The 66,466-nt window shown below is 35.0% G+C and overlaps 1 protein-coding gene across 2 annotated transcripts; it reads left to right on the plus strand.

Annotated features, from left to right (window-relative positions):
- Nucleotides 1–9,144: 9,144 nt before the first annotated feature.
- Nucleotides 9,145–58,027, plus strand: LOC148949849 (uncharacterized). Of its 2 annotated transcripts, none has more exons than XM_089091954.1 (8): nucleotides 9,145–9,184; nucleotides 14,957–15,043; nucleotides 16,190–16,285; nucleotides 21,481–21,546; nucleotides 37,897–38,081; nucleotides 43,071–44,653; nucleotides 53,883–54,599; nucleotides 57,799–58,027. In XM_089091954.1, the coding sequence occupies exons 1-8, from the start codon at nucleotides 9,170–9,172 to the stop codon at nucleotides 57,858–57,860; spliced, it is 2,811 nt and encodes a 936-aa protein (XP_088948080.1). In that variant the 5' UTR covers nucleotides 9,145–9,169; the 3' UTR covers nucleotides 57,861–58,027. The 2 variants fall into 2 exon arrangements, with proteins under 2 accessions (XP_088948080.1, XP_088948079.1); XM_089091953.1 differs by lacking the exon at nucleotides 9,145–9,184 and adding an exon at nucleotides 10,500–10,538.
- Nucleotides 58,028–66,466: the final 8,439 nt, after the last annotated feature.

Below are 66,466 nucleotides of genomic sequence, written 5' to 3' on the forward strand. Positions count from 1 at the left end.
TATTGTGTTTGTGTGTGTAAGTTTTGTGTGTGTGTGTGTGTGTGTAAGTTTTTGTGTGCATTTAAGTTTTTGTGTGCATGTAAGTTTTCGTGTGCTTCCCAAATCATAAGTTTCAGACAACACACTCCTATGAGTGGCTAAGAAATCTAGCTCAGAAAAGTCAAAAATAGCAAATTAACCATCCCAAATCATAGGTTTCAGTCAACACACACCTACGAATGGCTATGAAATCCTGCTCAGAAAAGTCAAAAAATATCAACCCACACACCCCCAAATCATAGGTTTCAGACATCACACACCTACGAAAGACTAAGAAATCTGGTTATGAAAAGTCAGAAATAGCAAATTACATATCCCAAATCATAGGTTTCAGACAACACTCACCTATGAACGGCTAAGAAACCTAGCTCAGAAAAGTCAAAAATAGCAAACTAGTCATCCCAAACTATATGTTTCAGACAACAAACACCTATGAAAGGCTAAGAAATCCAGCTCAGAAAGGTCAAAAGTAGCAATCCACCCACCCCAAATCATAGGTTTCAGACACTACACACCTATGAAAGACTAAGAAATCCAACTCAGAAAAGCCTGAAATAGCAACCCACACATCCCAAATCATAGGTTTCAGACACCACACACCTACGAAAGACTAAGAAATCCGGTTATGATAAGTCGGAAATAGCAAATTACACATCCCAAACTATTGGTTTCAGACAACATTCACCTACGAAATACTAGAAAACCTTAGCTCAGAAAAGCCTGAAATAGCAAACTATACATCCTAAATCATAATGTTCTGACAACACATACCTATGAAAGGCTAAGAAACCTAGCTCAGAAAAGTCTAAACTAGCAATCCACACACCCCAAATCATAGGTTTCAGACACTACACACCTATGAAAGACTAAGAAATCCAACTCAGAAAAGCCCGAAATAGTAATTTACATATCCCAAATCATAAGTTTCAGACAGCATTCACCTACGAAATACTAAGAAACCTTAGCTCAGAAAAGTCTGAAATAGCCAACTACTCATCCCAAACCCGAAGTTTCAGACAACAAACACCTATGAGTGACTAAGAATCCTAGCTCTGAAAAGTCCAAAAAGCAAACTACACCTCCCAAATCAGGTTTCGTGAAATATACTAATTGCATCCTTTTTTGAATCTGAGAATTACGGCTCACTGAGCCCTTCAAAAGCCGGCCTATATAAATCGGCCTAATTTCTTATTTTTAGGCGTTTCTGTTCTTTTCTGGTTTTAATCTGCATTGTGCACGCCTTGTTTGATGCATTTAAAGTATTAACGGTATTTTTTATCTTTCCATATCCTTTTACGATAGCTGGTATTTATCACACACCCAGAAAAAACAGCCCACGGAAAATAACCCCCACGGAAAATATCCCTGAGAAAAGACATGGGAAAATACCCCCTCCCTCCACCGAAAGATATGGTAAAAATACTATTCAATTTACGCATAATAAAGCAATGTATGTTTTTCTTAAACTCACCCCCCTTACTTTTCACGCGAAGAAACAGTTTGTTTTCACCTTACAATGATGGCGATAGACTTGAAGCATGGCCCCCTCCCCCTTTCGCCAATGTCCTAAATATATTGTTAGATCTTAATTTGAAAATAACGAGATTTCACCGGTTCTCCAAAATAGCACATTGCGTCCGCGCCTAATTATTACAATTGCCTCAAAGTGTTTTAATTTTGACGGAGAAACAGTTCCATTTGACTTTGGCTGCTGCGTTCGTAAACACAGAGGGGAACGGGTGACAGCTAATTATAGGCCTCGTGCCGGAGAGCCTTGTGTCAAAACCAGGTTCGGTTAATAACAACAGTGACGGAAGTCAATGATCGCTTTTAGCTAGGATATAGACACTTAAAATTGCATAAATTTAACGAAAGAAAATTATTTCTTTTTCCTAGAATTAAGGTCGTAAACAGAGGGGGAAGGAAGGATGGTGTTTACGTAACGAAAAAAGAGCGTATTTTACACTTTTTATCGAGTATAAACATCATATAGGGACGTGTGTATAGGGGGGGGGGGGTTTACCCGAAAATAGTAGAGGGTGAACACGGAAAAAAAATTTAATTTTAAAATAAAAAATTAAAAAAGAAATTAAATTGCTAATTTTGGCTGCCAAGGCTTCAAGTTCATCAATAATTTCATATGTTCTATCCATTGTGTCACAATACTTTCTGATAATTGAATGGGGGCACATGGAGGGCCTTTGGGGCACAGGGAGGGCCTTTGGGGGTCGGGTGGGACTTTTGGGGCCGGGTGGGCCTTGGGGGCCCTGGGAGGGCGTTTGGGGGTCCGGTGGGACATTTGGGGCCCGGGGGAGGGCCTTTGGGACCCCGTTGGGCTTTTGGGAGCTCGTTGGGCCTTTGGGGGGGGGCACAGGGAGGGCCTTTGGGTGCCTGGGGGACATTTGGAGACCAGTGGAGGGCCTTTGGGACCCCGTTGGTCCTTTGGGAGCTCGATGGGCCTTTGGGGGGCCCGGGGATGGCCTTTGGGGGTCTGGGTGGGCCTTTGGGGCGCCGGTGGCCCTTTGGGAGCTTGGGGGGCCTTTGAGGGTCCGGGGGGACAGTTGGGGGCCTGGGGGACATTTGGGGAACGGTGGAGGGCCTTTGGGAGCTTGGGGGGCTTTTGAGGACCGGGGGCTTCCTGCGGGGTGGGGGTAGGAGGGTTGGAACCCTTTGGGGTTGGGTTAGAGGACCTCATAACACTGTTCAAATGAAACTTGTGTATTATAACGACCACACTCAAATTCTCTTCTAAAATCTCTTCAAAAATCTTCTTTTAAAATGTCTCTATCTGTTTCGCCGAAATAGTTCCATAACCTGTCTAAAACGGTTTCGCCCAAATAATCACTAAACGCAAATTCAGCGTGTTCCTTTGTTATTGGCATCTCTGCGCTAACGCCTTTCAAATTAATATGAAACCTTTTCGCGCGCTAAAACAATTCATCGCTAAGATGTTTCTTGCCTAATTGTTTCCATGGCCTTTGGTTATTAATATCCTTTGGAGTTCGACCAGTAGAACTGTTCCCGAGGCAAAGACATTAATGATTTGGATCTATTCCTGGAGAAATGTTTCTAGGCGAAAATTTTTAAAGTCTGACAGATGATGTCATTGATTGATTGATCTGTCAAGAAAGGGGAAATTAATTTGTTGTTTCTAAGGGGAATTATTGATTCACGATAGGTGAATTGAGGTCGACAGCACAGGTGTCCTGACTCTTGACAGCACCACGTGGTTTATGGTTTTCTCAGTGAGAAAGTTCCTGTTTTTCAAATTCTCACTGAGAAAACCATAAAACAGACATGAATTGCTGTTGACATCCATAAATGTGACAAAGTTCATGTTTTTCAAATTCTCACTGACATAAACCATAAAACATCCATAATTTGATGTTGACATCCGAGAAAAACATCAAATAAATCGACCCACACGCATAACCATCCATGAAACAGACATGAATTGCTGTTGACATCCATAAATGTGACAAAATTCCTGTTTTTTCAAATTCTCACTGACAAAAACCATAAAAACATACAAAAATGTGACAAAGTTCCTGTTTTTCAAATTCTCACTGACAAAATCCATAAAACATACAAAAATGTGACAAAGTTCCTGTTTTTCAAATTCTCACTGACAAAAACCATGAAAACAACCATAAGTGTGACAAAATTCATGGTTTTTCAAGTGAGAAAATTCCTGTTTTTTCATTCTCACTGAGAAAACCATAAACCACGTGGTCATGTTCGGACCTCCTGACCCCTCTCTACTTAAATATACTTTTGACTTAAATTCAACGGCCCTTGTGTTTGCGCAGTTTTTTTTAATAAAATTGTGACAAAAAGTCAAATTTTATCTTATAAATTTTAGAGATAAAAAGTCAAATTTTGGGCTCGAGGAAGAAGAAGACCCCTTCATATACGGAATATTTTCAGTTTGTATTAACTTTTGATGTCACTTCTTACTTTCAGTTGAAAAACAAGTTTTTTTATTTAATTTCTGACTGTTTTGAAATCATGCCAGGAAAAACTTGTCCTGGGAAATCCCACCCCCCAGGAAACTTCCTCCCCATATAAATCCCATCCCCTGCAAAAAGCCCACCCCCCCCCCCAAAAAAAAAAAAAAATAAACGTAAATTTCGCAATAACGAATGGGAGTAATGACAAGGAATAACGGGATAACGGATAATGAATAACGACAAGGAGCAAATTGCGTAACTCATAGCCATTTCCACTGGGACTGTGGGGGTCGTGTCATACCCAAACGCATAGTTCTTGGACCTTCAAATATGGTGAATGAAATGGCTATCTCAAAATTTTGATCATATAACTTTGGGTAAAAAGGGCCATGGGGGGGGGGGTAATTTGCCCTTCAATCTTTTTGGTCACTTAAAAAGGGCACTAGAACTTCTTTTTTTCCGTTAGAGTGAGCCCTCTTGCGGTGTCTTAGGATTATTGGTTTGATACGATCACCCCTGGGAAGAAAATAAGAATAAACACGTAACCGTTGTCTTTTTTCTGACAAAAATATACAAAATTTTACAAATATTTTGTAAATAGGAGCTTGAGACCCTTACAATAAGGTTTCCTGATATTTTGAATCTCATGATGCGGTTTTCGTTAAGTTTGCATGACTTTTGGAGGGTGTTTCTCCTTTTTGAAAAATCAATCAAATTTTCTGAGGCTCGTACCTTTTGATTGGTAACCTTGAATTCAATGAATATCGTGTACTTGGAATCAGCATTAAAATCCAATTATTTTTATGCATCTGTTGTTTTCAATATTCTGTTTTTTTAGTTCTTCAGTTAGCCTATTATAGGACTGAGTCGCTCCTTACTTACGCCCTGTTACCAGGAACTGTTTAATTACTGCTCATGCTTTCATTTGCAGCCTTAAAATTTGAATTTTTCAAGATAGTAGGAAAAAAATTCATTTTTTATTTTTAGTAGATTAAGAATTCAAAAATATTATTTTTTAAGTTTTTTTTTCTCATTTCTTCGTTTATGTGACGTAAACCAGCTTTAATTTAGTATAAATTGCTGTGTAGTTATCCCTTCGTTTTGTTGAAAGTGCTGAAACATAAGTTTGTATCCAAACTAAGATAAGTCTAATGCTCTTTTTGAAGTCGTTTTTGAAACTCGTATTCAGTATTTAATGCTTAAGTTACCAAATTTGAAACGATGCAAACTTGAAACAGCATTTTCGTATCTGTGGGGTGAATCTGGCTAAAGTTTAGTATTGGTGGACAACATTTGCGAAAAAATTAGTTTTTATACTGGCTTTTCAGACCAATTCATCCCCATTTTAATTTTTCTGTTCTGTATAGAAGTGTGGCGTTAAAATATAGGAAACCATGTCTACAGATATCGACTTTTCTTGGTGAACATGTGACTGGCGGTGAGCTGAGGACAACAAATAAAGTCAAAGTACATCAGCAACTGTTGAAATGACATTGGCAGATCCAGGAAAATTTATTTTATGAATCTACTAAAAATATTAAGTCGTAGTCATGCAAGGCTGGTCACTGTTCTAAAAGAATGAACACAGGATCTTGTCAAGTTTAGTACTTTAACCCCAAATAGCTCATTGAAAGTAAAATTTTTATATAAAACGAATATGTACATAAACAGGGGTATAATTTGCTATGAAGCAAGGTGGCAACTGCCCCTCCCAGACCTCAGTTTGACCCCCCCAGACCCCATTTCGTCCCCCCCGTCATTCTTCAAAAATCTCGTCAAAACTAAGATAAGCCTTCAAAATTCAGGCTTCCACAGAAATGGGTCAGCTTCCTTTAGTAAATTTTATCCTTTATGGTACTTATGGCTCATTTTTCAGTTTTCACTGTTATTTTCACTTAATTTGGGGAAATTGGCTCCAACGTTGCTTCCATATGCTCCCTTGGCTCCGTATTATGATAAGCTTCTTGAGAATTTATTATAAATTATGTAAAAGGTGGAGAAGTAAGAAATCAAAAATGTCAGATAGCTTTTTGATACCCGCAAGTCAGGTTTCTTAGTAAAATGTTTTGAAGTGCTGTGGAGGAATTGGTAGACTGTAGCCACTTTCACGACACTCCTGGTCTAGTATCACCGGATTCCAAAAATGGAAAGAATTTGCATTGTTTGTTTTGCTTTTCACTATTGATAAATTAAAAAATGATCGAGGATTTCTTTTTTTATGATTATGGTGAAATTTGGCGCCGTTTTTGTAAATTGGCATCGAAACTTAGAAAAGTTTTCAAGCTACAATCGCTACCGTTTTCTATGCAATTTGGCGCCAATTTGGTATTTGGCGTAAAAAAAAACTACATTAGTCCAGCAATTGAAATACTCTTTGGTAGCATCGTTATAACACAGAATCAAATCTAGTGAAACTTACAAAAAAGGATAAATATGAATTTTTTTTTCTTTTTTTCAAACTTCAAAATAGTTTCATTATTATCTTCTTCTTGAATATAACTGTAAATTTAAGTAACTAAATATGCAAATGTTTATTACAAAAATTAATAGATTGATGCAGAGTCAAAGTAATACTGTTTTAAGTGATCACTATACTTCTTTTTTTTTTCAGGGCAGAATATGCGTTATATCCTATATTAGTTTACTATATATACTATAGAATAGAATAGAATGTGCTTGCGCTAAAAGCCCATAGGGCATGGCAAAAAATATAAACAAAGAACCATTACAAAGAAATCTCAAATAACCTAACATAATCCTACAGAAGTCTACTTCTATGATTCATCGCGAGACGAAGGAATCGTGCCAAGCTTCTGATACCCATAAAACACTCATCCGGACACACATTCACCAACAATTCAAAATCATAATCCCCCCTACCAAACACTTCCAGTCTCCAATCACTCAGCTCCTCACATTCACACATCAAGTGATACACACTCTTGTCTAAACCTCCACACATAGGACAAAAATAAGGACCAGGCTTTGACTTTTCCCTCCCGACAAACTTTCTTCTTTGGCCCAGTGGCGAACTATCAGCCCTCATTTCAAATAATAGCTTAATTTCATTTTTAGTCAAACCCACCTTAAAAAATAAAACTTCACCCCAAATCTCCTTCGACCGGCAATAAAGACGCAGTGAATTCGAAATTGATCGCTGGGCCTGCCATGCCTGTATTTCTTGGTCCTGTAAAATCCTTTCAACTACTCTACTTACTTGATCCCCAATATCCTCGGCCCTAAGCCATCCCCCCACATATGGCTTAGTCCACACTGATCTAATACACTCTTAATTTGGCACGGCTATCCACTACCTGAGCAGCCCTTCAACATTTCTAAGTAAGCCGCCTTCATTTAAAATTTTTGCACAAGAGTTCGACAAGTAGGACAACGTCATTGCAATACTGATGCATACAAAAATAAAGTCACTCACACGAATTTTTCTCCCCCAAAATCGATGTTTTTAACGAAATTTCTCAAACTTCTTACCTATATAGATCGTTTTTTAGGCCAAAATGTCCCAGGATACAAAATTTCACTACAAATGTGGAGCGCCGTTTTCGAGAAAAAATAAATCCATACACAATTATTGCTCTCTTATAAAGATAGTATATATATATAAATATATATATATGTATATATATATATATATATATATATATATATATATATATATATATATATATATATATGTATATGTATATATATACCCTAAAAACCATACGAAATTACCGTGCCTAATTATCTATAAATATCCGTTTAACAAAACCTAAAGCAGCTTTGACATACTAAGGCAAACCAATCCTTTTCAATTACAGATATTAACCACTCAATGGACTGGATTACATTTCGTGTTAAGTTTAATAACAATTTTGACATCTATTGGATTATGCGAAATGACAATACAACCATAAATGAGTATCAAAATTAAAATATCAATGGAAATAATGCGGAATGATGGGACAAATAAAAATAAATGCTTAAATGGACAGACTTAAGCATGATGTTTTTCACCTTAGAAAACCTTGCCGCCAAATTTTTATTACTGCTTGGGTCTACACGCATTTTGAGTAAGTGTTATAATGTTTGACGAATCTTGACGTTTTGAACTGGACTTATTAGGAGTTTCAGGACCACATAGCCCAAGAATTGAACAGCCACATATTTCTCACTAATAAAAATTGCGCTTTGTAGTCAGATGTTTGTAATGAAGTGTGAGTGTAAATAAACGATTTCTAGCTACATAATTTCATTGATTCTTATTTTTATAAGTTTTACTTAAAACCTAAGCAATATATTTGTCCACGTTAGCAGGGGGCGTCCCGAAGGGGAGGCGGGGAGGGGCGCGTCGCCCCCCCCCCCAACATTTTTGGTATTTAGTAAAATTTTTGCCGAAGGCGAAAATTTTGGCAGAAATTTTGCAAAATCGGGCGAAACTTAGAAAAGTTCTTGAGATCTGCCGAAAGTTCGGCATAAATCAGGTAGCATTTCGGTAAAATCTACGAAGATCGCCCCCCCCCCCCAATAAAATGAGCCTCGGGACGTCCCTGCCCATTAGCAATAAAATCTACAATGTGGCCCCATAAAGAAAGTATTTGGTCGACCCAACCTAATAGGCGTATACCAAATGCATAATACGAATGTGTAAGTGCCCTATCTTGCAATTAAAAAAAACTGTATATCCGAGTGTCTATTGGCTATGTATAATTACTGTAATGCGTGGTAGAAACTGAGGATAGACGACAAAAGTAGGATATTGAATGATGCCATAAAATTGTTTAAGTTGGACGTATTTATTACATACATTATGTCCGTGGCCTATACCTTAGTCCCTTTTTTTGTAGCAAATCAATGTGCAAAGATCTTGTATCTTTGACAGAAAATGATTTTAACGAAAGTTTCAAGACCGATTTCTCTTCTTAAATTTTTTTTTTGTAACATCTTTCTTCACTCTACTCTGATCAGTGGTTTAGGGACTTTTTTTTAGAAAAAATTGTCATCGAAATTCTCTCTTCAATCTTCTATTTTCCAGAAATATTTGACTTTTTTAAGACTAGGGCAAGCAACGAAGCAAGCATCGGAGGTTTTATTTTCTTCTAATTTACAAACCTAGGTGGCACTAGTTATAAGTAAAACAAAGATCTTTCTACGAAGAAGTGCCAGGATATTTTTCTATTGGAATGGATGAATTAAATGTAAAAGATTTGAATTATTTTCTATTCACATTTTTAATATAGTTTAGTGGTACTGAAAGAAGATTTGGTGCTTTCACTTTAAGGAATGTTAGATTGGTTAGAATGATGAAATTCTTAGAGAAACTAGTTAGGCTACCTAGATTTCAGCTTCATGAGTCAGCTTATTTGGAGAGCTTGAAGGATGGTAGATGTGATTCATGGCCAAATCAGGTCAAGAAAACACTGGATGCTTGTGGCCTTTTGGAGATTCAGAATGAAGGAAAAGGCCCAATGGGTGAAGCATACGCCTATCAGTATGGAAGGAAGTCCAGCCAACCCTAAGTGGCCAAGAAATCCAAGAGTGGCAAGTTCATAAGGAATAATCAGTAAAGTTCTACAAAATCATATTATTGAGTTAGGACTAAAGTGAATACACCAATCGATGCCTTTTCTTATGCTGATTACGAATATAATAAGCATTTCTATCAGAAATGAATTTCAGCCCCCCCCCCCCTATATAGGCTATACCTAACCCAACCTACCCCTTAATCGGCATACATAGGGGGGAGGGCTGAAATTCATTTCTGAGAGAAATGCTTATTATATTCGTAATCAGCATAAAAAAGGCATCGAATGGTATATTTACTTTAGTCCTAACTCAATAATATGATTTCGTAGAACTTTACCAAACAATCTATGTCTTTGAGGTTTTACTCCCAAGCTAAAAACTGTAGGGGGAGGGTAAATATTTAGCTGTTCTTATTATTGACTTGATGAATAAATCAAATAGATATAAACAAGGCTTAAACCATGGATTTCTAACTTACTATTTGATTATAAACCCATTTTTTCAATTTATATAGTCCACTAGCATTGATTTATTACAATTAAGTTGAATAAAATATTCAAAATAATTTCCCCATTTTTCTATCTGTCATGTTTCTTCTGTTGGCTTTGATATTTTTCAACATATAGGCTAGGTAAAACAGCAGTTTTTAAGAGGCCTAAAACAGAACAAGAAGTGAACATGGTGGATTTGTTTTGAATTCATTTTCATCAACTTAATCTTGACAAGTCAAGGTTTGTAAATTATGCAACTTTTATAAGATGGATTTATAATGAAATAGTAAAAATGAAGCAAATGTTGTAATGGATTTATATCCAAAAATATAGAAGGAAATTATTATTTTCAAGGGTTTTAAAAGGGCTTAAAATTGAATTTGCAAGAAATTGAATTTGCATTTATTTAATTTTCTATCCAAGTGTGAAGAGCTCTCTAAGTTGCTGATTGAATGTTTTGGACAAGTGTTTGGGAGTGAATGCATGTTAATTGAGCAAATGGCTGAGAGGAATGTATGGGCTATTAAACAGTTGTGTAAGTTTCTTTGTTTAGGGATCAAAAATAGGGAAGCATGTTTGAGGGGATAGCTTGTTATGGTTTTTACAATTTGAATTTCATCATGATTGGTGTTAGTTTGGTTAAAATGTTGAACCTTGGTGTGTTTCTTTTTTCTTTTCCTTTTTTTATTTATATTATCTAGAGTTGTATTTTATTCCTTAGCTATGCTTTTGCAATAAATCTTATCTTATCATTAGGCCTATATCACAACCTTGTATATATTGCAGCAAAAGTTTTTGCTAAGATGCAAAATTCCTTTTCTGAACTCTCTGCAATGACAACTAAGAGTAGGCCGAATGATTTGATTTCCTATTCACCACTCTCCCAACCTGTTATCATAGGCGCTTAGGCAAATTTAGAGTTCTTGTCATTTTATAGTTAGGTAGAAGGTGGACACACCTCTGGATGTGTCTCTTTGTTCTCTTTCCAAATTTACTAATTATTTCCTTTGCAAATTTTGTTTTGGGTCCTTTAAGAAATGAGTATAAGCCTAAAATTGGGGCTATTGAGAAGGAAACATATTAAGAAAATAATTCTTGCATCATAGTATACAAAAAATTGTAGTTAATATGATTTGAAGGCACTTCCACTATACTTTATCCCTAGCTCTGATAATGTACAAATATATAGGCTAACCCAAATTATATAAGAGGGAAGGAACACATTTCTTTGGTATTCTGGAAAAATAAAGATAGGTTTTTGGACTACCCCTATTTTACTAAAGCATGACACAATGCAAGTGTAGGTCCAATCACCTCTTACCATAGTCAGCCCAGTGGGGGTAACTTGTCATCATAAATTCAAAATATGGTCTCTGTTTTGACAAGTAATTGAAAAGAAAAAACTCTGTTTAATACTTGTGATTTATAGAATAAAAATCAAGCAATAAGAGTTACATTTTTAGAATCAGAAGACTAGGTAAATTTGCAGTTGGCTATGTAATTTAGCTAGGGTGAAAGTGTCATTTGATGCCTTTTTTATGCTCTTTTGTAATTCAATAATTACTTCTGTGGCTAATTGCATCTTGAGCCCTTAAAGGGGCCCCAAAAGTATTTAATGTAAGTTATGAAAGAGCATTAACAAAAGCATCAAATGATGTTGTCACTAGCTAAATTATTTAGCCCACTGCAAATTTACCATGAACTTTACCCCCCCTCCCCTCCCTCCTAATGTGCAAATATATACCATGAATTGTTAACAGCAAAGTTTTGAATTGCACAATTCAGTGCTATTTTTAGTCAACAGCATTAAAAAAAAAAAAAAATACACACTCAAGTGGAAACAGTAGGAAAATGGTTTATATTTGAGTGGCCTAATAATGAGGTTTGAATTGTTCTAAATAAGTATTTTTGGAATATATTACTCTTGAACAACATATTTATAAACTAGTGATATTTTTTTAACCACTTTTCAATACCTTAACTAATGTTGATAACTTCTCTGTGTGGTTACAAGAATGAAATAACTTTGTGGTCCCTTTAAGGGCTCAAGATGCAATTAGCCTCAGAAGCAATTATTGAATTATGAACAAGCATGAAAAAAGGCATCAAATGACGTTTTCACTTTCATCCTAGCAAAAATTATATAGCCAACTGCAAATTTACCAAGACTACTAGCTTTCTCCTTAATATGTGAATAAAACCAAAACACTGAAAGTATATATACATCAGTGTAGGATAATTAGTACTGTACTTCCAAAAAAGAGGTCCTTCTAGGTAAGTAAATAAATTAATAATTTCAAGTTTGTATATTAAATGATTTTAAAAAGAACCATATTGCTGCATAGATTTTTTGCTATTTGTTAACATATACATTTCTTCTCAATTCCTATTTGGTAACAAGATGTGAGAGTTTGAGTTTTACATAATTTTGCTTAATTGGATACTGGTTTTTTACCCTATATCCTATGTGTTTTTCCATTTCTTAATTTTTTCACTGTTGATTACAAGAGTTATGAATGGCAAAATGCATAGAAAAATATAATAATGGTGGTTATATATTTGCTAAAAATATAAAATATATATTTTGCTAAGATGTGAGGGTTTGAGTTTTACATAATTTTGCTCAATTGGATACCAGTTTTTTACTCTATGTCCTATGTGTTTTTCCATTTCTTGATTATGTCACTATTGATTACAAGTGTGATGAATAGCACAATGCATAGAAAAATATAATAATGGTGGTTATATATTTTCATAATAGGGGGAGGGGTAAAGTATAGTGGAATTGCAGTCAAAATGTATTAACTACAATTATTGCCATATTATGAAGTAAAAATTATTCTCCTAGCATGTTTTTTTTCTGAACATCCCCAATTCTAGGTTTATACTATTATTCTGGACATACATAGGCTATTAATTGCTGACCTTGAAAATGTGCCCTAATCTCCTTCCAATGGGATTTGATATAGACCTAGGCTGTATAGAAATTCAGATTTTGTTGGTTGCTATTATTTTTTTATGTTTATTTCTCATCAACAGATGTCATAATACCAAATAAATCACTTTGAAAACAAAGCAAACAAAATCACCAAAAGTTGTGTGTATAGCATTTTGCTATATCTGGTCAGATTAGAGAGGGTTGAGGCACATTTATCAGAATCATGGTAAATATATATAGAATAAGCATTAAAAAATAGCATTGAATGGTATGTTAATTCTTTAGTTAGCAAAGCCATCTAGACATTGACAAATTTACCTCCTAGGCTGTGTTCAAAGCTTTCTAGATTGTCTTGTTTTTTTTTCAAACCAGCTTTATTTTTCAGTAGGCCTATAAACCAACTTTTGGTAACAAATAAGGTAAGTTCAAAAATAATGAAAATCAACAGAATCAGCAAAGTTTTGAATACAGCTTGGGACTATATCTGGTCCCATTATGGGTGGGGGGATGTCTGGGATGTAAGTGTTACATCAGCCACTGTTAAATTTGGAAACAGTATCAAGTGTGGAATTATATGGTACTGCTATTGGAGGGTTAAGTTTAAAAAGAGGCAATTCACAACAGTACTATGGTACCTAATTTGGATTATAAAGTGAAATTGGAAACTGATCAGCTAAAATTTGGAAACTGATCAGCTAAAATGCGACGTTGTTTTTGGCTGTGTCCATAGTGCACCTTGATATCTTTTGTGAGAAAATTTGTCAGATTATTTTCTTTGATAGCACTTAGCATTTTTTTAATTCCTTCACCTGCCTTGAATACTCTTGCTGCTTGCTCTCAGATTCATTTATGGGCACTTTCTTCAACAGTTCCACCCATCTTATCAGGCTTACTCAAGGAATGTTGAGGGCTTTGATGTTTTCTTCTCGAAATCACAATTTGCAAACAGTCATCAAACCTTCATTAATTACATGACCTTCTGTTAAGGTTTGGGTTCGCCTTTTTAGATAAGTTCTTGCCACTTGAAACAGAATTAGATATTATAATCTGGGTGTGGGGTACCACATAATCTCATCATTAAGTCCGCCAACTATTCTACAAACGTTAGCTAGTGAATTGTTCTGTGGTAGGTGGGGATGGGATCAGATGCTTTCTGATGACTGGCATTGCAAAAAATAAGGTTTGCTGAAGTCCATTATTATATCTTCATAGTTTTTTCTCATGCTTATAAAAATGGATTTTCATGTAAGCATGAATTTTAGGAGACAGTTGACATAAAAACAATTAGAAAGGGGTAAAAAAAAGAATACAAGGGAAGAATAAAATATTCAAACGATCTGACTAGTTGGCTAGAAAACCTCCTTGGCTATTTGTTTAGCAGAGAATTGGGCAAATTTCTTTTGAACCTGGTAAAAGGATTGATACATCACCAATTTTTTCCTCACATTACCTCATATTACAATGTAGAGTCACTATAACTTTCTCATGGTCATAAAGTGGATTTTCATGTAAGCATAAACGTTGTGAAAAGATTGTCTCAAAAATGTTAAGAAGATGCCCAATTCTGACCCCATGTTGTAAATCTGGTCAGTTGTTAAGCAGAAAAACAGTTGAATTTCTAACATGCTCCACATCCTGCTTGTTGCACTAATTTGTGTATAATTAACCTAATAAGTAGGCCTTAAAATACACAAATGTGCATAAAAAGCATTGAAGCAAGTATAAATAAAAATGTAAATGTTTTAATATGATGAAATAAACAAACAGTGTTGAGTTTCAGCTGTGTTGACTCATCAGTACTTTGACAGTATTGAAAAATGGAATTGGACATGGTTTCTACTGAACCTTTTTTTTTTTTTTTTTTTTTTTTTTTTTTTTTTTTTTTTTTTATAGATATCAGCTATTGGCTCGTGGTTGAATTTTTGGTGATAGTCTATATATTTTTCTGTTCACTTTCAGAGTTGCTTCAGTTTAACAGAATTATAACTATTATTTGAATTTTGCTTTTCTTTCAGTTGTCTAAAGAAGAGAAGGAAAAGATAGTCAATGAGAGAATTGAGGCAATTAGAAAGAAAAACGAGCTTTTAAAGAAGCGTTATGAGGTTAGTTGGTTTTTTTTTGCTTTTTTTTATTGAACATGCATATTTTTTACTGCCTTTCCTAACTTTGGGTCTAGAGCCAGTCATAATTTTGACATTTCTTCTTTCTTTTTTTTTGTATCATGGTAAACAAATACTGAAATTGTATCTCCTTGGTAAGTAATTCATATATTCACTGTTTATGAGTTGACTTCAATGGAATTTATGATATTATTTTTATTAATGAATGAGTAATTAGAAAAAAAAATCCACAAGGCTCCAAAAAAATAATTTTTAATGAATATGTTTTCTTTCACTCCAGCTGCAATCTGAGTTGAAAAATTTATCAATCAATGGAATTTCTGGATTGGGGGGGGGGAGGGGCTCAAAATGTTTACTAGAGTCTATTCAGGTCTGTAAAAAAAAGTTTGTTTTACTTTTGATTCTTTCACTGGCTTATTAGCGATGTTGTACTGCGCTTAATTTAGTGCAATTTTTGTCTCCACATAATTGGGGGGGGGGCAGTTGCCCTCCCCAATAATGTGGAGAAAGAAGATATTATACATCCCACGCCGTTTGAATATCCAGATATGGACCCTTCTTGCCCACCCAATAAAAATGCTAGAGATTCGTCCCCTGGAAATAAGGATGTGATGATATCACTGAAACGGGTAAGTAAGATAAATAAGTAATTAGAACGTAAGTAAATAAAATGAAAAACAGTGAAATAACTAAGTAATGTTGTTAATTAGGGCTCGTGAAAGCCATTTTGGATTTGTACAACTTAAAATAGCACATTTTGAATAGAATTTTATTCTTGAGTTTTCTTCAAACTTTTGGAAATTTTATAGTATTGTAGAAGTGTGGGATTTTTAATCCCTTATTAATTATTTTGTGTTCACTACTTAGAGTTTCTTAATGGACACTTGCTTTATTGATTATTAATTCAATGTATTACTTTATTATGTCAAAAGTAAATTATTAATTATTTGTCTGTTGAGCTATCAGTACTTGTCAGTTTCAGTTATTGTCAGTAAGCTGTCAGTCACCTGCCAGTAAAATTTCTTTTTTCAGTATTCTTAAATTTTGTTGATTTACTCGATAGGCTTAAGTAGTCAAAAATATCATTTAAGGGGTGCAATTAATGTCCGCATTTTATCTATTTCACAGGAAGTTCAGAATGATAAGAAGCAATTTGATTCGCCAAAAAACATTGAACGTAATGGAAGTCCTGATCAAGGTGGACCATATAAAGGAAAGCTTGAGGTAAGATAATGAGGAATATGGCAGGACTCGAGATATTTGAACCTTAGATATGTAACACTTTAAATAACTGGCTTTTGTATGCAGTTGGGGCATGTGGAATTTGCGCATTTGCGATTTCCTGTTGCCTTACTTTTTTTTTGAAAGTATTTGAACTTGACCCTTTTTTTGTCTGTTGTAAAACTGTGCATGGAATTTGGCTCCCCCTCCCCCCCCCACTCCGTCCCATCGATAAGCCGAGGCATAGCCTAGGGGTTGAGGGCCCCCTCCCCCTCTTCACAAAGTTTCAAGGTGTCTCCACTCCAAACTCAAAATCCAAGCTGCGCTCCTGTCAGTGAGAACTTTTCCCGCCTCCCTAGGTCTCTCTTAGATCCCGAATCCCAAGAGAAGCGGCTGTGAAATTTCCAAAGCTGTCACCGCGTTATTTATGAAGCTTTGTCCCGACTTTTGTTTATGCTTTTAGTAACTAGTAACTTGTGCGTTTTGATAACTCTTGTGCTCGTTGATAACTTTTTCTTGTGTTGACCATACTAAAATATTATAGTATTTTTTTATTTGATCACTTATTGATTGACTAAAAGATACCATGTTCAGGCCATGCCTATGAAAGTATCTCGTTTACAATAAATGATTTGGTATATTACGCTACCAATAACTTCCAAATCTAAACGGTAAGAAACTGGGGAACCACTTATTTCTGATTCCACAATTCAAAATATCTGTTTTCCAAAATGTCTGTGCAATTTTATTAATTTGACCAAATGAACCACTAAATCATCTCTACGTTATTCGCAATTTAAGGATAGTACTAAGGCGTTATTCGATGATACTTCACAATTCTGCAAGCGGTATTCAACCAGGGCAATATGCGGTAATGAAAACCCGTATATTTAATACGTTTAATCACAAAAAAAAACAAATGGATCGCGAACTCGCCGAGCGACTGTTTAATGTTATCAATGGGGGAATATCTTTGCCAAAATAAGGAAGTATAATTGAAATAAAATAGGTTTCTTTTTTTCAATGAGTGAGACTGTTCTTCCTACCAGAGGCGTCTTCAAATGTCTTAGGGTGGTATTTCGTCAGCTAGTGCAGGTTAGGTGAGGCTGATGGGGCTGGGTGTTTTTACTATGGCTGTAGGTAGAGTTCCAGTTTCAAGGCCCTTATGCCCATATGGCGAAGCAAGGATTTGTCTCTGCGGCTTAAGACACGACTTTTTGATACCCTGATCATCCTCTTCGTAATCTACTCGTGTGAAACATGGACGCTGAAGGTAAATGACAATCGTCGACTCGCAGCATTTGAAACTAAGTGCCTCCGCCGCATCGGGCCTCCGCCGGGATCACTTACCTTGATAGAATCTCAAATGTCAAACTTCTCGAGCGCCTTAAAATACAACAAACAATTATCATGAAGATCCAGCTTCAGCAACTTCGATGGCTCGGTCACGTACAACGGATGAGTCAGTCTCGTATCCCGAAAATCACCTTCAAAAGTCAAAGTCACGGCTCTCATCCTCGTGGTCGTCCCCCAAAAAGGTGGAAGGAAAACTTTGCACCTCATCGCCTCTCGGACCTTCTTCGCCTAGCAGAAGACCGTGAAGCATACAAAAGGTACATCCACGCCGTTACGAAGAAAGAGATCCCAAGACGACCTTCAAGGACGGATGGGACTTAAGTCAAGTAAGTCAAGTAGGTAGAGAGAGATCGGCCGACTGTGTAGGCATATTTACTCTAGGATGTCCTTTCTGAAATATGTTTTTCAAGTCTTAGAATATCCATTCTAGTCTCGGTTGTTCAATTCTGATCTGTTTTTTTTTGTTCTTCTGTTTTATCAATACTATGATGATGAGATACTTCTAATTCTGCAAACATTTAAGTTCCTAGTTCAAAATAACTGCACATAGATTAGAAACTTTTTGGGCTTCGAGGGTCCTCAAAGAAGAGTGGGTCAAATGCAAAAAAAAAAAAAAATTATCAGTACCTAATTTAGTGAGGGTGGCACTCTTCTGCCTTATTCCTCATGAATTGGTGGCTCGAAGATTAAGGTAGTCTAGTATTTACTGTGTCTTTGGTGGAACTGGATACTTTTAATTGCTCTAATAAATCAATTCGATAAATTGTTAAGGAAAATGAGATTTTTGAGGTTTTTTTTTAGAATTTCTGTTCTTGTTATGGCTTTCGTTATGTTTTCTCTTTTCTTTAAATGAAAAGTCGAGTTTATTAAATATAATCATCCACTATTTGATTATTTCTTTTATAAATTTGCTCCAGATTATTCTCTATAACCTGTAGAAAAAAAAAATCTTGAATAGAAGAGAAAAATCTTGCGTAATTAGTGGACATTTCTAATTTAGAACAAGCTTTAATGTTATATTTAAATAAAATTCGTTTGGTTTTCCAACCAGGACTGTGGAGTCGGAGCTTGAGTAAATTTTTGCTGAATGGAATCGGATTTGGAGTCGGTATATTGAAAATGTCTAGAGTCGGAGTCGGTTATAAATTATAATATTTAGTTAAATCAAGCTTTAAAATAGGACTGTGGAGTCAGAGTTATAGTGAATTGTTGCTGAATGGAGTTGGACTTGGCATATTGAAAATTTCAGGGGTTGGAGTTGGTCATAACGTATAATTGACTCCATGGCCCTGTTTTCATTAAGGCCTGATAGATAAGGTAGAGAGATGTAGTAGCTATTAGAAATTTGGCTTTTCATATATTGTTTTTTTTTTTTCAAGCTTACTTTACCTCTTCTTTATTATTTTAGGAAAAAAACTCCAATTTTTCCTACCCTAAACTTTATGAGAAACGACTTGAAGGTAGACCAATTAGCACAAGTAGACCAATTAGTACTTATCTTTTCTGTTCACTTGTCCTAAAATCACTTGCCCTGTAAATTTCAAGTGGGCTGGCGTTCAGAGAAGGGGAGTGTAGTATCAAAAAGTATCATTCGCAAGTCCCATTAAGCCGCGGTACTTGCCACATAGGCCAGTCAGTGAAAAAAACGCCTCCCTACCTTTTCTGCTGATAAGTTTGTGATCTTGGAGGAGCTTGTGATCAGCGTGATCTTTGAGGAACCAACATCTACTTTATGCCTCCAGTCATGCAGATAATAAATTAGTGTATGGTTCCGATTCAAACCGAGCGCAGAATGCCTACTTTTCTTGTAGTAAAAAGGGGAGGATGTTCGAGGTGCCACAAGCCAACTGTGTGCCTCAAATAATAGAGGTCGATAATCACTTCACATTTTGATGTAAACGTGGTGCAACATAGCAGCCTTTTATGTGCTCGTGGTGGGCGGCACTTTGTAGAGAGCCAAGTAGCATCCTTTTTTTCTTCTTCTCCGGCCAGTCGTGGTGGTCGTAGAAAGTTAGAAGGGACTCGTTCAATTGGAAATTGAACGCTTCAGCCTTCGTTTTGCCTATGAGTGTCAAAATTCTTTATTTAATTGGGCATATAAATCGCATCTGGAATATGCTGGCCTACTAGTCCAGTCATTTTAGGTAAAATTACACCTCTACCTGGAAGTATGTCTCTTTTCTCCAGCCTGTAAAAATTTTGCAAATGTAGAGTACTAGTACCCAGTTATAACACATTTATTGTAAAGTCAACATTCGTAAATGCTGTGCTTTGGCTGCCATCTTGGAAAATGGTGGCCGACAATCTTGGAACAGTACTTTCTAGATCTCTAATTTATCGTTATTTTGAGAAGATATTTTGGTTGTGGAGCACGTCTCTACAACCTAAGACGTCACACGTCTTTGGCATTTTAGATTTTAGTCTAAGTTTATTTTGAAACTGGTGCCCAATTGCTTGCCTACTAGAACAAGGCTTTCTGTTTTTAATTAGAAAGCGGACTCTGAAACTGGTGCCGAATTGCTGGCCTACTAGAACAAGGCTTTCTGTTTTAATTAGAAAGCGGGAACATAGCTCGAAGGCTGTTATAGTTAATGGCAGCATTTTTGGGCCCGTTGAAAAATGGTCCTTTTGAATTTTTTTTGTCATTTTAAGAAGAAATATTGATGGTGGAGCCAGGGAACTGTCAAGCGTCTTAAGTATTTTTATTCCCTAGTTTAGCTTCAATTTGATACTGGTACCAGATATCCTGCCTACTAGGACGGAGCTTTCTACCAGAAAGTAGAAACGTGGCTCAAACGAATGAAATCCCGTCGAAACTTCTAACAAATAGTCCTCTCTGGCTTAAACTATATAACTTCATTTCATGTCACACATTTTAGACTGTTGCAACAAGGGAAAACCTTGCAGAATTTATACGCAGCTTTTTAAAGTGTGGTGTCATGTTCATCAATCTGGCTTGAGGTCCAAGCCTCCCGCTTCAGAGGTTACTTTATTCTTACAGAGGTTACTTAATTCTTCCTCGAACTTCAGAGGTTAGAGCCTTACCACTTTCTCGTAAATGACTGAAATTGGATGGGCAAAAAAAAGTATGTAAAAAAAGCAAAAAAGAGGGCAAGATTCAAGCTTTGCTCTTATAATATAACAACCCAGAGAAAAATTGGTCTTGAGTTTGATTCCGCCAGCATTCTGAGGTTACTTTATTCTTACAGAGGTTACTTACAGGGTAACTTAATTCTTCCTCGAACTTCAGAGGTTAGAGCCTTACCACTTTCTCGTAAATGACTGAAATTGGATGGGCAAAAAAAGCATTTAAAAAGAGGGCAAGAATTAGCTTTGCTCTTACAATGTAACAACCCCGAGAAAAATTTGTCTAGGGTTTGATTCCTCCTATATTTTGTGGTAAAATTGAAATGTGTTTGCGCTAAAGCTGTGTATTGTGTTAACATGTCAGATTAGGTTGCGTCACCGTAGACTTGATCGTTAGTTGTTTTTTTTTTTTTTGTTTTTTTTTTTTTTGGGGGGGGGGGGGGGGCATTTTCGCTGACTTGACATTGGCCTTTTAATTTTATGAGTTTACTTTGTACTTTTTTTTTAACGTTTTTACGTATTTGACATTGACCCTTTTATAATTTTCTGTTGTTGTTTGATTGTTTGTTTTTGTTGTTCTTTTTTCACTGTATTTGACGCTAAAGTGTGAATTCGGCCCTTTTGGGCTTGTGATAGCCATTTTTCAGCAATAAATCTTATCTTACCCTTTTTTCTAAAACGAGGATAACAAAATTTGAGCTTGGGTAATTAATGCAATACACTTATGTTTGATTTCAACTTGTTTCATTTTTCAGAGTGATAGAGCTTCAGAACCCCTGAAAAATGATCGAGCTTCAGAAATCTGGAAAAGCAAAGGAAGGGTAAATTACATGTTTAATTTTTTTAGCTTTTTAGGGACGTCTTCTCAGATACAGCTTATAGGGTACTTTATTCATAAATTCGTATTTGTCTTGTAATTTAGTCCGAAGTAAAAAGGGTGTATATGTATATGTACAAACAACTGAATCCTGTTTCAATTCAAATGTTTTATCCCTCATCGCATGTATATATAAGATGTATTCTGACGTATGTCAACGAGACGGACATGTCGTATTTTTCTTGGACTAAATATATACTATGAATACTACTTCTTCTGAAAGTAGTTGTTAAAATATACACAGAATTCGAATAAGAAGTGTAAGAAACATTTATACAGGTTAAAAAGGCCAAAGAAAATATGCCCAAGTTACCGGAGAAGTGAAAACTGGCCTCTATTTGCCAAAAGTTTGAATTTGCAACGAAATAACTATATTCATAGGCTTAGGGACTGGATCTCTCCCTTACCTCTACATAAATATTGGTTCAATCTTTAAAAATTTAATACTTGGAAATCCAAAATAAAAAGAGTAAAATCAAAAGATTATCATCCAGATGTATAAGGAATAAGAAGATAAAGGGACATTGATTCCTAGCTAATCTTAACCCATGAAATATAGACAGGACCTAAGAAGCTGGTCACAGACGTTTGTAAAACAACATTATACATCTCGATTTTCATTAATATATATATATATATATATATATATATATATATATATATATATATATATATATATATTCTCTGCATTACATGTATGTGCATAAATGTCTGCAGTTGTTTCAGCTTGGAATAAAATACTTATGGCCCACCATTGAAGCTCTGATGCATTAACAAAATCTTAGGTCATGTTTGTTTTTATCCCCTATTGGTTATCATTTTAGCCTCGTTTCTGAAAATTTCTGTTCGTGTTCTCAGACTTATCTTAGGGAGGCTAGAGTGCGTCCAACACCTTTCCCCCTAACGTTGAGGTCTGATTATCAAGGCTATTTAGAGGAGCGAAAACCCTAAAACCATAGTAAATATCCTTGGGTATACTTTAGAATACTATAAACACTAGATAATCCTGTTTGCGGCACTCACCATATTCTTTGGGGGGGGGGGCTTATCCATAGACCTTAGTTCCTCCAGTGCCCCCAGTGGCACACAGGGCGTTATTAAGTAGCTTTCAATCTTCCACACAATGAACCGCTGCGTAGATGTCCTCCCACTCTGGGATGAAACTTTGAAGGACTATTTGAAGGACTCTTCTATCACTTTCTAACGTCGTACGAAGCTCTTTGGTCTTTCTTGGTGACGGATGCCTTCCGGCTGCCTGTGGAATATAAGATAAACTCCTCAAGTTCGTTTCTCTAATAAGTACAAGATAAATGTAGGAAAGTATGTTGTAAGACAGTTTGTAAGAAATTTTTGGAAACAAAAACAGTCTCATCTAGCATTATGCTAGATGAGACTGAAAAAAGTAAGCTAGATGAGACTAAAAAATTCCAGCAAATTTTTTTGAAGTTAGTTATAAAATCCGGGAAAAAAATTATTTGTATTTATCTTTTAGTACTTGTTTTTAGCTTTTGCTTTGCAATATTCAGAAAATGAGATAACTGCTTTTGCCGAAAAGTTATGGTAGCTATGTTTGTGTACGCTTTTTAAAAACTAAACTATGCTCTGCGTATTAAATGTGACCAAATGATTATATACTCAATAAAATGGATCTAAAACAGTAAAATTTGTCTTCTTTCAGAATACTTCAGGATGAATCCCAATAAACTCAAAAACGTAGTTGAAATATAAATATTTATAAATTAAAGTTTACTTTGGCTTAAATCTTTTTAATCCTGAGGTGTAGCGCTGCACTGTCATGACCGCTTGTGGTTTTGACTTCTACTACATCAATTGTTAAGCACCCATGTGACCTCTCTTATTGATTTCCCACAATTTTTGGCTTCTGCTTTACCTCCTAAAGATGTTATTAGGCCTATGTTAAGACCTTAACTTGGATCCTTTGGGTAGAAATGACTGTCATACAATCTACCCACGGAACATTTAATTTCTCTCGGATTTTTCTGTAATTTTGTCGGTATTTGTATGTTGATATTTATGTATCCACATATTTACTGCATCTTGCATGTTTACTGCATCATGTTTCTCCCGGCTCTCTGAGAGAAATTGTGCTCTCTTATCAGGGACGGACCCAGGCTTTTTTAAAGGGGGGGGGGGAGGGCAAAATAGGTCGATCCAAAAAAATTTAGGGGGGGGCAAAATAGGTTGATCCGATAAACTTGCGTTAGGAGCAAGTTTAATTAACGCAAATTTGAGTTAATTGAGTAAATTACACTAATTTAGACTACGCTAGGCGGCGCGCGCCCCCCTCGCCCCCCCCCTCCTGGATCCTCCACTGTATCTCATACCCTCCGAAAATTAACGTTTGTAAATGTATGGACGTTAAAACGAAATAGCCATAGACCCTGCATTATTATTCGATAAAAATTATATGGGGAAACCTGAGAGGATTTAAATTTTTCCCCTGTTTAAAATGTACATGATTGATTATTTCGACAACCAATGATAACCCAGAGAATAATGAGGTGGTCTTCACTTGAGAGTTATATGTTGAAAAGTAGTCGAATTATCCGCAATTACATCTGAAATTCAGTGTTTTTCAGTGCATTCATTGACAAAATTTTTAGTTTTCTTCAACTATCTACTTTACCCACTAACATAAAACCTTTTGTTGTACCTCCCGTGTTCTTTAACAGCTGAATTTTTATCCACTGTTTACTTGTGCTTGAGAAAAGGTGCAGGCTATTAAGCCCATCTCGGTGCCAAGGACACGCTGAATCATATTCTGCCACTGTCTTCGATCTTCTCTTTGGAGGCGAATAATTTCTGACCATAATTTATTCTATTTGCGTCCGTGTTTTGTGGAATCCCGGGAGGTTCGAAGTCTGTCTTCATTGTGGCATACCAAGATTTATTTTGACCTCCTTGCTGTCTCTTCCACTAGAATGGGGGCTCAAATTCATGGGGCTGACGGATCAAGTGCTCTTTTGGGTGCCGCATAATGTGCCTGAAGAAAACGAGCCTTCTGCTTTTGACGATCTGTTCTAGACTAATTACGATACTTCTATGACGTACCCCCTACCACTCAAGAAGTGAAGTTAGGTTAATCCTAGTAAAATATACCAAAGTATGATACAAATATGATACTTTAGAAACAAATTTGGGCTATGTATTTGCACGTTAGGGGGGAGGGGGGGGGGATAAAGTACAGCGGGTCTGCATGCAAAATGTGTTAGCTACAATTATTCTGATATGAAGTAAGAATTGTTTTCTGACTGCACACTGTTTAAATACTTTACCCCCATCCCCCTAATCTGAAAATATATAGCCCAAATTATATATTTCCCATCTATTTTATCACTTCTCTTTGTCTTTTCTCGCGCTAAGCTGAAAGAAACTAGCGGAAAAACCGGTTTACAGTTGAAACCGGCTACAACTTGAGCTGCAGAGGGTATATCATACGAGTTTCCTAATTACACTTGTAGATACATATTTGTAGGCAGATCGGAAATAGTTGCAACTCCAAGCGTTCAGTATTTCTAGCTTCAAGACTGTGTGACAGAATTTTCTATATTATGTATCAAGATGCTGCAACCTTATTCATCTGTTCTTTTATCGTTACGTATTTTTAGATGCTTTTCTTTAACATCGTTTGCTTAAAGCAGTGACTCTCAAAATGGGCACTACTGTCGACTATTGGGCGCATGGGCAATTTAGGGAGGCGATGATAGTCACTGGTGCATTTTAGTTATTGCAAGTAGTGCATTGCAAATAGCGAATCTTGGTGATTTAGGGTCATCTATGATAAATAGATGACCCTATATATATATATATGATAAATAGATAAATAAATAGAGCCGATTGCGAAATTGTTAACAGTACGTTCATCCTCAATAAGGTTATTTCGGATGTTTCAACTTTTTTTGGTTTTCTATTCTGAGTTTCAGTAAAAATTTCATAATTTCTAACTTCAGTGTTTCTAATTTACATTTTTCTTTACTATATTTTACAAAAAAAAAGCAGAGACATTAACACTTCAATCATCATCAATCATTTTATTAATACTAAAACACTATTACAAACGTAAAGAAAAATTATTTGGCCCAAGAAGCTTGGCTTGTTGTGGGATATACAACACAATAATAAAGCGCTAAAAGAACCTTAAATATTACCCTAAATCAAACAATATATATGAAATAAAGATTAAAGAGAATAAACACTAGCATACAGTAAAAAAATATATATATATATATATATATATATATATATATATATATATATATATATATATATATATATATATATATATATATATATATATTATAATAATAACGATAAATAAGGGAAAAGCACAAAAAGAAGAAACACTAGGAAAAGAGAAAACAGGGAAAATAAAAATGGAGAGAGAGAAAGGACTAAACTGGAAAGACCCGACGAAAAACTGCCTTTGCCGACAGAAATAACGGGACATCCGGTGGGCTGGAATTCCATAATTGAATTGATTTATAAACAGAAGACCTCTGGGCTGCTGTATATGAACGTTTGGGTAAAATAAGTCTACGGGAAGAACTACGTAAAAAATTAGAGTACCTACCTGAGCCTGTCCGTGAAAAAAAATGCTGCAGAGGCGGTGGAAGTGTACCTAGAACAGCAGAATGCGCTAAATAAAGATTACTTTTACCCACAATACGATCCAGCGGAGCTATTCCAGTATCAATATAAAGATCAGAGGAAGGGTAAAGTCAAGGGAGAAGAAAAGTAGCCTTTACTGCCCTATTTTGGGCTCTTTGAAGTGAGCAGAGAAGAGATTTATTAGTATTACCCCAGACAGAGCATCAATAAGAAAGGTAAGGAAAAATAAAGGCATAATAAAGAGAAAGCATAACATCTGGAGGAATATATGAGTTAACTCGGTGCAAAATTGAAGACCGGCGGAGGATGAGGGAACGTGTGTGAGTTATATGAGGTTTAAAAGAAAGAAAACAGTCAAGATACACACCAAGGAATTTCTTCACCATAGCAGCTTGCGGTATAATATCATTCCCACAAGTCAGGATGATTGGCTCCCTTACGTCTTTCATACGATAAGAGGTCCTGAGGTGTACAATGGCACTTTTTTGGCTGTTGAGTCATACCATTTGACCAGCACCAATCTTTTACCTTATCAAGAAGACCTTGAGCTAGGGAAGTGGCAGATGGCAGGTCCTTTGCAGCAATGAAAAATTTACTGTCATCAGCAAAAAGAATAGGGTGCACAAAGGGATGAAGACCATCAACGAGATCATTAATATAAATTAAAAACAAAAGTGGCCCAAGCACAGAACCCTGTGGGACACCCTTCAATATAGGCAAAGTAGTGAAAGAAAGACCATTAACCGAAACATACTGAAATCTTCCTGACAGATAAGACTTTAACCATTCTAGTGGGACTCCATGTACTCCAAATAAAGATAGTTTAGACAAAAGAACAGAGTGGTCAACCATATCAAAGGCCTTTGAAAAGCCAAGAAATAGACCCAAAACACACAAGCCCTTGTCCAGATTAAGACGCACAAACTCTGTTGCAAGTGTATATGAGGTAGAGAAAGTGGGACAAAAACCATACTGATAGTTAGTTATGAGAGAGTTTCCTGCAGTCGTATTAGTACTAAATACAAATGAAGAGAGTCTACGATACACTACCCTTTCAACAACCTTAGAGATGACAGGAAGAAGAGAAGTGGGTCTATAATTTGAAATTAGAGATGAATTACCTTTTTATGCAAAGAGGTAAAACAGTAACAATTTTAAATAAATGAGGGAAAAAACCAGAAGAAAGAGAAAGGTTAGTCATTTGTAAGATGGGGTTAGAAACAAACTAACCAATTTTTTTAAGAACATTATTATTAATACCAAAACCATCAACTGAGGGGCTACATGGAAGCTGGGAAATAATACTATAAATTTTAATATCACTGCATGGGGAAAGGAAAAATGACTTGTCTGCTATGGGAAAACTACTTACTCTACTCTTGGGTTGAATGGGAACCGAAGGAAGAGTGGTGAAATACTAATTGAATGCGTTTGCTGAAGAATTTTATCCACAATAGATCCATCAGCATTCCTGTAATAACATGGGGGGGGGGGGACTGTTTTAGGGTCGTGAAAGAAAGAGCGTCATTTACTACAGTCCAAACCTTTCGCAAGTTCCCTTTACACTCATCAATTCGACGCGAAAACTAGAGCTGTTTGGCAGCACGTAGTGAGCAAGTAAGTGCATTTTTATAATGTTTATACTTCAAAAGATCATCCTGTGTTTTACGTTTACATGCAACCTTGAACAGACACGCCTTCATATGTGTAGCATTGATCAGACCTTTTGACATCTATGGGCATTTGGGTATAGAATTCCTTGGTCTCTTCCTAAGAGGAAAATGCTTATCCAACAGAGCTCCCATACGACACACAAATAAACTTGTTACACATTCAACATCATTAGCTTCAAGAACAAAAGACCATTCATTATACTGAGAACTAAGAACTAAATTAGAAATTTCTTTATCTGTGAAATTTGTAAAAGAAGACTCACCTTCCTCATCCACAGTAGTCTCAGTCTTAGGCCCAAAAAGGGATAGATAAATAGGAAAGTGATCAGACATTATATCTTTCTTTTTATTTGCTGTTACAATTTTAAAAGAATTAATGTCTAGGGGTGCTCAGTAATTTTAATTTCTGGAAAGGGGGTGGTAGGCTAAATAAGTTGGGAATCATCGGTTTAGAGTTTAGAGGATCAAGTCTTCAAAGATCAAAATCTTTGGATTATAAGACATGTGTTTAGCTGTGCCATTCATCATATTCAAGTAATGGTTAGTGGTTGTTTGTAGGAAAAGTTACTGTGGTCAGGTTATGAAGTTTTAAAAGCAAGATTTATTAGTATAAAGTAGGATTTTTTTGTCTTCGCGAATAATACTTCCAGCTAAAAAATTAAAGAAAGACTGTCTGACAAAGTTTCATTTACTATTTACCAAGATAATGCCATGTTTTTCGCCTCTACATTATAATTATTATCAGTTTCTCTTTTTTAAGAGCCGTCAAGTATGGTCATTTGCTGCAGTTTTAATTCAGCTCAGGAATCATATTTAGTATTATCATCTTCAGCAGGGGGCTAGGAGTTATGTTATGGCTTGAAATTAAAGTAAGATTGAATATCTTATTTCTAGGAAGTAGAATATCTTTTTTCTTGGATATCTTTTTTCTATTTTTCATATTAGGCTGTGAAAAGGATTAATATAAAGTAACGGACTTTTTACTGGTAGTTTTCCACATCGCCTTATGAGTGGTTCTACCAACTCCTGGCAATATAAGTGCATTCTTTGGGTGTTTTTTTTTTTTCAATTTACTTCTTTGCTGGAGTTTTTTATATTCTTAGAATTCAACCGATTTCTTCTGTAAGATTTCTGATGTAATATACTATGGAACTTATTATGCACGGCTAAGTAGTGATGTAAGTCAAAAGACACTTTGTGGTGCCAGGTTGTCAAATTGGTACCACATTGAAAAAACATTGATAGGGGGGGGGGGGGGGTGAACGTTGAAATATGACTTGGGGGAAAGGGTAGAGCTAAATCAAAACGTTATGTGCTTCCACGTTATCAAAATACCATATTCGTAATATCTCAGGGAATGCACAGTTTCAGGACAAACGGAGAGCTTTCGTGGACGCCCTGTGTGCCAGCAATGGCTCTCATGGATACAAGTTCCAAAATTAATTAATATCTTTGGAACGTGGATGGGTCTTTCAAACTGGAAATCTAAGGTTCTAGTGACCTATTTTGAAGCGCAGAGTGGTTTAAGGGCAGCCAATCCCCTTCACGTTTTTTTTGCTACCCTTCTACTGCTCCAAAGACATCTGATCAAAATTGAATGCCGTTTGTTCAAAATATTCAGAAGGTTCTAATGATATACCTTCGGGAATGACATCCCCTCGAGGAAGGACCATAAATCACGCAAGTTGCTGATTATTGACGTTCGGGTCACCTCAGGAATGACTTTTGGGACCGGGTTTTATTTTTCAGTGAGTCTTGTTTGGTCAAGCGTACCTCAACTTTTGACTTAGGGGAAAGGGCAGAGGTAAATTGAAAGGCATTTTGTTTAACCAGGCCATCGAAATGAAATATCTGCAAGATTTTGAGAATGAATTTGTGTTTGAAGTTGAAACTTATGGTACTTTGTTAAATCGAGATCATTTACTACCTCTTTTTTTAATTAATTACTTCAAAATCAATTTATTTAAACAAACAAGCAGTAAAATATAATACAGTAAGGTCCATGTTATAAAATGCTTGACCAATACTCGTCTATATTCAAGTTTTTAAAAAGATGGCTGTCTGGAAAATCTAGATTTTCAATACATTTGATTAAAATTCTTCTACCCCATCTATCAATAATTTTATAGTAAACTATTATATAAATTTGTCGCCCAAGTTTATTGTAATTCAAATACTTTGACTGAATATATTAATTTTGTCCAAGATATAAACAGTTAACCAAAATATTAATTCTTGAGAAGAAAAACAAGAAAAAAGACTAAAAAATATTCCTATTATTTGTTACTGAAAAAAGTTTCAGTTAAAAATTAACAGAAATTAATTAAAAAAGAAGGCAAAGGAAAGGAATGAGCTATGTTAAAATCAAAGATGAGCAGAAATAAAGTCATATAATAATTGAAACCAAAACCGAGCAGAAATTACTGTTAACGAATAAATCAGATCCATTTACCACAAACAAGAGTAAGGAAAGCAGTATGTTTTCGAGTAGTTTCGAGCAGTATGTTTCTATTTGTCATAAGATCATCTCAACAATATACAATGAGAAATCAAGGCTTACAAATAAGAATTGTCCGAACTGTCCCCTTGCCTTACTCTTTAAACGGATTGAATCTCATTTTCATTTCAATGGAAATAACATTTACTTTGAACAGTGGGGTTTTCATTTGTCCGAACATCAACAACAATAACAAAGAAACATGACAAAAATCAATATTACTGGAAAGAACTAATAAAAGTCGACTGATTGTTTAATATATAATGTTATTTATTCATGTGAGTCTCACCAGTTTTTGATTTACAATGTTGTACAACACAAAGCGTTTAAATAAATTTTGTTTTTAGTAAAGTACGAATGACGTTGTGGCCTTTATAGGCTTCGGGGACGTTAGTGACACTACTGTCTCTGCTAATTATCTTCGTTTTAAGTTCGAATTATCATTCATTTTCATATCTGTTCATTTGAAGTTTGAATTAGTGTACCACTTTATTTCTGCTCCTCTCTTCCTTTTAATTTAGCTCTTTGCTTTCTTTGGAAAATCTCTTTTTGGATTTTTTTTGTTCTAATTATCTTCGTTTTAAGTTCGAATTATCATTCATTTTCATATCTGTTAATTTGAAGTTTGAATTAGTCTACCACTTTATTTCTTCTCCTCTCTTCCTTTTAATTTAGCTCTTTGCTTTCTTTGGAAAATCTCTTTTTGGATTTTTTTTGTTCTACTTATAATCGTTTTAAGTTCTAATTATAATTAATTTTCGTATCTGTTCATTTGAAGTTTTAATTAGTGTACCACTTTATTTCTGCTCCTCTCTTCCTTTTAATTTATCTCTTTGATTTCTTTTGAAAATCTCTTTTTGGATTTTTTTTGTTCTAATTATCTTCGTTTTAAGTTCGAATTATCATTCATTTTCATATCTGTTCATTTGAAGTTTGAATTAGTGTACCACTTTATTTCTGCTCCTCTCTTCCTTTTAATTTAGCTCTTTGCTTTCTTTGGAAAATCTCTTTTTGTTTTTTTTTGTTCTAATTATCTTCGTTTTAAGTTCGAATTATCATTCATTTTCATATCTGTTCATTTGAAGTTTGAATTAGTGTACCACTTTATTTCTGCTCCTCTCTTCCTTTTAATTTAGCTCTTTGCTTTCTTTGGAAAATCTCTTTTTGGATTTTTTTTGTTCTAATTATCTTCGTTTTAAGTTCGAATTATCATTCATTTTCATATCTGTTCATTTGAAGTTTGAATTAGTGTACCACTTTATTTCTGCTCCTCTCTTCCTTTTAATTTAGCTCTTTGCTTTCTTTGGAAAATCTCTTTTTGGATTTTTTTTGTTCTAATTATCTTCGTTTTAAGTTCGAATTATCATTCATTTTCATATCTGTTCATTTGAAGTTTGAATTAGTGTACCACTTTATTTCTGCTCCTCTCTTCCTTTTAATTTAGCTCTTTGCTTTCTTTGGAAAATCTCTTTTTGGATTTTTTTTGTTCTAATTATCTTCGTTTTAAGTTCGAATTATCATTCATTTTCATATCTGTTCATTTGAAGTTTGAATTAGTGTACCACTTTATTTCTGCTCCTCTCTTCCTTTTAATTTAGCTCTTTGCTTTCTTTGGAAAATCTCTTTTTGGATTTTTTTTGTTCTAATTATCTTCGTTTTAAGTTCGAATTATCATTCATTTTCATATCTGTTCATTTGAAGTTTGAATTAGTGTACCACTTTATTTCTGCTCCTCTCTTCCTTTTAATTTAGCTCTTTGCTTTCTTTGGAAAATCTCTTTTTGGATTTTTTTTGTTCTAATTATCTTCGTTTTAAGTTCGAATTATCATTCATTTTCATATCTGTTCATTTGAAGTTTGAATTAGTGTACCACTTTATTTATGCTCCTCTCGTCCTTTTAATTTATCTCTTTTCTTTATTTGGAAAATATCTTTTTTTATTTTTTTTTTTATAATTATCTACTTTTTAAGTTATAATTATAATTAATTTTCATCTATGTTCATTTGAATTTTGAATTATTGTACAACTTTATTTATGATCCTCTCTTACTTTTAATTTATCTCTTTGCTTTATTTGGAAAATATCTTTTTGGATTTTTTTTTTTCTATTTATATTATTTTTAATTTCGAATTATAATTAATTTTAATATCTGTTCATTTGAATTTTGAATTAGTGTACCACTTTATTTCTGCTCCTCTCTTCCTTGTAAATTAGCTCTTTGCTTTCTTTGGAAAATCTCTTTTTGGATTTTTTTTGTTCTAATTATCTTCGTTTTAAGTTCGAATTATCATTCATTTTCATATCTGTTCATTTGAAGTTTGAATTAGTGTACCACTTTATTTCTGCTCCTCTCTTCCTTTTAATTTAGCTCTTTGCTTTCTTTGGAAAATCTATTTTTGGATTTTTTTTGTTCTAATTATCTTCGTTTTTAGTTAGTATTATGATTAATTTTCATATCTGTTCATTTGAAGTTTGAATTAGTGTACCACTTTATTTCTGCTCCTCTCTTCCTTTTAATTTAGCTCTTTGCTTTCTTTGGAAAATCTCTTTTTGGATTTTTTTGTTCTAATTATGTTCGTTTTATTTTCGAATTATCATTATTTTTAATATCTTTTCATTTGAAGTTTGAATTAGTGTACCACTTTATTTCTGCTCCTCTCTTCCTTTTAATTTAGCTCTTTGCTTTCTTTGGAAAATCTCTTTTTGGATTTTTTTTGTTCTAATTATCTTCGTTTTAAGTTCGAATTATCATTCATTTTCATATCTGTTCATTTGAAGTTTGAATTAGTGTACCACTTTATTTCTGCTCCTCTCTTCCTTTTAATTTAGCTCTTTGCTTTCTTTGGAAAATCTCTTTTTGGATTTTTTTTGTTCTAATTATCTTCGTTTTAAGTTCGAATTATCATTCATTTTCATATCTGTTCATTTGAAGTTTGAATTAGTGTACCACTTTATTTCTGCTCCTCTCTTCCTTTTAATTTAGCTCTTTGCTTTATTTGGAAAATCTCTTTTTGGATTTTTTTTGTTCTAATTATCTTCGTTTTAAGTTCGAATTATCATTCATTTTCATATCTGTTCATTTGAAGTTTGAATTAGTGTACCACTTTATTTCTGCTCCTCTCTTCCTTTTAATTTAGCTCTTTGCTTTCTTTGGAAAATCTCTTTTTGGATTTTTTTTGTTCTAATTATATTCGTTTTAAGTTCTAATTATCATTCATTTTCATATATGTTCATTTGAAGTTTGAATTATTGTACAACTTTATTTCTGCTCCTCTCTTCCTTTTAATTTAGCTCTTTGCTTTCTTTGGAAAATCTCTTTTTGGATTTTTTTGTTCTATTTATATTCGATTTAAGTTCGAATTATAATTCATTTTCATATCTTTTCATTTGAAGTTTGAATTAGTGTACCAATTTATTTCTGCTCCTCTCTTCCTTTTAATTTAGCTCTTTGCTTTCTTTGGAAAATCTCTTTTTGGATTTTTTTTGTTCTAATTATCTTCGTTTTAAGTTCGAATTATCATTCATTTTCATATCTGTTCATTTGAAGTTTGAATTAGTGTACCACTTTATTTCTGCTCCTCTCTTCCTTTTAATTTATCTCTTTGCTTTATTTGGAAAATCTCTTTTTGGATTTTTTTTGTTCTAATTATCTTCTTTTTAAGTTATAATTATAATTCATTTTAATATCTGTTCATTTGAAGTTTTAATTAGTGTACCACTTTATTTCTGCTCCTCTCGTCCTTTTAATTTAGCTCTTTGCTTTCTTTGGAAAATCTCTTTTTGGATTTTTTTGTTCTAATTATCTTCGTTTTAAGTTCGAATTATCATTCATTTTCATATCTGTTCATTTGTAGTTTGAATTAGTGTACCACTTTATTTATGCTCCTCTCTTCCTTTTAATTTAGCTCTTTGCTTTCTTTGGAAAATCTCTTTTTGGATTTTTTTTGTTCTAATTATCTTCGTTTTAAGTTCGAATTATCATTCATTTTCATATCTGTTCATTTGAATTTTGAATTAGTGTACCACTTTATTTCTGCTCCTCTCTTCCTTTTAATTTAGCTCTTTGCTTTCTTTGGAAAATCTCTTTTTGGATTTTTTTTGTTCTAATTATCTTCGTTTTAAGTTCGAATTATCATTCATTTTCATATCTGTTCATTTGAAGTTTGAATTAGTGTACCACTTTATTTCTGCTCCTCTCTTCCTTTTAATTTAGCTCTTTGCTTTCTTTGGAAAATCTCTTTTTGGATTTTTTTTGTTCTAATTATCTTCGTTTTAAGTTCGAATTATCATTCATTTTCATATCTGTTCATTTGAAGTTTGAATTAGTGTACCACTTTATTTCTGCTCCTCTCTTCCTTTTAATTTAGCTCTTTGCTTTCTTTGGAAAATCTCTTTTTGGATTTTTTTGTTCTAATTATAGTAGTTTTAATTTCGAATTATCATTCATTTTCATATCTGTTCATTTGAAGTTTGAATTAGTGTAACACTTTATTTCTGCTCCTCTCTTCCTTTTAATTTAGCTCTTTGCTTTCTTTGGAAAATCTCTTTTTGGATTTTTTTGTTATAATTATATTAGTTTTAAGTTCGAATTATCATTCATTTTCATATCTGTTCATTTGAAGTTTGAATTAGTGTACCACTTTATTTCTGCTCCTCTCTTCCTTTTAATTTAGCTCTTTGCTTTCTTTGGAAAATCTCTTTTTGGATTTTTTTGTTCTAATTATATTAGTTTTAAGTTAGAATTATCATTCATTTTCATATCTGTTCATTTGAAGTTTGAATTAGTGTACCACTTTATTTCTGCTCCTCTCTTCCTTTTAATTTAGCTCTTTGCTTTCTTTGGAAAATCTCTTTTTGGATTTTTTTTGTTCTAATTATCTTCGTTTTAAGTTCGAATTATCATTCATTTTCATATCTGTTCATTTGAAGTTTGAATTAGTGTACCACTTTATTTCTGCTCCTCTCTTCCTTTTAATTTAGATCTTTGCTTTCTTTGGAAAATCTCTTTTTGGATTTTTTTGTTCTAATTATATTCGTTTTAAGTTCGAAATATCATTCATTTTCATATCTGTTCATTTGAAGTTTGAATTAGTGTACCACTTTATTTCTGCTCCTCTCTTCCTTTTAATTTAGCTCTTTGCTTTCTTTGGAAAATCTCTTTTTGGATTTTTTTTGTTCTAATTATCTTCGTTTTAAGTTCGAATTATCATTCATTTTCATATCTGTTCATTTGAAGTTTGAATTAGTGTACCACTTTATTTCTGCTCCTCTCTTCCTTTTAATTTAGCTCTTTGCTTTCTTTGGAAAATCTCTGTTTGGATTTTTTTGTTCTAATTATATTCTTTTTAAGTTCGAATTATCAATCATTTTCATATCTGTTCATTTGAAGTTTGAATTAGTGTACCACTTTATTTCTGCTCCTCTCTTCCTTTTAATTTAGCTCTTTGCTTTCTTTGGAAAATCTCTTTTTGGATTTTTTTGTTCTAATTATATTCGTTTTAAGTTCGAATTATCATTCATTTTCGTATCTGTTCATTTGAAGTTTGAATTAGTGTACCACTTTATTTCTGCTCCTCTCTTCCTTTTAATTTAGCTCTTTGCTTTCTTTGGAAAATCTCTTTTTGGATTTTTTTTGTTCTAATTATCTTCGTTTTAAGTTCGAATTATCATTCATTTTCATATCTGTTCATTTGAAGTTTGTATTAGTGTACCACTTTATTTATGCTGCTCTCTTCCTTTTAATTTAGATCTTTGCTTTATATGGAAACTCTATTTTTGTATTTTTTTGTTCTATTGATATTATATGTATGATCGATTTATAAATCATATTAATATATTTACATATTTAGTTTTAATTAGTGTACCACTTTATTTCTGCTCCTCTCTTCCATTTAATTTAGATCTTTGCTTTCTTTGTAAAATCTCTTTTTGGATTTTTTTGTTCTAATTATATTCGTTTTAAGTTCGAATTATCATTCATTTTCATATCTGTTAATTTGAAGTTTGAATTAGTGTACCACTTTATTTCTGCTCCTCTCTTCCTTTTAATTTAGCTCTTTGCTTTCTTTGGAAAATCTCTTTTTGGATTTTTTTTGTTCTAATTATCTTCGTTTTAAGTTCGAATTATCATTCATTTTCATATCTGTTCATTTGAAGTTTGAATTAGTGTACCACTTTATTTCTGCTCCTCTCTTCCTTTTAATTTATCTCTTTGCTTTCTTTGGAAAATCTCTTTTTGGATTTTTTTTGTTCTAATTATCTTCGTTTTAAGTTCGAATTATCATTCATTTTCATATCTGTTCATTTGAAGTTTGAATTAGTGTACCACTTTATTTCTGCTCCTCTCTTCCTTTTAATTTAGCTCTTTGCTTTCTTTGGAAAATCTCTTTTTGGATTTTTTTGTTCTAATTATATTATTTTTAATTTAGAATTATCATTAATTTTAATATCTGTTCATTTGAAGTTTGAATTAGTGTACCACTTTATTTCTGCTCCTCTCTTCCTTTTAATTTAGCTCTTTGCTTTCTTTGGAAAATCTCTTTTTGGATTTTTTTTGTTCTAATTATCTTCGTTTTAAGTTCGAATTATCATTCATTTTCATATCTGTTCATTTGAAGTTTGAATTAGTGTACCACTTTATTTCTGCTCCTCTCTTCCTTTTAATTTAGCTCTTTGCTTTCTTTGGAAAATCTCTTTTTGGATTTTTTTTGTTCTAATTATCTTCGTTTTAAGTTCGAATTATCATTCATTTTCATATCTGTTCATTTGAAGTTTGAATTAGTGTACCACTTTATTTCTGCTCCTCTCTTCCTTTTAATTTAGCTCTTTGATTTCTTTGGAAAATCTCTTTTTGGATTTTTTTTTTATAATTATATTAGTTTTAAGTTCGAATTATCATTCATTTTCATATCTTTTCATTTGAAGTTTGAATTAGTGTACCACTTTATTTCTGCTCCTCTCTTCCTTTTAATTTAGCTCTTTGCTTTCTTTTGAAAATCTCTTTTTGGATTTTTTTGTTCTAATTATATTCGTTTTAAGTTCGAATTATCATTCATTTTCATATCTGTTCATTTGAAGTTTGAATTAGTGTACCACTTTATTTCTGATCCTCTCTTCCTTTTAATTTAGCTCTTTGATTTCTTTGGAAAATCTCTTTTTGGATTTTTTTTGTTCTAATTATCTTCGTTTTAAGTTCGAATTATCATTCATTTTCATATCTGTTCATTTGAAGTTTGAATTAGTGTACCACTTTATTTCTGCTCCTCTCTTCCTTTTAATTTAGCTCTTTGCTTTCTTTAGAAAATCTCTTTTTGGATTTTTTTTTTTTTAATAATAAATGTATAGAATTAAAAAAAAATTCAAAATCGTAAGTGTGCTCACTATGAAATCGTATATATATTTCTCGAATCTTTACAGGCTGTAAGTAACACTATTTTTATATGAAGTCAAAATCATAGTTCTGCCGCTATCTGGCATTTTACATTACCTTTTTTAGGGCCGAGGAAGGGGTAAGCCCATGGACAATCAGAGAGAGGCTACCGTTGGTCGTCAATCAGGGTCTGATACCTACGATTCTTGGCGGGCTGAACGTGAAAGGATTGACAAAGAGCGCCTGAATAGGCAAAAAACCACAGATGGTAACTGGAAGAGGGAATGGGATCAGGATAAGATTATTCAAAGGTATGTAAAAGCAGTGTTTCCACTACCATGGTAGCTGGAAGAGGGAATGGGATCAGGACAAGATTATTCAAAGGTATGTAAAAGCAGTGTTTTCACTACCATGGTAGCTGGAAGAGGGAATGGGATCAGGACAAGATTATTCAAAGGTATGTAAAAGCGGTGTTTTCACTACCATGGTAACTGGAAGAGGTAAAGGGATCAGAATAAGATTATTCAAAAGTATGTAAAAGCAGTGTTTCCACTACGATACGCACCGCTATGGTATACTCTATGGATCTGACATTTTAGATGATGTACCACCGAAAAATAGCAAATGTCAAAATAAAAATAATAATGACAAATATGGAAATAATATAGTAATATAGAAATGTAGAATAATGTAAAAAACAAATTATATAGAAAAATAAATATTATTGTAGAATTTTTTTTCGAATTTCATGGCGAAATGATTCGTACTTCTTTTTTATTGCTCCAAAAGTGGTTTTGTCATTCGAGCGCGAAATTTCAACATCAATATTAAAAGAGGTACTGAAAAATTTATAAACAGCAACATTTTGCTAAGTTCCGACCGAAAATTAATAATATATGATGGTAGAAAAAATAGTCCCATTGCCTTCAGGACGAAAAACTGAAAATCTGTCATTCTATTTTAACTATGAGATGAATTATTAAATATACTTATTCGATTTTAATTTAAATATTTATTCTATTTAATTATTTGTTTATTAATGTTCTTTTTAATTATCGTTCTGTGTGATCTAGTGTCTGTGCAATTAAGATTTTGCCCTTCATGTGACCAGGTTGTGGATTCTTTGGACATATCTTAGCGAGGGAAATGGTCTTCCCTTCTCTGAATAGGTATACATGTGTATTAAGATTGATATATGGCCAAAAAGCTTTCGGATAAAGTATTACGGCAAAAAAAAATATTTTATGGAAAGTAGTTCCCAATGGTAGGACTATGGTGGTTACTTTTCTTCTCGTTAAATTCAGTTTTGAAATATTTGTTGACCTGAGCTTAAAGGAGAAAAATCGAAGAAAAAACTGAGTCAGAGTAATGCCAAAATATGAATTAAAATAATTTAGAATTAACAAATATTGAATGTTCGAAGTAATTTATATACTCTCCATATTCTCTGTGAATATTCATGTGTTCATACTTTTCTTTTCATTCCAGGGACGTACGCAAAGTTCGGGTGCCACTTCACCCGAAATTCTAAATTTCTTTCATTTATGGGCACTCCTTATTCAAATTATCAAATAAAATTTATTTTGTACTATTGCCCCCCTCTTATTTTTTTTTTTTTTTTTTTTTTTGTGCCATCGCCCGTGCTCTCCGAAATTTATGTTGTTACACAACCCCCAAGAAAAAAATTCCTCCTTACGTGCCCGCTTCATTCAATTCAGTTCTGAAAATTTATTCCATATGGGCTCTGAGGAGGATAGAGGAAGAAGGACTTGAGTCAAAATAATGCCAAAATACGAATAAGAACTAATTTTACCAGAAATTAAATAAATTATTAGAAGCAAAATTGTTGATCCTTCAAAGCAATTTTTATGCAGAAAAAAGTGCAGAATTAAAGAGATCGGGTAGAATAGAAAGCTGCGTCAGAAATGCTGCTGAGAAGTTTAAACTCTATAAAGAGTATATTACTAGAGTACGCTAAGTTCCAAAGCTGTGCTTACGCACAAAAGCAGCTGTTTTCGCGCCTCCCATCATATTTAGTCCCTTTTTGCTGTAAGGTCTTGCGTAATGAAGGTTCAGTAGCTGCGTTGAAGCACTTCAGGTGAGCTGTTAAAAAAAGTCTATCTTTTAAAACAAAAAGACCTTCTATCCAATTCCATGTTTCCAGTTTTGCTGTTTACGTTTTAACGGAACGTGTCTAATAAAAAGATTTGTCTTTTTGTTACATGCGCTGCGCATCAGGTGTTTTGGGTGAGAAACAATGGCGGGGTTTTAATCTAGGGTAAGTGACCACCGAAACTATTCCATTTGACAAAAATAGTTTTAAATAGTTAATCGTGGGGAGATAGATAGAACATGTCGACCTAGAATGTTTTGACATAAACTTCTTTAGAATGGGCCGCGTAGAGAAGGGATCAAAGGTGTTTTGTTAATGTAAGCTCCAATCGTTGATGAAATTACATTGAAAACTAGATATGGGTGTAAATTTCTCTTAGAAGAATGCACATGATGGCTTTTTTGATAACCAATGAGAACCCAGGAAATAATGAAGCTTCGTCTTTAAGCGGGCATGTATAGTGGCACTGGACAATGTTGCCAACGCGGCACAGTTCTACCGTTTTTGGTACAACTCAGATGTCCTGGTACATTGCGGTATATCTGGACTTTCTATGGTACAATCCACAGTTTTTAGTATATTTCGGTGTATTCACCAGTAAAGTTTTGCTTTTTCGAAATATTCAAATTTCTCCAGTCACCTCTTAAGAAATTGAGCAAAAGAAAAGAGATTTTCGTCGAAGGAAATACAATGAAATTATTACTACTAACAAACTTACCGCAGCACCAAACCGCCTGAGGCCAACACAGCTACGCATGCTCCTCCTCCATCCCAGTCATGCGAGAGACAGTGCTCAAAATAAGTTTCTGAGAGAGAATAAATATGAGTGAAGAAATAGAAGCTACTTGCTTTTCAGTTTATTCTAGTATATTTGTCTGTGAAATGGAAACTGACGTCGAATGCTATAATTGTACCACAAAGAATATTTTGTGGAATAGTCTGGTCGAAACTGGTATGATAAATTTCAAAGTGTTGGTAACGCTGGTAATGAGACAAGAATGCTTTCGAGTGATTTTGCGTCAGGTTTTATATACTAAATGAAACATTTTAGCAGCAATAAATAATAATATAATTAAGATTATCAGTAAAAGGTCAGTGTTAAGTAGAGAAGTAACTTTACGTAAGCATTCTGCGTAAAACTTCTGCGATTCCGCTTCGGTCTCCTAGCCACTTCATGATGAATAGCTTATTTGTAAGAGATAAGGGGTCAATGACTTTGTTAAAGCTGTACACTCTTCTATGGTACCTCAACAAATTTATAATGATCCTTCATAGTAATCTGTCATAATGAGCCGCACAAAATATCTCCTGTATTTAATTATTATTTCAAGCAATTTCATTTGTATGGAATGACGAGATCTGCGATAAAGCTATGAATAAATTGCTAAATGTGCCTGTTGATCTGGAGTTGGAAGCTTTGTCCATTCACTGGGAGTCTTGTGTTCAACTCCAATGTCAGCAGTGGTTTTTTCAAGCAATTATCTTCAATCATAACTAAGTGGGAGGCTTGAGATCAGAAACTCTTCGTTGTCAAGATTTAGACGCCTTTTATATTTATTTTTTAAGCAGATTAATTGTAGATTAATTATATTTTAATCTGCTGCTTCTCTCAAAGACTCTTTGACATCCAAATATCACGGGGCTCATTGATTCTGGTGTGAATCTGCTGATTGGGTGGGCGAATTGTCCGACGCGAATTCTCCCAAGGGTGGATCCAGGATTGTTTTAAGGGGGGCGCAAAATAGGTTGATCCGGTAAACTTGCGTAGGAACAATATTAATTTCCGCAAACTTGCGTTAATTAAGAAAATTACACTACTTTTGACTACGTTTGGGGGGCGCTCATCCCCTCGCCCCCCCCCCCCTGATCCGCCACTGGATTCTCCTTCCCTCAAAGAGTTGTTATTATTAGTTCTATTGTAGAAGATATTCTCTTCACTTAATGAAGATTTCTTATTTTTGGACGAGTTTTTTTTTTCTAGATGCATGGCTCCAGGTACTTTTAATTATCTGATATGCTATTCTATTACCTTGTTCCATCACGATTTTGTTATTTCCTGTTGAATCTCTGAGAAACTTGGGGAAAATGTCCCCGGAAAGATTGTCCCAAATCGAAGTAAACTGTTCTTCCAGTGCTAAATTCTCGCTGTGTCGACCTTAAGATAATTGGACCAAGTTGTGTGTCTTCGATTTTGTCGGTTGGGCCATGGAAGGCACAATACGAGAAAGTTCTACAGAAGGTTGTGAGTTCATGTACTTGAAGAAAATAGAAGCCAGAAAACGGTCTTCTAAGCATGTTTCTTCATAAGCATGTTATTTATTTAGATTTTGGCTGATGTTTTAATAGATGGCATAATGTTTAATCCGTCTGTAAAGAGACCGGGGGGGGGGGGGCTTAATATTGCTCTGTTTGGTGTCTAGTATCCAAGTTTGGTGAGTTATTTTTACTTTAAAAAGCTTTTTTAAGACAGCTGAGAAAAACTATGAAGCAAACAAGTTTCAACGAAGAAATAGTGCACGTCAAAGAAACATTTTAGGAGAAACCCTATCTAGAACTTGAGTGCATTTGGGAATGGAGTGTGACGAAATACTTTGTTAGCAGGAAAAGTTATAAGCTAGACTGTGAGGATTTAGTAGGGGAGTCAAGAACGTATCCAGGATATTTTTTTTGAGGGGGTGGGGGGGGGGGGGTACAAAGAAATTTAAAACGCACATCAAAAGTTTGTTTATATTCATTTTTTTACGTTTTTTACGACTCGGACAAACATTTCGGGGTGGGAGGGGGGGGGGGGTAATACCCCCTAACTCCCCTGGATTCAGTCTTGTGGGAAGTACTTCAAAAATAGTTTGTAGACAAGTCGATGATTTATAACAGGTACACTAGTCATTCATTTATTATGGAAGATTCTGTTTTAAAAGAAGCAGTATTCAGGAATTTTGGTAATTACAAAAAGAATCCATGGGTGAAAAGATAAACACGATATTTTTTTTTTTTTTTTTTTTTTCAGTGACACATCGTGTCAGCGAGTAGGGATCATATTACTTGAGGGAAAAGGAATTCTGTTTGGCAAACTATCTCTAGTTATCTTTCTAAAACTCTTCTTTTTTTAGGGAAGACTATAAAGAGCCTCTTTCTAATTATCTTCCTTTCTATCTTTCTATTTATCTTTCCTAAACTCCTTTTTTAGGGAAGAGGATAGAGAGCCTAATGGGTTTAATTCAGATGACAGATATCAAGAATATAACCGCCGACCATCAAGAAACAAGACATTAGGCGATTACATGCCACATAACAGACGCGAAGAGGGTGGCAAATCTTTTTACCGTCGAAGACAGCGCAGCAGCTTCGAAGACAGTGAATCTATCTCACCAGAAAAGGGTAATGAAAGAGAGAAAGAATTAAATGAGCATGATACTCGAGGTCGAAATAGTGACCTAGCTGATGAAGGAGGCCCAAGAAATAATAGACGTTGGTCTAAAGAGAGACAGGAAAGATCTCCTCGGAAAAATAAAAAGGTTCAAGGGAGAGAAGAGAAAACCGTCAAAATTCCGATGATGGATTTACGTGATAAATTGAATCAAATGAGATTGAACAAGGAGGAAGACCCGCCTTCCAATGTATTAGAACTGCAAGAAACTCTACGAAAGCCCGTAAGGGCAAAAATTCATAAAGTGGGCAAGGAAAAAAGAAACGAAACCACTAAATCTAAAACCATTCCCCCTCCTGCACAAGTCACTCCCACTTTTGATTTAAAATCTCCCGTTCAGAATACCAGCATGGCTATTGATCCAATTGTAGCTATGCTACATAATGAATCTCTTAATTGTTTTGAGGAGCCAGTGAGCTTGAATGGCACAGAGCAACCTTCTAGTATTGTATTTGAAGGGGAATTTTTCGAAGATGACTATTTGCATGAACATTTTGGTGATAGTTTTGAAGATACTTCTAAGTCCTGGCAGACAGAGAGTGATGATGGACCTGATGCTACTGATGATGACAAAGTGAGAATTCCAAACTTAGTCATTAAATCAGCTGTCCACCCATCAAACGATCGTCAGTATGATGAATCAATTGTCTTAAAATCTGTTAAAGAGATGATGGTTGACACCTTTAAACATTTTGGAGGTGATACAACTCAAGTTTTGCAGTATGGTGATTTGATTGGTTTAAAATCCCCAACGCTATCCTATGGGTGGGGGGCTCATGGGATCGAAGATGTCCAAACGTTGCAACATTTCATGTCATTCCCATTTTTCTATTATCATTCGAATGATGAATATACTCCAGAAGGAAATTTTCCAACTGTAATCAAGCAGGAAATGGCTTTGAACTTGGTTGACTTTAATCAAGCATTTTATGTTGATAATTTGAAAATCAAAACGGAAGTGACTCGAGAAGAAATTATGAAGTTTGTTGATGTTGTTGCACAGTGTTTTTCTGTAAGTTCAGATGTTGTCCGACCACTATTTGAGCTTCTTAATAATGGCTATATTCTCGGCTATCAGCGTGGACACTTAGCTGGGGGTGTCATATGTACAATTATTGGTGAAAGTAGTATTATATATTTTAATTCAGTGCTACCAAAATATAGAGGGCAGTCTATAAGTAAGGCTTTAATAGCAGAAGCTGTGAGGCTGGCCAAAAAACAGGGCGCTAAACAAATGGTACTGTTGTCAACAGAGATGGGTGAACCTGTTTATAAAGCTTTAGGGTTCAAATATGTCAAAGAATGGACAGGAAGTCTGATAAATCCAATTCAAGTTGATTCAGGTTAGATTTTTTCTTTTCCTTAACATATTTATAATATCTTAGGGCTCAAACATGTCAAAGAATGGACAGCAACTTTGATTATTTCAATTCAAGTGGATTCAGCTTGTGTTTTTTTCTTTCATTTCCTTCTTTTCTTTCTTGTTTTTTATTTTTCTTTTTTTTTTCCGTGATTAGACTATAATCGTTTCAATTTTTTTCTCCACATTATGGGGGGGGGGCAACAGCCCCCCACCCCAAACGACCCCCCCGCCAACCTCCAAACTAAGTTCGTGTTTTCAGCTGAACCAGGTGTCTTCCGCCTCACCTGACATGTGAAATACATATGTTTCGTGGGAATGTGCTTAACCTTAAGCTGCATCGACTCCCTAGCAAGGGCGTATTTAGAATTTTTGTTCGGGGGAAGGAGGTAATTTAAAAAAATTTTTAAAGACGCATCAAAAATTTGTTTATAAGTATTTTTTTTATGTTTTTGTGAGTCGGACAAAAATTTCAGGGGGTTGGTTCAAATATAGACTCACTTCCTGGATAAAACAGGAAAGAAAACGAATCCTATTTTTCAGTTCTTCCCCTTCTTAGTTTTGTGTATTTTGGTTACTTTGCCTAGTTTGTCACGTTTTCAGGTTTGAAGTGACCATTAAGATGTCTTCTGTCCCATGGCTTAAATTCGTTCATCTTGAGCCTGAATCCAAAAATATGTTCAAAATCTTTAAAAAAAATAAAAATGCAATCATTATCAGTTCAGCAGCTAATGTGGCATGCATTAAAATTAAACTAAGAAAATAAAACTAAGGATGTTTACCGTTTTGCTTAGCAATATCTTTCAGATACGATATGTGTATTTTGCTCTTCCTTTTTTTTATCTTTTTTTTTTTGATTGGGTGCAGTTTTGGTTTAGGCTGATAGGAATCCGTCAATAACTAAAAGGGAGGAAAGGATCATCAAAATTTTGAGTAGCGCTAAAAGTTCCAGTTATCCCTTAAAGAAATTAAATTTTAAAAAACAAGTTTTATTACTGAAATTAAGGAGAAAAAATTAGAAATTGAAACTAACAGACATTACTTTATATTTAAGAGGGGCTGCCCCTTCCTTAACTCTATACGCTAAGGTCCTTTAAACATACTTCTCATTCAAACAACGGAGCTTCTGTTGCTCTCTTCTTAAAATATTGGGTACCGGTGCATTATGCGGGTACCGCTATATACTGTATGTGGAATGTCAAACGGGAAATGCTACAGGCAAACGGGAGAGACAGATACTCGGTAGTAAAACAGCTGTTTGAGTGGAATTGATCTAATATGAAAATAACCTAACCAGGTTAGGTGAAAGACACTACAGCGTTCTGGGCGCATAATTGTAACTTCTAATTCTTATTATTTTGCTCATAAACCAGTATAATCGGGTATCTGTCTCTCCCGTTTGTCATTCAACATACAGTATATAGCGGTGCCCGCATAATGCACCAGTACCAAAATTTGTGACAAAGGGACAGCCCTCTCATATACGGAATAATTTTTGTTTGTTTTAAGTTTTAATCTTGATCCGTACTTTCTGTTTAAAAACCTGTTTTTATTTAATTTTTAACTGGTTTTCAAATAACGCCAGGAAATCCCTTCCCCAGTATAAAATTTGTCCTTAAAAATCCCCCTGGAAACTTTCCCTCCCATCTAAAATTATCCCCGTGGAAAATCCCTTCGCAAGTATTCCTCTCCCCTAAACAAAATTTCGTACCAATACGACATGTGAACAGTCTGCAAATTGCGTAACTTACGGCACTTTCCCTTGTGACTGTGAGGGGTCATCTCATCCCCAAAGGCATAGCTATTGGACATTTCAAATGTGCTGAATCAAATGGTTATCGCAAAATTTTCATCAGACATCTTTTGAGAAAAAAGTAACATTGTGGAGGGTGGGGGCTAATTTCACTCCAGTCTTTTTGGTTACTTAAAAAGGACACTAGAAATTTTGATTTCTGATCTGACTTTTGATCAAATCGTCCTCTGAACAATCTTCGAATTTCTGTAAAATCTAAAGGAGAAGAAAAAAGAGTAGCCTATTCTTTGTTTCACAAAAGGTGTCCTAGTTAGTAGGACTTGGATAATGGCATAATGTTGCCACTAAGATTATCTCTACACATTTAGAGACATATTATTTAAGTTAGCGCAATACATATCTGAGCATGGAACATGAACATCCTTCTTTGATAAAATGATTGTTGACGATGTTTTGAAGTCGTTTAACGATTTATGTACTTGGGGGGTTGGGTATCAACCCTTTAGGATGAATTTGTATTGCAGTGGTTTAGTTTATTCATAGAAGGAAAAGGTAACGTCAGAGATTAAAGTTACAGAATGGAATTGAATAACTTTTTTTCTTAGACTTCAATGCAGAAACTGACAACAAAAACCCGGAAATTTCCAAGAAAAAACATTATAACAAAGTTATAAGTAATAATAAAATTCCACGTATTTAGGATACAAATTACACGTAAATAGTAATTCCGCGTACGAAGGATGTCCAGGAATCTTTTTATTGTCAGACTAGTTTACAGATATCCGACATATGGGGAGGAGAGGGGTTCATCTCGGAGACCGTTTTTTCAACGGCAAGTTGAGTTCTTATACTCAGAAACAAGCAAAAAAGGGATTAAGAGAAAAAAGAAGTAGAAATTTCTAACTTGCTTTAGTTAAGCATTCGAACATCTTTCTCTCTCTCTCCCTCTTTCTTTCTCTTTGCCTCTAATCCCTAACTTTCTCCTTCCTCTTTTTTTCCATATTTGTATAGTTTGAATTTTGATTGCTGCTGACAAAGGGTATTCTTTAAATACCCTGTTATTTATTTATTCATTTACTTTATTTTTGTGTTTAATGTTAGATTTTCCTACTGCTTCAAAAGATACCATCCTTGTTATAGAAGATAATAAATCTGGTGAAACTTCAGTGAGCTCCCCCCAAGTGGAACAGAACCCAGCAGTTGAAAACCCCTTTCAAAAGGAGAAAGTGTTTGAGGGTAACTTAGGTTAATTTAACCTAAAACTGATACGTGATAGTTGTCAAGCCAAATTTTCAAATTCCATTTGTCAAAATCTCTGTTGATTACGATTTTTTTTAAGTACTTCTTATTTTAAGTAGTTACCAGACACTATTACTGTAGCCTTGTTACGTCATAACTTAACCACACGTCATTGCCATAGCTGCCGTACAGTTCAGCAATTCAAGCTGCCAGCGTGAAAGGGTTAACTCTGGATAAGTAATTTCTACTTCGGTTCGTACTCACTTATCTATGATTTCTGTCAAAATTGCATAGATGAAAAACCAAATGGGTAATGTCAGTAAGCCACATGAGTATCAAACCAAAGAGAAAAAGAGAAACTGCTGTCCTGTACCCCGTGTTAAAAAGACCCTGTTGGTTTATTTTTATGACGTATTTTTGTAAGCCAATGACATTTTCCTTATTTCTGGAGAGATAATAGCCCTTCCCCCTTTTTTAAACCGGGTTAACTGATGCTGAGTGACAAATCAAGGCTGAAATCGTTGTGCAATTTCTGGAGAGACAAATAACCTCACCTTTTTAAAATCTGATTGGCTCTTTTGTAAGAAATGGGATTTTCGGCTCTGGAGATATCAATAGGGCAGTTCTCATTTCTGTCATATTTGTGGGGTTTCAGGCTGTTTTCGGAGTTTCCAAGAATTTGTTTTCGTAATTTCTTTTATCATTAGGATTAATTGAATAATAGTTCTTGAATCAGCTTCAAATGGCGATTCTTCCACAGTTGACATTTTTTTTTTTTGTATATACCGTGTTTTTAAATTATCGGTTACTATTGGGTAGGGTTTGTTCTTTACTAGGTTACCCCTAAAGGGGCAACCATTATATAAAGCCTGCAAAAATAACAAAACGTGTTTGAGTCACATCATTTTTGCGAGGAAACGATTTCTCTGTAATCAAACTAAAAAAAATAAATAAATTGGAATTCGAACTCAAAATATTCGTTTTAAATGAATATTACCCATTTTCCTGTTCATGTACACTAATACAGTCTTTCTATCGGGCCACGAACAAGTCTTGGGTACAGAAATGAAGACCTTTAAAGAAAGTGACTAAAATTACCCCTAAAAAAGTTTTTGGGTGTTTGTACTGAAAATGTTTAGTAATCCAAAATTGCTAGAAGCAAGCTTTGTTGGAAAAACAAGCGTTGCCTGGTCTTTGAAACTTATTAGTAGACTACTTTACTGTGTATTATTGTTCAGAAGTTACTCCTTTAGCTCCAGAAATGAACATTTTCATTTTTGACTTTAATCCCATCTACATTAAAAGATGAGTTTTCGATAGATACCGCTTAGACTATTAGACAAGCAGAAGAGGATGGTACCTGCCACAACCACCAGTGTATCTGTGGGGAGTTGTCTTTCTTACACTGCGGGGATTAAGTGAGCAGGATGAGGCGTCTCCATTGATAATCAAAATTCCGCTTTAGCTACCTTCTTGCTGACGGCGTATGACTGGTCCCACCTATGGAATTATATGCTCTCTCTGGAATCATTCCGCAACGAAATGGTAAATGAGAAGCTTGTATGAATTTATCAAGTGCATGTTCATTTTGCAAGTCAGAAGAGTGGGTAATGCGATAGACCCGGTTTCAACTTGTATAAGGTAGAAAAAATTGCCGATGCTAAGAAACTGTGGGTTCTGACTATGTCAACGTGACCGACTGATCGACGGAATGTTTGCGACAAATGCCTAGATTTGTCAACCAGATCAAATGCCAGCGGTTCTGGGGGTAACCACTGCGACACTTAATCGAAAGTTAAACGAGTTCTATATGGAATTTCAAAGTTTTTCTCAATAAGGCTTTCCCATGGCCTTCTGTACCTTAGATAATATCTGAAAAGTCTCCTTATGCTGTGGCTGTTGAAAATCCTCCGAAAAACTTTGACAAACCGAATGTCAGTAAACACTTCCCGGATTCTGTAGATGGTAACTCTAGTTCATGTGAGTTGTCACTCCAGAGCCTGAAAAGGATTCAATTCAATTCAAACTTTTTATTTCCTCCGAATACGAAGAGTAAAAAAGAAATAAATAATAACCGCTAATCAACAGGCCATAAAATTATTTTAAACTGTATAACAACAAATACGCAAAGGCCTTCAATCAAAATTACCACACAAATTAACACTTCATTCAATAGATAATAAATTAACACTTCACAAACTAACACTTCATTCAAAAATTAAATCAAATAAAATAAATTAAGCTTCGTGCGCAGCTCTATATAAATTATGAGAAACAACATTTAATTTGGATAAAAAATTCTTTTGCTTTTTCCCCAAAACATCAACAGGGTTTTTTATTTTATATGCATTCATTAAAAAAGTATTTGATTCAGATTTAGAAAAGCGGCAAAGGAACTTAGCAAAATTAAAAAATGGGGTTTTTACATGCGCAATATTACTAATTCTAAAAAACGGGAGAAGCGATGAAAAAACTAAAATTTGAGGCAAAGCGACTGTATTATATACCCGAGCCAGTGATTTCCGAGAAAGAAGATCGCCAAGACAAATTACTGCCCCGAAACTAGACGCTATTCTACTTTTAACTGCTTTAGAAATAGAAGCACGGCATAGAGCTAAAGTTGGTCCATAAGGCACACCAAGATAAAAAAAGATTCCAAAGGTTTTAAAATACTGTCATAAATACGGACAGAAATTTCTGAATTAACGAGATCATTAGCCTTAGGACCAAGAATTAAAAACTGACACTTTTCAGGGCGAAAACGAAGTCCATGCTCACTAAAAACCTTTGCTAAAAAATCTACATTTTGTTGAAGTGACTGAAGTGATCGACTCAAAAGGAGTAAATCATCTGCGTAAGCAATCCACGACGGAACATAACCTTTACCATAAATAAAAGTCAACTGAATTTGATCAAATAGCCCCGAAACAGTAATATTGAAAATCAAAGGAGAAATAATGCTTCCTTGTCTCAGCCCCCTACATAACTTAACATTGTAATCACTAAACTGATTCTTCCACTTAATACGAATACGAGAGGAGCCATACCCCTTATTTAAAACCAAAACTACTGGTAGTGGGACATTATTCTTCAGAAGCGCAGTCATAGCCCAAGAATGGATAATTGAATCATACGCCACCGCAAAATCTAACGCAAGTGTATAAACTCTATCCCATTGCTTACAAAAGGATATTATTCTTGAAAGGAGGGTATGAGCAACATCCATGCTTAGACCCTTACGGAACCCAATTTGATTCAGGCCTTGGTTACAAGACTCCAGATACTTTAATAAAACTAACTCAAAAACTTTTCTAAACTGGCACGAAACAGTAATCGACCTGTAATAAGAACATCGATTCGCATTCCCTCCTTTGTTTGAAAGGGGTGAAGTGGTAGCACGAGAAAAGCTAGTTGGAAGAACTCCAGAAGAAAGAATAGCAGTAAAAAGAGTAGCGAGAAGAAGGATTGCTTTGGGGGATGCCCATTTTATATGGTTTGAATGTATACCATCATGATCAAAAGAATGCTTACTTTTTAGAGCTTTAATTGCTACCGTTACATCATCAACAGAAACAGATATTTTACTATTTGGGCAGGGCTTTGAAATTTCTTCCGATAATAAAGAGTCAAGCCGTGATTCAACTGCCGCATCACCGGATGAAAAAACTCGATTATAATGAGTTATCCAATCATCTAGTTTCAGAGAACTATTAGAATCTGGTGAACAATTATTATTACGACGTCTAGAATTAACCAAACTCCAAAGCTCATTCTTATCACTAGTAATCCTTGAACCAATTTCATCTTATATAATTTCATTATGCAAACGCAACTCAGCCCGAAAAACGTGTTTAGTTAATTTCATACCATCATAAAATGGTCCAGATCGCGGTTTTCCCGCGCAATTCCAAAGGTAACAAGCTTGAGATGCATTCTTTTGGCTTTGCTTTAAAATCGGGTTAAGGTTCCAACCTAAAACACGAGATCCACGACGGAAAGAATCAGTTCTAAATGCTTTATTAGCCCCGACTTTTAAACTATGAACAATTTCAAGATCAATGAAAATAGATCAATATCAATTTGATCAACATCCTTAGAATAATTTACAATTATTTTAGCTAAAAGTGCATCTGATTCTTCATGATATTTGCACATTTTTTCCCGATCCCAGATCATTTTATTTACAATTTGACTAGAACGATGGATAATTTTAAAAGATGGAATTTTAATATTTAAATGAAAAGAAAGGTGAAAATGGTCACTAATAGGCATATCCAATCCAACATGAACAGGCTGTGGTAATAACGCTGCATCTGAAACAAACATATGGTCTAGACTAGAGGAAGAACCAAAATTGTGGACATACGTAAAATCTGCATCCTTTGAAACTATAGTAAAAACCGAAAACAAAGATAAAAGAGCGGAGGAGCGGACATGAGAGATAGCAATGTTGCAGTTAAAATCCCCGCAAATAAGCCACTGGAAATCTGATGGAACTTTCACCACACATCGCGATAATTCTAAACATGCAAAATTGAAATCAAAATCCGAATCAATAATATGATAATTTGTTGGTAAATATTACGAAAAAACAATAATCCCTGGGATTCGAACAGGAACAAAATAACGATTGACGGCAAACCCTGAAACTGGAATATTCTCTCGAATAAAAACGCAAACACCTCCAGATGGGCGTCCACCTGTAGGTGTAACTGGAGATATAAAGCACTTAAACTGCTGCGACAGGCTTGAAAGAAGACTAGTAGGGCGGTCCAGAAGATGGACCAACACGCCATTCATCCAGAAGGATGAATGGCGTGTTGTCTCGTTAGACAAACCTGATTCTCCTGCACTTGTGGAAGCCATAGCTAAGTAACCAAGATGCGAAAGTGAAGTCTAGTTTATATTTTGGTATTATTCAGCGTGCTCCCACCGGAACGTCGACCGCTGACATTCAAAGTTGTTAAGTGAATGTACTGAAGCCAGCTCGGGCTTCGTCAAGGCGTGTTAGTGTGACAAATTTTACGATGTGACAAAAAAAAAATGGTCACTGATGCGCAGTGTCCAAATTTTTAATGTGACTTCGATAAAATTTAATAACTTCATGAAGACGTTGATGATAAGAACGTTAGTGCCTGCATGCAGGGAAGAACGCAAGAAATATCCTGTTTTTTGTCCAAAAAACTCCTTGGAAAACAATTATTAGAATAGCCGTTAAAAATGTTTCTTGCTAAAACATAGTCTCTTTCTCTCTCTCTCTCTCTCTCTCTCTCTCTCTCTCTCTCTCTCTCTCTCTCTCTCTCTCTCTCTCTCTCCCTCCCTCTCTCTCTCTCTCTCTCTTTCTCTCTCTCTCTTTCTCTCTTTCTCTCTCTTTCTTTTTCTCTCTCTTTCTCTCTCTCTCTTGCTCTCCTTCTCTTTCTATCTCTCTCTCTATCTCTCTCTCTCTATATATATATATATATATATATATATATATATATATATATATATATATTTCTCTTCATTTTCTATCTTATTCTCTAACTTCGTCTGTCTTTCTTACATAACTAATTAATCGATTAATTATAACATGATAACAAAAAAAAATGTTATGAAAATTTCATGGTTTATCAGTCCAGGAGCGATATCATTTCCGTCCTCTTAGAACACCCTGTATGTTTCTTTTTTCGGAAGAAGGGGGAGTGGAATTGAGGCTAATAAAAGGGTATTTGGCCCAATATTCAGATATTTGTGCATTTTGTCTCTTCTGGTTAAATTTTATTAATGGCTACCCTTGAATTCTGCTTATCAATATATTGGTCTCTTTTCATTGTTTTGGTCTGTAAGTAAAATAGTATTGGTTTCTTTTTCCGTCCATTGATATTAAAAGAATTCCAAGTTGTTTTCATTAGATGGTGAATTGTTTACTTCGGCAACCTGTTTAATCTAGTAACAACTCCTTGTCTTCATTATATGGAGTTACTGATCCTGTGATCGCGGTTGAAGAAAAAAAAAATTAGAAGTACTAGGGAAACACTTTCAAAACTCTTCTGTACTGATTTTTTTTTTTTTTTTTTTTTTTTTTTTTTTTTTTTTGTACTAATTTTCTTTGTTTGTTAATTACTGAATCATTATCGTAATTTGACATCTATGATGGAAAACAAATCCATAAGTCAAAAAGTATTTGGCTTGGAATTTTATTTTCTCCATTTATTTACTTTTTCTTTTACTTGTTTTCTAGGCTTGGAAATGACAAAGAACGAAGAAGTTCTAGATCCGCTTCGAATGTCTACCACAGCCGTCGATCAATTATTGAAACTGAATGGTTGTACTGCCACTAAGTATGGTCCATGGTCGTGCCTTTTCACGCCAGAATATTTTGAAATGGTTGAGGTTATTTATAGTAGATTTTCCCCCACCCAACTGGACGTTCATTTTCGTCCAGACCAAATACCCAATTGGGCAACAAACTTAAAACTATCCACAAGATATTCCATGACTTGTGATTTAGCTAATGTCGATATTAAAGAAGATGACGGATTTATCACCGTACCTGTTGAAAATCCTGATCAAATAATAATTGCTGCTCAAATAAGTGCTCAGAATTTTAAATTTGATGCGTCTCTCCTCACTGCACTTGAAGATATGTATTTAGCAGCTATTGATCGGAATGCCACAGTGCTCTTGGTTCAAGATGGTGCTGAAGCTATTGGATGTGGTATTGCTGAGTATGAGGCGAGCAGAGCTGCTGTTTATTTCTTTTCTGTAAATGAGAAGTATCGACGAAGGGGAATAGGGACCAAATTGATTCGTCGTATTGTGTGCATCGCTAAATCAAGAGGGATGACCGAAGCAGTACTGCTTGCTGAAGGGGATAATGCGAGAAGAGTCTATGAGAAAGCTGGATTTAAAGTCTATGATACGTGGTCAACATGGAACTTTCAGCAGGTGTCTCAAGGTATTTAATCACAGGATGACATGTCTTTCGTTTTTTCTTCTTTTTTTCTGTTCTATCTATCGGTTATGACATTTCCGAGTAGTAGGGTGGTAGGACTAATAACCCTTTGTCTGTTAATGGAAAATATCGAAGAAAGAAATTGGTACTAAATTAATTTGTCGTATTATGAAGAGTGTGATATAGCAGTTGAATTATTTAAAGTCCACCATTCTTATTGTACAATTATCGTTTGTTTCCTCTTATCTGGGCTAGCGGAGGATTTGTTTTAAGCAATCAAACAGTTCATGGTAACGAACTGTAAATAAGGAGCGACCCGGCTCAATAGTAACTGAAAGTCTAAAAAACGGAATTTTGATACCAGTAGATACATCAAAAGAATCGGATTTTTATGCTGATTTCAAATATATAATTTCATCGAGTTTAGTCTTGTCCATCAAAAGTTACGAGCCTGAAAAATTTACCTTATTTTCAAAAAAAGGGGGAAACACCCCTAAAAGTGATAGAATTAATGAAAATCACACCATCAGATTCAGCGCATCAGAAAACCCTACTGGAGAAGTTGCTGCTATCTGCAAAAATATGGAATTTTGTATTTTGGCTACGTGGGAGGATCTTTACATGGAGGATGTTTTCATAGGAGAAGGGATATTTCTATGAAGGGGGCGCTGAATTTGCCGGTAACATTTAAAACACAATCGAAAATTAAATGAAAAAACAAGTTTTTTCAACTGAAAGTAAGGAGCAACATGAAAACTTAAAACGAACAGAAATTGTTACGCACATGAGGGGGTTCGCCCCCTAGTCAATACCCCAGCCGTTCAATTTCAGGTCAGATGGGGTAGTTTCTGGATGTTGAATTAGTATTTTAAGTTAAAATACCTATGCCTTGCCTTATAAGCGCATAAAGATTCAACATTATGGGGGAGGGGATGTAACAAGAATCTTCCCAGGGAATGGAGGAAAATATCAAGCATTTTATATTTAGGTCACTTTGTTTTCAATTTTGAATATGTTTCATCTAAAAGCTATAGACTGGTATATTCTGGTGTTGTGAAAAATTTCCTCTCTGTGTCCTTTGTGACTTAAGGGCTGGGCACAAGTAGCTGATTTCGGGAACTGATTTCCAAATCAGCGCCGATTTTGAAAGAAATTGGGGTCGATTTGAGCTTGAACTATTTTCTAGTTTTCGGCGCTGATTTACAAAATCAGCGCTGATTTTCATCATGATCATCACATAAAAATAGGGATACAAATAAATAGTCACACAGAGGTATCTGTGGGGAAAAACGCCACTACTGAGCTGAGAACTAAACTGAAAACTAAGCTGAGATCAATCAAGAAACTATTAATCAACTCCAGTTTACTCTTTGTGTCCATGATTTTTCGTTTGAAAATTTTGCGCAATAAATTTTTCTTTCAACAAATTTTTCTTACCGCTATCGTTTGTCCACTGATGCTGAAATCGGTTCCCGAAATCAGCTACGTGTGTCTAGCCTTTTAGCTAAAAATACTCAACGATAAGTGGTTTGTTATGATAACGTAGTGCATTCATTTTACTGCAACATTTTCTATTTTACTTAATGTTCTATTATCATGCGTAGATGTCTCTCAGCATTTAAAATTTCTGAAGGCTCTTGTGTGTAAACCATGTTGAAGGCGCTTACAAAGTAAGAGAAAATCTAGATGGCGTTAATTTTGAAACTTAGTTATTACAATGACTAGCTTGATACTGCTCTGAACTTATCTGAAGTCAAATTATTGCAAAAGTCCTCGTTTAACCTGACTCTCTTTCTTATTTAGAAAGGAGTAATAGTCCTTAACAGAAACTACAGTGTGTAAAACCACTGGTGGAGGAGCTTGGTTTTTTGCTCAAAACTATAATTTTGTTCTAGCAAGTCCTTGAAGACTTGGAGGAACAGGTCCCGACCCCCTTCTCATCTCTCCGTATGGTTTACATTTTATAGCCAGCGCGGTAGTTTATAAGAAAGAGGGAATCTAAACCCTCTTAAACTGTATTGAACACACATTGAGTCATGGGATCCCGCCCTGCAAAGGGTGTTTGAGACTCTATGGGGAATCTTCAAATAAAAGTAATAATATTTTTAAATAAAAATATGTATTTGTATATTGCTACGGGTTGAATTTATAAGGAGTTATATGTAAATACTGTTGGAAAACGGGCTAGTAAACCAAAACAGTTTTGGGAGTTTTACGCTATGGGTTTTGGTGTTATTGTTTCTTGTCATTAATCTCTTTCTTGAGCACCCATCATTTTCCTTTTTTCGCAAGATTCCTGGTGCCGCCTATAATGTGGTATTTCGCAAATCTTTTTGCCTTCGTAAAATGGCTGAAACTTCTTCAAAATGAGTTTTAAATATTACTTTTACTTGAAGTTCTTTCATCTGATAAGTCATCTCTGGTTGAAGTTTTCTTTTAAATATTCTCTTGTTTCCTGGTGAAGATAAGCAGTACGAGCAACATTACTATGAACTAATCTCGTTGTGTCAAAGACATTCTCTTGCTACGCTGCTAAATACTTTATTAACGAGAGCTTTTTTTTTTTTTTTTTTTTTTTTTTTTTTTTTTTTTTTTTTGTCTCGAAACCGTTGGATGTGTTCCAATTTTCAAATTCAAATGTAACACCAAGTCATTTTCTAAAACGGATGAACTCAGAGCAGGTATGTACATAGGAATTTGTTTTTGGAAAGCAGGAGAATAAAAAAAATAAATTCGATGGGGGGGGGGGTGTAATAAAAAAATTTATATTTTGATTGAAAATTTGATTAAGAAGTGGCCAGAAATTCAGGTTCCTGCTTACATCCCTGGCACTCGGTACTTATTTGTTCAGTGAAATATATAAGTCATAAGTGCGCAATTAGAATTTCTGTAGTGTGGGAGGGTTTAAAGCTGATTTGTTGGAGAGGTGTACAGCTGGGAAGGAGTAGTCTGGCATTTTGAATAAGTATGTTCTTTTTATGCCCAAATATACTGATTTTTGTATATTTAATGTGTTTTTAGGCCCAGCCTCAGCTTCAAGCTAAGCTTCTTTGGCCTAATAACCATTAGCAGCTCTTGGAAAATATTTTTTTCATGAAAAAATTGATTGATTAGTTGACGCTCCTTTGGGATCATTGGAAACTTCTTGGATGGGTTTCTGTTTTACGTAGGTTTAATTATATTATACAAGTTTTTTTTTCAGGTTCATCTGAATATTCTGAATATCTGGAGTTAAACTGTTCTACAGGGGAAACCTTACCCTAGTCAGGGAACACTACTATTATTTCCAGTTTTTTTTTTCTAAATTGTTGTTACATATGTTATAACTATATGTATATATATGCAATTATTATGAGTTTGGGAATTATGTCTTTCCTCTTTTCTAACCATTTTATTGTTTATGACGGTTGATATGAATAAATTTTTTAATAGCCGTAGTTACAGTTTCTTGTTTAGTATATTTTACCTATTAGTTTTCCAATTAAAGGGGGGGCAGGGACATACACAGGAGGATGCCCCCCCCCCTCCTCGGAGATCTTAAATTATTCCGATTTTCTGGGCTTTTTATTCACATTATCAAACAAAGAAATTATCGTAGGGCCCCCTTCGAAAAGAATCCTGCACACGTCCCTGAAGTAGAACGGTGATATTCTTTGACTACTGTTCTTAGCAGGATCTATTTGTGTGTTCCATTTTAAATTATGATCACAGCACAAATATATATACGAATAGTAGCGAAAAGTTGGTTCAAAAACGACACACATCATAATTGGGAAGTTTTCAGTACGTCACAACAATAGTTTCAGTCCTTGGCATTCAGTCAGATCACAGCATATGTAATGCGCTAATCATCTGTCACTGCGCGTGCACGAAGAGGTGGAGTCATGAAGAGAGGTCTAGATTGATGTGTTTCAAAAATCTTTTTGGAGAGTATAGGAGTTTTCTCTACTGTTCGTATATATACTTATGCTGTGACTAGGATAAAACTTTTGCGCGAATATCAACTCTAATAGATAGCATTTGTTTTTGCGAGCTCTGTAAGTTTTTTCAATGCCACCGGGAAAGGTTTCTTCCTGATTTTTGAAGCATAATCCCTTGTTCACTGTGCTGCGTGTTCAAGAAAAAACAGTTGTTTTGCTTGATCCAATAAATTTCATCTGCTTTTGCTGTAATTGTATGCGTCGCAACGTTTCAACGGCTGGATAAAAATATTTTTATTGAGATGTTAAAAACGCATCCTTTATTTTGAATTGGCACCTTTTTTTAAATCGTACAATGAAAATAACTGAAAAACTAATCATCCTAGTTAGGGGCGTCTATTAATATATGTGAAACGGTTCATTCAAAGAAAAATTTAATCCTCGAGACCTGGGAGGACATTTCTGGAGAAACGAACATAGAAGATAAAAATTATGTAATTAATTAAGCATAGGCTAATATAGGCTAGCCGTTTCAATATATTTTTCTGTGCTTCTAGAGATGGATTTAGCCTATTCCTATGCCCATGCTGTCTAAATAATGTCTTACGCTTATGTTTTTGCGCTTCAACGCCTGCATTGAACCGTTTCTGTGTGAACATTTTCGCGATTTTCTTGCATGCGTTATTCGTAAGCCTTTTTGCGTTAAAAAATTGCATCAGTGTGAACTGAGTGCAACAGACGAAACTGTGTTTAAATCTTAATATGCTTTGAAATCGTACTGGCTAAACCGGTTGTACGAAAAAAAAATTAAGAAAACAAAAAGACAAAGCCAAGGATGATAATTTTGAGCTAACAACATTATTGATTTTACTGAAGTTTTATTTGAAAATGCTTCAATAAAGGGAGAAAAATCTTAGAATAGCTTCACAAAATGCATGCTGATAAAATGAACAGTTAAAACTAAATAATCAAGAAAAACTGGTATACCAATTCGTTTAGTTTTTTATATTTATTTTCGTTTAAAAGTTTGGTAAAGGATTTAATTTATCTTCTCTGTATCGTGAACTATAAAGAACCCAGTTTGAACTTTCCGCCCATCCGAAATATTTGTCAGACTCGTAAATTGGTCTCAAAATGCCCGTAAAAAAGAAGTAGGTTTAAAAGGGGAATCGCCAAGCTATCATGTTTTACGCAACCTGTATTGAGATTACGCTTCGAGGTAATAACGCACGGAAAACCGAAGAAGGAAAAAAAACGACTGTTTTCTTTCAGTACTTTCATATGCGTGTTAGGTCATAGATTGATTACCAATGTTCTCATCATTCTCTTGTATTGCGATACTTTCTCCCTGGATAGAAAGCAATGCTTCCTATCTGGTATCTATTCAGGTAATGTTTCTATGCTATCAAGTTACTTCACTACCATGTTTCAGTCGGAATGGAGTTACTGCACTGCCATGTTTCAGTTATTCGCAGTTGTGATGGAAAAAAAATTACAGGGCTGAAAAGAAATTAGAATTGATACCCTGGTGACATCGAAATTACATAAATAAATTTTCTATTTTTGGGCACCTGTTATGGGAGCTCGTTATTTGGATGTCCAATTTTCTGCTAATTGTTGTATTTCAATAACTTATGTTTCGTATGCTAAAAAGGCTCTATGCCAATCCGTCTCTTCCCGACTCTCCTGAAAAGGTGACTTGCCGCTATCAATTCCTCATTATTTTAAGATTTCAACTATCTTTTCTGACTTTTTTTTTTGCCTTTGGACACTCAAGAGTTTATTGGGATTAAGCGCCAGAATAGGCACAGCTAGTCACGTTTTTAGGGGATTCGGTCTTTTGAGTGGAGGGGCAGATGTCTGAAAACAATTGCATTCGTTATGCATTTTAATTGGTTTCCCCTAATTATTCCTGGAGAATATCTGGGGAGGATTTTTTTTAGGAGGGAGAGTGTTTACGTGTCCAATATTTTGATGCCTATGGATTTGGCTAGGAACAAGGACTTAGCTATTTAAATTCTCTTCCTTGGTTCCACTTTTTAACTTGGGGGCATCCCTTTATGCATATTGATTATTGTCGTATTCACCTTTAGCAGACTAGTGTAAATATAAAGGTTGTTTTTTGTGTTAGTTTTTTTTTACTTGTTGAGTTTAAGTGATTATTGACGATTGAGTGTTTTTAAGGGTGCCATGTTCACTTATGTAACTTTCTCTTCATCAGCAAAATCAGGAAAATGCTAACATCAAAAATAAAAACTAACCGCAATGAGTTACTCCAGACCTGGAGCAATTCCACGTACATTTTATTACTACTAACAACTCACCGCAGCACCAGCCGCCTGAGACCAACACGGCTACCCACGCTCCTCATCCATCCCAATCTATTCACAGCTTTCCTCTTTACACCCTCCCAGGAAGTTCCCATTTCCTTTAAATCTTTCTTTATGACATCCTCCCACCCCTGGCGAGGACGACCTGTTTTCTGTTTAGTCCTAGACGGTTGACCGAAAAAGACAATCTTCGGTAATCTTTCATACTTCATCCGCAGAACGTCCCCTGGCCATCTCAACCTTTCTTTCATTATAGCCCTAGAAAGCGGGATTGAACCACATTTTTCGTACAACCTACTGTTACAGTTAGTCAGCCAGGTACCCAGAACAATCCGTAGGCAAAGTCTCTAGAATACGTCAAACAGTTCTCCATCCGATCTTTAAACTGCCCATGCTTCTCTGACACACTTAACCACTGTATTCTCCGTATATTCCAATAACTTAGTATTACTGTGCAGACTTATCTTCCTATTCTTCCAAACTTTTTTAACTGTGAAAGACACACCCTGTGCCTTGGGTATTCTACTTTTAACATCTTCACTGCTCCCACCGTCTTTACTAATAATACTACCAAAGTTAGTGAAGCTCCGCCTGATCAATCTTTTCGTTACCCAATGTCACCTTTTCATTTTCACTTATTCCTAGCCTTAGTGACTTAGTCTTCTTAGCATTAATTTTCAAACCTGTTCTAGCACCCTGAACTCGCAAAACCTCTAAAAGTTCATTCATATTGCTCACATTTTTATTTAGGATACTGAAATCATCAGTATAATCTAAATCCAGGAGAGCTTTTCCTCCTCATTTGATTCCGTGGTCTCCCATTGCCTTTCCTTCGCTCCTTGTGACAAAGTCTATCAAAATGATCCATTTAAATGGGGGTAGAACACAACCCTGCTTAACTCCTGATTTAATAAAAAAAAAACTGCTAACCTCATTTCTTACCTTAACAGCAGCAGTGTTATTCTTGTGCATAGCACTAATCACTTTAATATTTTGTCTGGCATACCATACAAGGATAAGACCTTTGCTAAAGCTTTTCTATCAACAGAATCGAACACTTGCTCATAATCTATAAAACTGAGGACCAAAGGTGTTTGACAACTAAGGCAATTCTCAATTATTAACCTAAGAGTGAAAAGTTAATCGACACATCCTCCACCTTTTCTAAAACCGCACTGTTCTTCTCTTAAACCTTTCTCTACAGCATCTCTCAGTCTACAAAGTAAAAGTATCATATTACTAAGTAATTTGTTACCTACAGAGACCTCGATAATTACGACACTCACTCTTATCACCTTTCTTATACAGTGGTTTAATTAAGGTTTCCCAAAAATCATTAGGTACTTCCCCTTTTTCAAAAATCATATTCATAATCTTCAGTAACTTATTTCTAACCTAGAGCCACCATATTTAAGAAACTCATTTATCACACTATCTGCACCTGGAGCTTTATTATTTTTTAATACTTTTAGTACTATTGCTAATTCTTCCTCATAAAGCAAATTTTCCTTCCCCTCCAAGGTATCACAAACTTTTTAATTTTCCTCTATATCTTTTCCTACAACTGTATCTCGGTTGAGCACATTCTCAAATTGTTCTGCCCCTCTCTCTTTAACTCTTTCCTTATCACTAATTCTGGTCCCGTTCCTATCTTTAACTGGGACAAGTCAAGATTGACTACTCCCTCTCAAGGTATTGACTTACTAGAACAATATTTCATTATTATGTTGCCTGTCTGCATCTTCCAATTCCTCGGCAATTTTATCCATGGCTTCCACTTCATACCTCCTTTGTTCATATTTTAATCTTTCTCCACTGTCCTTACATTTCTTTTGTTTTCATATGATCTATCACTCAGATAATTCTTGTAGATTCTTGTAAAACATACATTTTATTCGTAGAATATTTTTAAGGAATTCAGTAAGGAAACCCTATTTATGCTCCATTTTCCGAAAACTTTTTTATTTTTTGGCTTACGTTTTATAAGGTTTAATCAGTGCTTTCACTTTAATGTACCTATCTGCTATGCCAAACAAGGATATGACCTTTACTAAAGCTTTTCTATAAACCTATAAATCCATAAACCTTAGGGCGAAAGAGTAATAATAATTCAAACATTTCTCAATTAATAATCAAATAGAGAAATTTCTGTCGATGCATCTTCTCCCCTTCCTATAACCACAGTGCTCTTCTATTATAAACTATTTACTGAATCTCATAGTCTAATAAACATCGTCACGATAAGTAATATACATAAATCAAGCTGTATAATTCAAACACTGCGTTTCTAATTACCAATCTCTAAGTCTAAAAAGTATCATCACACTAAGTAATTTTCCAACAGTTCGTGGTAACGGAACGACACGGTAAGGTTCCTTACATAAGTAAGGAACGACACGGCTCAATAGTAACCGAAAATAAAGAAAAATAGAGCTTTGATAACTAAGTGCTCTTAATTAAAACAACATCGTCAGATTCGGCATATCACAGGATCCAACTGCAGAGGTTTCAAGCTACTATTCACCAAAATGCGGAATTTTGCATTTTTGTCGAAAGAAAGATCACGCATGCTTTTTATTTTATTTTTTTTTCTCAGGGGTGATGGTATCGAACCTTTGATTCTAGAAGATCGGGAGAGGGCTCATTTGATCGGAAATCAAAGGCTTTAGTTAGTGCTCTTTTTGAGTAATCAAAAAGAATGGAGAGCAGCTAGCCCCCTCCCACGCCTCCTTTTCCCCAAAGTCGTCCAATCAAAATTTTGAGATAGCGATTTTGTTCAGCATAGTTAAAGGATAAAAAAACTATGCCTTTGAGGATAACAGGACCCCCCAGAGGCCAGTGGTGGATCCAGGAGGGGGGCGGCGAGCGCCCTTCCTAACGTGGTCTAAAGTAGTGTAATTTACCTAATTAACGTAAATTTGCGTTAATTAAACTTGCTCCTAACGAAAGTTTATCGGATCAACCTATTTTGCCCCCCCCCCCCAAAAAAAATCCTGGATCCGCCCCAGCCACAGGCCCTGAGCTAAGGGCTGTAAGTTCCGAAATTTGCCCATTGTTTACGTATAGTATTTGTTATAAGGAAGTATACAGACATTATCTTTTTTTGGCGGGGGGGGGGTGGAATTTTCTTCTTGGAGGGATTTACTATGACGAAAATTTTCCGTGGGAAGGGAAGTTTCCGAGGGTAAGCTTTCCAGGGGAATTTGCCAGAGTTCCCTTATGGAATTCTTTTTGTTTGTCTTACTTTGTCTTTACTGAATAAATTTAATATGTGAAGATGGTTCGGGGGGGGGGGGATTTTTAGTGTGTTTGGATTGTCTGGAGGAGGGGTGTTTCATGGGGGAGGAATTTTCTACGGGAGAAATTCTCGATGGGAGAATTTTCCGCGGGAGTGTTTTTCCACTGGGGGCGGAGGGATTTCCGAGGGAAAACTTCCACACAGGGGGATACCCGACATGATTTGAAAAATTATCAGAAATTAATGTCTATTTCAAATGAAAGTATGCCAATGAGAATTTTTCAGGGAATCATCTGCAAGGAATTTCCCTGTAGGATTATCAGCGAGGATGGAATTGTCCGGGGGGAATTTTCTGGGGGAGGGATATCTTATGTGAGAGGAACTTTACCTTGAGAAATTTTCTGTGGGGGGAGAGAATTTTCCATGGAGGGGGACTGGACTTATCGGTATTATTTGAAAAAAGATCAGAAATTAAAATTTTAAAAAACACTTTTTTTATGGTACACAGGGATGGAGTAGGATTAAAAAGGAAGTGAAAAAGGAGGCTTCTAAGCCGGGAAGGTATTAATAATAGAATTATACTTGCTCGCTTTACAATCAAAAAGTATAGAGTATAGGTCCTAGTGGTATATGCCTCTGTAGAACTGACTGACGGAGACAGTAGCGAGTCAGATGAATTTAACAAACAGGACCAAATAGAGTAGATCATATGTAGAAATATGGTGTCTCCTAGGGGACTTTGATGCCCTGGAATTAGGGCTAGAGTGCATCCTAGCTTAGGTAAGTATGGTGTGGGAAAGGAAAATAGCAATAGCAAAGAAGGCAATCCCCCTCATATACGGAATAATTTCTGTTCGGTTTAAGCTTCAATGTTGCTCCCTTCTTTCAGTAATCCTTCCTTCCTGAATAAAGAAATTCTGCATCACCTAATTTCTTATTTCCTAACTCTGGGAGACATGGGTGGATCTAGACAAAAATATTGGGGGGGGCCAAATAATTGACCAAATTGACACATTTATTTTAAAAAAGAGTGAAAAACAGAAAAAAAACAAGGAATGAGGGCACCAGAAAAAAAATAAGGATATGGTCAGTCTTAGCACCAATTATGTGCTAAGACTGACCATACGATATCTCATTGAACTCGAGCAGTTAATAGCCCCATATCAAAATTAGGAAAATTCCAGCTTGAATTTTAAATAAGTAAATTTTAAATAGCTGTTTTTCAACTTCATAACATTCAATATCACAATTTTCATATTATTGAAATCGTCAAAATTCTTGCGTCGTCGAGAATAGCAAAGGGTCCCACCAATACAAGTCTGCGACTAATAACTTTTTTTCGATTCTGCAGACAGTAATAAAGTCAGCTCAAAATTCGAACGCAAAAAGTCCTAGGAACTTCCAGTTGATTGGAGGCCTTGTGCAAACCTGGATCCATCTTGTTCACTACGTAGTTTTTCGCGCTTAGTGATCCTCTTCTTACAACAAGAGTCTACGTCCTGCAAAAGCATTCTTGAGCAATTACGTCTGACTGTATATGTTCATGTCTGCAAATATTATATGATGATAAGGAGGCAACCCAACGAAAATGACATAGCTAGAAAAAAGCTATTCAGCACAAAAAAAAACTAAAACAGTAAAGAAAGAGAAGAATTATCGATTAATTACCTAATTGGTTTCCGTGAAACTGTTGTACTGCCTTGGGACTCTACAACACCTATCATAGTCTCTCTATCACACACTGCCTTTGTTTTATTAGCATCACTAGAACAAAGTGATGGTTTTTGTTCATTACTCATTTTTCAACTATACCTATCAGAAGCTTCTCATAAATCAACTTGTGTGGTAAAGCTTCCTAATATTAGTTAATTATTAATTTAGTAAAAATATATATGACGCAAATATGAAGTTTGGAAATACCACTTTTTTATTAAGATAAGAAACATATCCTGCTAAGCTCTGTTTAACGGGAAATTAAGAAATTACCACTTCCTAGCATTTACGTGGGAAGGCGTGGTTGATAAGAAATGTATAAAAGATACATTTTATCGGAAGGAAATCTCTCTTACTAACTATATGCCGGACTGACCTGTGGTCCGTTGTTTTAGCAATACTTTGGGACCTTGCTTTATAATCGTAAGTGTCTAATTTATATTTTATTGTTGTGTTATTGAGACTTGTGGGCTTCTTGGGACAGCCAGTCCCAGTAGCCAGAATATATCCAATTTTATTATCTGATAAATGAATAAAAGTATTGTATTTTAGACGAACTCCCTACGATCTATTTTTAGCCTCTCGAACATACTCAATCGGTACGCCTCATTAGTTCGGTCATAGCCTAGGGCACGCTACCAAAAGTTCAATTACCTTATGGCCAGAGTT

Source organism: Artemia sp. Qi Xiang Cuo, chromosome 7, assembly GCF_049724085.1.
Source record: "Artemia sp. Qi Xiang Cuo chromosome 7, ASM4972408v1, whole genome shotgun sequence".
NCBI classification, from domain to species: Eukaryota; Metazoa; Arthropoda; class Branchiopoda; order Anostraca; family Artemiidae; genus Artemia; species Artemia sp. Qi Xiang Cuo.

Excerpts from the sequence above, each read along its gene's own strand:
- LOC148949849 (XM_089091953.1), top strand. The coding sequence starts at position 10,515 with ATGTATGGGCTATTAAACAGTTGT. Across the intron at positions 21,547-37,896 it reads TCTGGAAAAGCAAAGGAAGG|GGCCGAGGAAGGGGTAAGCC; the intron begins GTAAATTACATG and ends TACCTTTTTTAG. Across the intron at positions 44,654-53,882 it reads TCCAATTCAAGTTGATTCAG|GCTTGGAAATGACAAAGAAC; the intron begins GTTAGATTTTTT and ends CTTGTTTTCTAG.